The 72089-nt window shown below is 40.5% G+C and overlaps 1 protein-coding gene and 2 non-coding genes across 3 annotated transcripts; 2 read left to right on the top strand and 1 right to left on the bottom strand.

The window, feature by feature from the left end:
- The first annotated feature begins 13963 nt into the window (after positions 1-13963).
- On the top strand, positions 13964-62362 carry LOC148824702 (antigen WC1.1-like). The gene is made up of 13 exons (XM_088926165.1): positions 13964-14309; positions 15514-15828; positions 17155-17387; positions 17531-17621; positions 18370-18684; positions 19682-19984; positions 20746-20799; positions 20974-21025; positions 21095-21279; positions 21950-22096; positions 22641-22730; positions 23476-23547; positions 62100-62362. The coding sequence occupies exons 1-13, from the start codon at positions 13964-13966 to the stop codon at positions 62360-62362; spliced, it is 2466 nt and encodes an 821-aa protein (XP_088782291.1).
- On the bottom strand, positions 41122-41215 carry trnai-uau (transfer RNA isoleucine (anticodon UAU)). The gene is made up of 2 exons: positions 41178-41215; positions 41122-41157 (listed from the first exon to the last, which is right to left on the bottom strand). It is a non-coding gene; the product is annotated as a tRNA-Ile (tRNA).
- Positions 41998-42070, top strand: trnak-uuu (transfer RNA lysine (anticodon UUU)). Its single transcript has one exon. It is a non-coding gene; the product is annotated as a tRNA-Lys (tRNA).
- Positions 62363-72089: the final 9727 nt, after the last annotated feature.

Genomic DNA, 72089 nt, shown 5'->3' with positions numbered 1-72089 from the left:
TCTTGAGGACAGGCTCTCCTCACACTGTCCTTGACCAGGACCAGAAGACTCACTGCAGGACACCATTCATTGGACACTGCCTAACACAGACAGCAAGAGACACAGGACTATATTCAGGACACCAGTCACTGGACATTGCCAGACACAGACAGCAAGAGACACAGGACTATATTCAGGACACCAGTCACTGGACACTGCCAGACACAGACAGCAAGAATCACAGGACCATATATACATAATTGATTATCTTGATTCTGATTTACAATTATAATACTTGTCTACAACTGCAAAGATTTTTCAGTGTTAATATCTGAGCTCTTCCTGCCCCTGTAGCACCTGCAGCCCTGCTGTCTGTATCTGTATCTGTGTTTCCTCCAGTGAGACACAGAGCTGCTCCTGCCTCTCCTCTCTTCCGCACTGCTGGGAGTGTCTTCAGGGAGAGGAAACAGTGATGTGGCTGTGATATATATGGAGAAGATTGAAAGGGCCCTGTCTGATTGGCGTCCCGCCTGTGTGAGAGGTTCCTGCTGTCAATCTGAAAAGGAACTGCTGTGTGTGATTGGCGGGGTGGGGGGCTGCGTTGTTATGGGGGTCTGGGGTACGGAGCAGCAGCTCAGTTGCCCTGTGGGCTCAGGGTGAAGACAGGGGTCTCAGCTGCGCTCTGTCCTGACGACAATGGAGAGCTGCCTGTCCATCTTCTGTCTTTCCAGTAAGTGTTCCACTACTACAGTATTTGTCCTCTGAGCTTGGTCAGAAGGAGGCACTGATTCTGTTACAGGCAGTCAGGATGAGGATCTCCAGAGGCTGTGTCATAGGCGGTTGGTGTTCCATTTTTTTAGGATACATTTGATGTATTACTGTCTGTGTGCTTTTGGGTAAAGCCTCTTAAATTATTGAAGTAAAATTAAATAGAGAATCAGGGTGAAAGTCCACATTATATGAAACAGTGACAGCAGATAAGACAGATGTTGCTTTTATGTATGTTTCAAGACATACTTTGTTTATTTCCATTTTGATTTTCTGAGTGTGACTCATATTGCTAGAATATTGCTAGTTTTAGGAAATTCTGATGTTCTACTCGCTATGCTTTCAATTACGGATACTAATACAGTTAATGCAGAATTTGATCTTTGTGTAGTGCTCTGAATTTAAATTAACGCAGACAATGATTTAATATATTTGAATGTGTACAGTTTCAGTAAATTGTCTGTGAAATGATTTGTGTGTTGCAGCTCTAGAAGAACTCAGGTGTTAAATTCCAACTGCAAAACTTAAAGATAATACAAATTTAACTTAATAGCAGGATATCAAAATATTACACAACATGCAACTATACATTTTATATTCACAAATGTATTTCATTTAACTGTATGTGTTACATATAAAATAATAATTAATCATCATACTTTTTACAGTATTTTGTAGCTATTGCTGATAATACTAATTATATATATATAATTAGCAACTATATATGAACTAAATGTATATCAGTAATTATAACATTGTTTTAATTACTATTAGCAGCTTTCTAGACAGAATATTTCTTCTTTAAAACAGAAGAGAACAGGTTACAGAGCATTTACTGTAATGCCTGGAATGGGAAATAACATACAATTTATTATATTTATTTAGTAACTATTTTCACTCATAAAATATCTCAACATTATTTCTTATTACAGCACAAGTGCAAAGACAATTGAATCACTCCTTATTTTAAAATTCAAGAAATGCATTAAGTTTTATACCATTCAATTTATGGTGCTTTTACATTTAATTTTTGTTTCAGTTTAGCTACTCTTTTGATTATAAAATTAGCTATGGTGTGAAAAGGAAGACAGATACCATTGTTTGCTTTTAAAAGGAAAATCTCAATGTTAAGGTCACTGTTTTAGAAAACCAGATCTTTTAGTAAAGATTTAAAGGTCAAAATCCACTGATAGATTTGTATGTGATGTCTGTAGAAATGCACTACATGTAAAATATGGTAAACCCCACAGTAAATTAATCAGCATTAATGATAAATTAACATAGGATGCAAAGCAGTAATAGGATAACAGATCATGTCAAATTTTGACATTTCGTTCTTACTGTATTCATGTCATGGTGCCAACTATTGCCGTTAAAAAAACCTACCTCCTCTTAGTTTTAAATGTGTTGCAGGCAGCCTCAGGTTTGTGTGTCGTTGTTTGTTGTGAAGAAATTGACGAAGTTGACTGTCTCAATGCTTTTGAAGTTCTTGTATAAAATGTACTTATAGTATTTTCTGTTCAAGTCTAAAGAGATTAAGCGTATTTAGGCTGTCAGTGAACAATATTCCTTAAGACAGGGATTCAGTTCCTTCAGCCTGTCAGTGTATGAAAAAGTCACAGTTAAGATATATTACCAGTGAAAGAGAAAACAATGAGAAACAGACACTGACAAGACCTGATAGATCCAGCTATCCAGAGAGGACAGGCTCAGTGACCACAGCCTGGAAATAGAAAATGGACACAGGCAGATCTGAGTGCACCAAAAGAACAGGCTCAGTGAACACAGCCTGGACATAGAAACTGGACACAGGCAGACCTCACTGTCCAGAGAGTACAAACTCAGAGACCACAAACTGGATGTAGAAATTGGACGCATACAGTCCTAGCTGTTCAGATAGAACAGGCTCAGTGACCACAGCCTTTCCTTAGACACTGGACACAAACAGACATGGCTGTGCAGAGAGGACAGGCTCAGTGACAACAGCCTGGCCATAGAGACTGGACAGAGACAGACCTGGCTGTGCAGAGAAGACAGGCTCATTGACCACAGTCTGGCCTCAGAAACTAGACACAGAGAGACATGACTGTCCAGAGAGTACAGGCTCAGTGACCACAGCCTGGACATAGAAACTGGACACAGAGAGACATGACTGTCCAGAGAGGACAGGCTCAGTGACCACAGTCTGGCCATTGAACCTGGACACAGGCAGACCTGACTGTCCAGACAGGACAAACTCAGAGAACACAAACTGGACGTAGAAACTGGACACAAACAGAAATGGCTGTGCAGAGAGGATAGGCTCAGTGACAGCAGACTGGCCATAGAGACTGCACACAGACAAACCAGAATGTCCAGAGAGGACAAACTCAGTGACCTGGACATAAAAACTGGACACAGAGAGACATGACTGTCCAGACAGGACAAACTCAGAGAACACAAACTGGACATAAAAATAGATGCATACAGACATGGCTGTGCAGAGAGGACAGGCTCAGTGACAGCAGCCTGGCTATACAAACTGGACACAGAACTGACTGCCCAGAAAGGATAGGCTCAGTGATCACAGGCTGGCCATAGAGACTGGACACAGACAGACTTGGCTGTGCAGAGAACACAGGCTCATTGACCACATTGTGGCCTAAGAAACTGGACACAGACAGACCTGAATGTCCAGAGAAGACTAACTCAATGACCACAGCATGGACATAGAAACTGGACACAGAGAGATGTGACTGCCTGGATAGGACAGGCTCAGTGACCACAGCATGGCCATTGAAATTGGAATCAAAGAGTCATGGCTGTCCAAAGAAGACAGGAACACTACAGATGCAGGCATTCAAAATGCACAACCTTGTACCGCCCATAATTACCCACATTTACCCACAGTATGTGATTTGGGTGGCCAAAATGACCAACAGGGGCACTTGTGGTGCCTTGGTTGTTAGCGAAACGATTTCATAATTTAATCTCTTTACTGTGCATGTTTTAATCCACATAGTATTGAATATGTATATGCAATTTTACAACTAAAGGGACATTTTAGTAGCTGAGCATAAAAAGAAGAGGAGCATAATGCATCTAAAGGTCATAAACAATTTTAATTTATGAACATAAACATATTATGTAAACTGTATATGGTTGGTATTGGAAGTTTAAATAAAAAATACACACCAGTATTCCACTTTCTACCTAAACATTTTAATCATCAAAGTCTTTCATTCAGTTACATACTGTGGTTATTTTGGAAACGTTTTTACGTGTTCCTTCTGACTTTATTATGTTTATATACTTTGTAAAAAGTTATAATGTTTTAACCTTTTCTGCGAATGCTTATGCTCGTTTCACAGTAAAAGAATGCATAAGAGTTTGATTAATAGGGAATATAATATAGAATCGTATATCTAAAGAAACTGATAACGATATAATTATATCCATATATTCCAATTTATCATTTATACAGTATGCCTATTCCTTAGACATTTTCATTGTCGATAACGATGCGGGGAGAGCATATCGATTCCAAAACACTCTACGGCAGCAGAAATGTGCAATTACCTGATCGAAAACGAATGTGCTCCCCAAAACATATGGTGCACAATTATCTCAACATTTGCAAACATTCTCGATACATAGCCACGTTATGTACTCTGCATTGTACTATTTTATGCCATGACAGGAGAATATACACTGTATTAATTATTGTTGCTTCTGGGCTTCGAGCGTTGAGTCGCCTACTTACTTCTTCAACTAGCTTGCAGAGAAAGTCATTGCCCTGCTTTTTGTCTTTTGCTTAATAAAAAGGTCAAGGTAGAACATGTTATTTATTACTGTATATTTATTTTTGGGCTTTAAACCCAAAATTTACGTTTATAATAGAGAGTCCCCATTACCCCCATTTTGATTAAAATTGCAAACACGTGTTAATTAAATACTTTTATTGATTCTCAATCTGCCAATGCAAGACAGTACAAAAGCATCTGTGAAATCACATTTATGAATGTCCCCCACTGTGCTCAACAATCTTAGGAAGAACACGAAACAGTCTGTCAATAAAATTGTTGCAACTTTGTTCAGTCAGTTCCTTCTCCCAGAACTTGTAAATCTCAATGATCAGTTCTCAGTTTTTGCTAGGTTTTGCCTTTTTCCAAATATAGTCTTTCAGGGAATGCCATACCATCTCTATTGGATTTAAATCTGGGGATTCAGCTGGAGTGTTCACTCGTTTTACTCCCTTTGCTTTAATCCTCACCTTTGCTGCTGTGTTTTGGATCATTGTCCTGAAAGAAACGGTGCCTTGATCCAAAGTGCTCCCTTTGCCTTCTTTCCCCTTTTAATGTCGTCTCACTGCGCTTTCACAAACAAAGATGTCCATGGAAGCAAAATGCTTTAAAATGTCTCTTGTTGACTTCCTATTTCTTTTCATTTGGTGTGAGAGAGTCTTCTTGATTTTGGCCATAGTCCATTTCTTTACCAAAGCTATAGTGCAGTAAGTTGTCTGTCCCGACAATCATACAGATAAACGTCTACTATACTGATGAGCTAATATCTAGGAAATGTTTCTTCACTTGAATCGAACACAACATAAAATACTGAAAATTAACACAATTAATGCAATTCCATTGAAAGGCCAGGTGTGATTTTCTCTCCCAGCCTCAGCAGCAGACAGCAGATAATTGTGAATTGGGGATCTTTGTGTACATTGAAAGTTGTTTTACTATTAGTAATCAATAATATTAAATTTAGCACTGTAATAAATTGTTGCACTTTTCCCTGCATCTTGTAAAAATATATTTTCATTGTTCAAATATACATTAAATCAGACTATCAGAAAATAATTTAAATACAAAATTAAAGAAAAAATAGGGTAAAATATAATTCAAAATATTTTGCTAACAATGTTAACTGTTTATAAAAAATAAAATGTATTAACTAAGGAATAGGATGGCACAGTTGTTAGTATGCTTTTTGTATGTTTTTTTCAATAAATACAACAATAGTACCAGATGTCTCAGTGGCTTTCAAAATTAAATTATGCATGCAAACCTGTGAATTAGAAAGATAACTAAGCTATGCCATTTCTAATGGTGGTAATGTGGTTAGTGTTGCTATCTTGCAGCACTGGGGCCCTAAGTTCAATTCCTGCCATCCTGTGTGTGTGGAGTTTGCATGCTCTCTCTGATTTCTGTGGGTTTTCTCCATATGTGTGAAATGATTTCCTCTTGCAGTCCAAAACATACTGGTAGGTTAGTTGGCTTATGGGAAAACTGGCCCTGGTGTATGTGCGTGTTTGTGTCTGTTTGTCTTTCCTGTAATGGACAGGCGCTACGTCCAGGGTGTATTCTGCCTTGCATCCGTTGCTTGCTGGGATAGGATCCAAAGAGATTAGAAAATGGATGAAAGTAAAGGCACTGTGTGGATGGAACTATACACAGTGTTAGAAACCCACTATGAGGTGGCAGCATCTCACTGAGGATAAATAATTTTATATTGCTGGCTTAAGGAAACAGCCTTTCCACCTCTCTTGCACATCAGTTTCTATACCTAGTTAGTTATTTTAACAAATTGCCTCTAATATATAAACATCTTAAGATGCTGGCTCTGTGGATCAGCAGCAGCTGTTTGCCCATTCCTTCAATTCATGTGCATCCAACACACAGTTCAATGCTAGCAACTACACACAATCTAAAATACAATCCTCGTTTCAGTATCTATGCAAACATACAGTCTGTTAACTTCATCATCTTCCTCTGCAGTCTATAACTTCTACTGTAATTTTGTCAAAAGTATGTCTAACCCTATTAGGAAGTGATCTTGTTATCGGTGTATTCCTCAACCTTCCCCCAAATTATATTTTCCCTACCTACATCTCTAGTCTTACATCCTGCAATAACTCAGCCAACACTTAAATCCTCAAAAAATGCTTGTGTTAATTTGTTTAAATCACAAAATATCATATGTAAATACCAGCCATGTAGTACTCTGCATTGTGGAATAATAGTTTCTTTTAAAGGGAATTGGAGAAACTAGGAATTAGAGAAATCAAGAAAGGCTTTTTTTCTAGAATTATCCTGTTCACTGTGGTATTAAAGCCACACTGAGCAATATCCAATATGTTCAGAATTTGACAGCCAGAATCTGTATTGCTTTCAGATGCCACTTTTAAAGATGCTATATAAAATAAAGTAATATATTTGTCATATATTTACAATCATTTAAAGTATATATTTAAAGTAATAAATTAACAGTATATGTAAATGTTTTATGATATGTCTTTGTTGTAAATGTCTGTAATATGTCTGTAGATTGTATCTTATTTTTATTTTTTGTTTTGTTTCATGTTCATTTTATGAGTTTTCACCCAGTTCACTCCAGTTAATAACAGTTCACCCAGTTAATAGCCACTTTTTATGCGCGAAAAACGGGTGATCTTTCTATCTCGTGATCTGCTTAGTATCTTTCTGTAAGTTTTTTTCTTCTTAATTAAACGTTTAAAATACATGAATTTCATAAAGACAACACACGTTTCGAACAGAAAAAAAATCATATTCTGTTCTCTTCCTGGTATGTATAACAGATCAGCAGGTCTTATTTTCCCAATTGCTTTTTTCCACTGTATTTATCATATTGGCTAGCCAATGTCCTCTCTTAGCTAGGTAATGTTACTTGTGGATGTGTTTCTGCGTTGCGTAGAAGCACATGTATCCATAGAAAGTGTATTATACTACTATTTGAGCTACAGTACATAAATATAATTATATCGTTATTAATTTCTTTAGGTACGTGATTCCATATTATATTCCCTATTAATCAAATTCTAAAAGTATGCTTTTGTTTACTCCAATAACGAGCGCATTCACAGAAAATGTTAATATGACTTTTCACAAAGTATATAAACTTAATATGGTCAGAAGGAGCATGTAAAAACGTTTCCGAAACGTGGTAAAATCTTACCACATGTTAGACTTTGATGCTTAAAATGTTTAGGAAGAAAGTGGAATACTGGTGTGTATTTTTTTTAAACTACCAATACCAGCCATATACAGTTTACACTATATGTTTATGTTCCTAAATTAATATCCTTTATGGTGGTGTATCGTGGTGTTACTTTTTGTCAATGTAAAATAAGGTCTTTTCATTTACAAAGACAGTTACAAAGAAAGTGGACCACTGTAATACTTTGAGTTTACAGCTTGTCCAAGGTCATTCATTATTAATACTATTAGTAATATCTTCTGTAAAGACTTTGATGCATAAAATCTTTCTGCATAATTAAAATATTTATGATAAAGGTGGTATGTTGTGTACTTTTGTCCAACTGAGCAACCTTGCTTTTATAAAATATACCAACTTTTTAATGTTTAATGATTAACATGCTGTAATACACAGTTTAAAATTATTAAAAGTCTAAAGAGTATACAACATAAATTCTTAATTGGAAAAAGATTGTCCTTCAGCAGGGATCGGGATTTAAAACTATGCGTTTTCTGGTGACAGCTCAAATTCTGTACAGGATAGGTTAAGCTTTATTAGCTCCACCTGGCGATGATTCCGGATACGATTATCATAATTGTGGTATTATACGGTATGACGTGATATGATGTGGTGTGATGCGACATGCCCACCGCGTTTTAATGCAGCGTACCCTACTCATTTTGAATAGCTGAATCTGTATATCAACTTAATATAGTTAGAACTAGCACGTATAAAATGTTTTTCAAAATAAATACAGTAAGTGATTGAGTTAAAGACTTTGATGCTTAAAATGTTTAGGAAGAAAGTGGAATACTGGTGTGTATTTTTTTTAAACTACCAATACCAGCCATATACAGTTTACACTATATGTTTATGTTCCTAAATTAATATCCTTTATGGTGGTGTATCGTGGTGTTACTTTTTGTCAATGTAAAATAAGGTCTTTTCATTTACAAAGACAGTTACAAAGAAAGTGGACCACTGTAATACTTTGAGTTTACAGCTTGTCCAAGGTCATTCATTATTAATACTATTAGTAATATCTTCTGTGAAGACTTTGATGCATAAAATGTTAATGAAGAAGGTGGAATACAGTTGTGTATTTTTTTTATTTTAGGTACGACTACCAGCCATAAAGAGTATTAATATAATTTCTGATGTTCAGAGACATTATGCTCGTGCTGTTTTTATGCTCAGCTACCAAAAGTTCCCTTTAGTTGTAAAATTCCGTATTAATATTCTATATTAAGCACATTTAAACAGGCACAGTAGAGAGATTTAATGAAGCAATTTTTTCAATAACAACTAATGCACCACATGTGCCACCTGTCGATCACCTTTGACCAGTGAATCACGTACCGCGACAACCAGAAGCCCCATTCCCGCATCACAGGGTTTTACCGCTCATTCTGAATGTGTTAGGAGGCTCGGTATTCTGTTAGGAATCCCTGGTGGGAAGATACAAGGATCCTGTGCAGACGCAGGCACGGGTAATAGATGAGGCAGGCGAACAAACCAAAACGAGAGGCAAGGACGTAGTCAAAAGGCGAAAGGCAAATCGTAATCCAGGAAGATCTCCGGTAGCAAACAGTCCGAGGCGAGAGGCGAGGTGCAAAGTCGAAAAGGCAGAAGGGAAATCCAAAATCCAGAATAAACGAGGTACGGGGGGAAAACCGCCAGGTAGAGCTCTCAAGGAGTAGACTCAATACCGAGTAGCAGGGAGCAGGTGAAGATGGTATAAATAGCAGTGCGCACCGCACGGTGAGTGTGCGCAGGTGGTTTAACTCGTGCGGCGGCGTTTGTTAATAATCACCCGCTGCTGGGGCTGATTAGCTCGCTTACGAGTTGGTCTTGACTGCCTGGTGGTCGTGACAGAATGGCTACATCTGCGTATTCATTGTTCCAATTTAATTGTGTAACTTTTATCCAACCAGTCCATTGTTACAGTATCTTTACAAAACACAGTTACTTTTCTTGCTAAATGAATTTACTAAGCCTCCTTTTACTTTATAACACTATAAAGGTCCATTCTCACATTGCCTTCAAGTGTTCATGACAGCAAGTGGCTTGCAGCTCTGGAGTGATACCAGTGCCTATTGGTATCAGCAGCATCTCCTGTATTGTTGGGACACAAATGCAGTTAACCTGGGTAATCCTTTAGGGAATTAGGTTTAGATTCTGATGTCACAATGTTATTATTTTTTCCCTCTTTCTATATTCCTGATATCTTTGCTGCTCTATACATTTCCAGACTGGAAATCCAGAAAAATGGAGAAGAGTGTGTTTCTCATCCTGCTGTTCTTAGGTCAGTGTTTTCTGCTGCATATCTTGTTCTTTGTTATCTGTGTATTTACTTTAAATAATAGTTTAAAAATAATGATTATTTATTTAAATAAATAATAACTATAGTATTAAATTATATAAATACAGAATACATTATTTAAAATTAATTATTAATTACTTTAAAAATATCTTTCCCTTCATACAATATAGATAATATTGTAAGATAATAAAGAGATACAAACAACAGCCAACATGAAGGTTAAAAGCAGGAAGATTATAATTACTTGGTAATGAAAAAGCACTAATGCCATTAATGGACAACCATCTGCAGCTGGAAAAGATGATGACAATACACCAAACAATGTATCTGTGAAGAACATATTAAACAAACTTTCCAAAAGATCTGATATCAAATTTCTTTCTGTGGAAGGCACATATAAAGCCCATTGACATGACTCAGTATTAAACAAGTGGAAAAGCGGATTTCTGCCCTGAACCAACCTCATCCACTGATGTCATCCTGACTTTTTTGTGGTTGCGGTACTTGTCTGAAACTCCTTGTGTGTTGTGTTGTGTGTTTCCAGGGTTCTCTTTGTGTCGCACACGTCAGTATCACTTTGTGAGCACGCCGCTGAATTGGACCGATGCTCAGCGTTACTGCAGAGACAAGTATATTGACCTGGCCTCCATCCACAGCAGGGAACAGCTAGACAGGCTTCTCAGCAATGCAGACACAGTACTCCAGGCCTGGATAGGACTGTATGTAGAATGGCAGTGGTCCCTGACAGGCAGTGATTTCTATAGTGAAGGTGAGGCTAGTTTAAGCAACTGGCATAGTGGGGAACCAAACAATCAGCAGTTAATGAATGAAGATTGTGCAGCGATGGATAGTCAAGGTACATGGAATGATAGACCCTGCAGTAACACCAAATACTTCATCTGCTATCAAGGTAACCACCCCTGTCTCTTTTTATTTACTAAGACCCTTAAAATGATTAATGTTTCACACAGCTGTAGTCATGGTTGACTCGTTCTCTGTCACAACATTTTTCCTTATTTAATGACATGTTCATATTCAATCCAGGTAACCTGTCTCTCAGTTTCTGCCACAGAGAGCTGAGAGCTTCCTGGCTGATACATATTCCCATTAGCAATGTTAGTCCATGTGAGAAACAGGAGCTGTTGGGATAAAGACTGTGTGGAAATACCCACTCCTCCATGCTAACTAAGAGGTTTATAAGACCAGGTAGGAGGGAGTCTGTGTCTAGACTCCAGGCTGGTAGGTGAGGAAGAATGAGTTTTTATTATGAGCGGATTGGGCTAGCTTATAGACCTGGGGGACTGAGCAAGGGAAGCCTGAGAAAAAATGGTCCTGGAACTGGACCTCAAGGAGTGTGCATTGCATGTCGGTGTGACAGTGCAATTTCCTCTCACAGAAAAGGGTGAGGAGTCTAGATGACATCGGTTGAGTTCTAAAGACTCTCTCTGTCTTGACATAAGCATCCAGCTGAGAGATCACAGAGTGTGTGAGAGAGAAAACAACAAATCACCTGATTATAGAGCTGTCTGCCAAACAGGATGAGCAGGGAGAGATAAAGATGGGCAAAGTTACTAATTACTTAGTGAAAACTAAACTGGTGCAAGAGCTGAGTTGAAGTGAAGATTGTGACTGGGTGGCCTGGACTAGTCTAATTGGATAGTCTATTGAAAGCCTGGCTGTGAGTAGTGATTAGTGAAGTGTAGATCAAGGATTGATGCACAGGACACAAAGACAGCAACTTGTACTTGGGAACTATCTACCAGCCTGCTTGACAATACTAATATATCCAACTCATGCACCACACACTTTTTGTCACCTGGTTACACTTGAAACTTTTGACTTCATTACAGTGTGACAATAACATGACAGATGAAGGGTTAACCATGACAGCATCTGCATAAATCTCTACTTTTGCAGGGATTTATGAAATAAAGTTTAAGGCTACTTAAAAAAATGGTCCAATGATTTTTGCAATACTTTTTTAAAACAAAAATAGTATATCTAATTAAAAAACATGTATATTTACACATAGCCTTTGTCTATTCAGATGAAACAGTCGATGCACTGACATACATTCTAATCCGGAAACAAAGAAGCTGGCCACAGGCTCAGAGATTCTGTAGAGAGAAGCACACAGACCTGGTCAGTGTGAGGAGCCAGAGGGAGAATGAGAAGATCAAAGACACGGCAAAGGGCAATGAAGTGTGGATCGGCCTCTTCAGAAGTGACTGGAAATGGTCAGACCAGGAGAGCTTTTCATTCCAGAACTGGGACACCGGGGAACCGAACAATGGGGGTGGAATTCAGAGCTGTGGTGCTGTGTACTTACAGGACAGTAAAAGGGGAAAATGGGATGATAATGTTTGCACTCACCGTGCTCCTTTCATCTGCTATGATGGTGAGTTGAACACAGTTCTTTTGAAAGAATTACGGCGATTCAATTCACTTACTAACACAATCACAATTCTCATCTAACAACAAATTACTTAATTTAATCTCCCCCCACACCAACCCACCGCAACTCATAAATCACTAACTCATGACTCGTTTGCTTATTAACATACTTCACCTCCTCACACCAACACACCTCACCTCATCACTCACCAACACATCTCACCTCCTCTGACACCAACACACCTCTCATGCTCACACACCAACACACCCTCTCATCCTCATACACCAACACACTTCACCGCCTCACATACCAACACACCTTGCCTCCTCTGACACCAACACACCTCTCATCCTCGCACACCAACACACCTCACCTCCTTACACAACAACATACCACACCTCCTCTAACAAAAACACACCTCTCATCCTCACACACTAACACACCCCTCATCGTCACACAACAACACACTTCATCTCCTCGCACACCAACACACCTCTCACCCTCACACACTAACACACACCCTCATCATCACACACCAACACACTTCACCTCCTCGCACACCAACACACCTCTCATACTCACACACCAACACACTTCACCTCCTCGCACACCAACACACTTCTCATCCTCACACACCAACACACCTCTCATCCTCACACACAAACACAACCCTCATCCTCACACACCAACACACCTTACCTCCTTACATACCAACACACCTCACCTCCTTACGCACCAACACATCTCACCTCTTCTGACACCAACACACCTCTCATCCTCACACACCAACACACCTCTCATCCTCACACACTAACACACCCCTCATCATCACACACCAACACACCTCGCCTCCTCTGATGCCTTCACACCCCTTATCCTCACACATCAACACACTTCACCTCCTCACACACCAACACACTTCCCCTCCTTACACACCAACATATCTCACCTCCTCTGACACCAACACAATCCTCATCGTCACACACCAACACACTTCACCTCCTTACACACCAACACACCTCTCATCCTCACACACAAACACAACCCTCATCCTCACACACCAACACACTTCACCTCCTTAGACGCCAACACGCCCCTCATCCTCACACATCAACACACTTCACCTCCTCACATACCAACACACTTTACCTCCTTACACACCAACATATCTCACCTCCTCTGACACCAACACACCTTTCATCCTCACACACCAACACACTTCACCTCCTCACACAACAACACACTTCACCTCCTTACACACCAACACACCTCACCTCATCACTTACTAACACATCTGACCTCCTCTGACACCAACACACCTCACCTCCTCACACAACAACACACCCCACCACCTTACTCACCAACACACCTCACCTCATCACTAATAAACAAGCCTCACCTCCTCACACATCAACACACCTCGGTCACACAGCAATTTTAACTTAACTTATTTTACAACTCATATATCTTAATGCTCGCCTTATCTGTGGCAGCTGTGGCTATCTTTCAGTGGTAAAGAGTTAATGGCATTTATGTTTCTGCTTGTAAAAACAGATCTTTACAGAGTGAGGCTGGTGGATGGTAGTAATCCCTGCTCAGGGTGTGTTGAGGTCATGTCTGATCTGACCTGGGGCACAGTGTGTGAGAATGACTTTGACTGGAAGGATGCAGAGGTCATCTGTAGACAAGAGAATTGTGGGATTCCCAAAGCTGTCTTGGGCGGAGCTTACTTTGGAGAGGGGCGGGGTCCAGTCTGTTCGGAAGAGATCCAGTGCCAGGGCAATGAAACCCACCAAACCTTTTGTCCATCCTCCACCAGACAGCACCAGAACTGCACCCACAAAAATGATGTGAGCGTTGTTTGTTCAGGTGAGAGCATCATTTCACACTTATTCGCTCATTACAAGGTTTTGTGCTTTAATTTTTCCTATTATAAACTATGATTTGGTCCAAATGCATCTGATGGTTTTTGCCTGGAGATCGGTGGAGAAACACTCAAATCAGAGCACAGGAGTACTGGTAAGGCTCAAGACATGATGAGTACAGCTTGGAGCTGTTCTTGCAAAAGCTGGGATCTGGGGGGGGATGTTTTCTGTGTGGATTCTGTAAGAGTGAGGTCAGCGGAGGAGAGGGCAGGCAGTTTACCAGCTGCTGTCCTGGGTAGAGCTAAGCAGTCTGAGTCTTCTCAGTAAGATTCATATGATTCAGTACAGCTCAGGGAATCAATTCAAATCAGTACTCACCCTGTACCTTGCAAAACCTCCAGACAGCCCTGGTCCAGCTGGACAGTTACTTGGCAGCTCAATTTAACCCCACTGACCTTGGCAAACAAACTACCATAAAGCTCACCTGTCCAGCACCTGTGATGCAGTTGAAGCTGTATCTTCTCAAGCCACACTGAGTTCACTGACTAGTAAAACAGTCCAGTTAGTTGTCACGGTCGTCATCCCTTCTTTAGAGGGCACTCCACAACTTTTTCGTTGTGTTTCCAGTTATACTCTTCCGTGCTGTGTCTTATTCCCCTTTCTCTTTTTAAGCCCGCCTATCCACCAGGCACAGGAGGAGTCCAAGTGCACGGCCTTTATCCTGGACGTCCTGATCTACTGAGTCTGGGGCTCGGAGCACCTTGTCCCATTATGCTTTTAACTATTCGTATTCCTCCCTATTCTCTGTGTTCATCTTGGATGGATCTCCTGGCACCTGGACCTTGGGCTGTGCCCTGATTTCCCCCATTGGACTTCCTTTTTGGCTCACTGTCGTCATCACGCCCCTGTGTTCCTACTTGACCCGATCCTGCTGTGTCTTCCGTAATGGCTAACTTCAGTCACTTCCGGATTACACCTTGTCACATAGGGTCTTTAACAATGCATTTCACATGTTCCTGAGACAGCAATCACTAATCAGAATTACTCATGCAGTTCTCACTCTCCCTCCTTCCCACACACAAACCAAGACCCGTTTCCTCCTGGCTCTTTATACAGACCTGTAACTGAGCCCAGAGGAGTGGCCAGTTCCACACACAGTTCCTTTCCTTCACAAGGAGTCTCACTCTGCCTGTTGTTTCTCCTGTCAGGATACACAGCGTTTAGGCTGGCAAACGGCTCGGACCCCTGCTCTGGCCGAGTGGAGCTGGAGTACAACGGCAAGTGGGGGACAGTGTGTGACCAGTACTGGGACCTGAGAGACGCCAGTGTTCTCTGCCGGCAGCTGGGCTGTGGGGTGGCTGTAGCCGCTCCAGGACAGGCCTGGTTTGGAGAGAGAGAGGGCTCAGTGTGGAAAGATCATTTCCTCTGTGATGGCAGCGAGGCTCACTTATCTCTGTGTGCAACATCTGCCTTGGGGGGGGTGCTGTGCTCTCACAGGGACGATGCAGGACTTGTTTGCTCTGGTGAGTTCAGGAGGGTGCCAATTGTGTATTTGTATTTTTAGAGTTTATAAATGTTGATTGTGATTCTGCAGTGGCACAGTGATCACAGGACATGAAAAATAGGCAGATCAAACTCAGGGATACATCCAGTGAAAGACTGTTATTTTAAACATTGTTTGATTTATTTATAAAATAATCAAAAATAAAATAAAGCTAAAATAATCCTAGCTCATGTTCAAGGTCCTAACTGACTTACTCCTAAGTGATCTCCCTAACTAAACACCAGGCATCTATCCTGGTAACTTGTGTGTTTAATTGTCTTTTATGAGCAAAATAAGGTTTTTCCACACTCTCAGTCCATGGGCCATGTTCATTCCACAATTCAGTTTCCCCCTCAGGTCCTTACTCTTCTGTTTTCCTACAGTCCAGTTTTCTATTACGTCTGCACAGTTTCCAAAGTAATTCCTTAGCTTTCTCAGTTTAGCAGCCTTCTGTCACCCTGCACTTCTCCCAAAGCAGCAGCCCTTCTCCACCTCTGCCTCAGAAGTTAATTTATATGGGCAAGCAGACACCACTTTGAATGCTTGAGTTCACTTGCGGCCAACCTAGAACAGGCAAATGCCTGTCTAAAATGGACGATACTTTGGGCAAAGTACTGTTCTTCAAGGATTATGCCCCTTGTGGCATCACAAGATATTAACATATTTACATATTTTATTCCCAAAAGAAGAATAAAATCGCAAAATAAATCATGATGGCAAAACATGCTTTTATTATTTTAAAGAGGTCTTTGATTTATTCTGATCTATTCTTACTCTATGTAAATATGGTTCTCACATAAAGATATTGTCATGCCCTCTGTAGCAAGAGGGTGCTCCTACTCAGTCCTGTCCCTAGTTTTCTGTTTTTCGCTTTCCTTCCGGTGTCTCTCTGTCTGGGGCTATATATTTCCGGGTCACTCATTTACCTTCACTTAGCATTAACGTTCAGATTTCCAGAGACCCGCCTAGCACAAGGTCGCCACTCCGTCCGCTGCCTGAGGGCATTGGTTTCTATACAACTCCTGAACTGCTCAGCCCGGGCTAACCCCCCGTTCCACCACTTCGCATAGGGTCTTTTTCCCCTCTCCTGCCATTCCACAGTTCGTTCCTTCCGACGTCCGTGACAGATATACAACTGAATTTATTTTTAGAAAAATAGAAGTGAAATCTATAATATAATTTGGCAGAATACTTCATCTTTAATATTTTTTCCAGGACACGGAAATACTATGTTTTAACTAAATATCTGCAGCATCACAAGAATTAAGAGAATAAATATTTTTTCACCTGATATCTTTTATCTCAGGACCAGTGCTTTCAGCCCAGGACGTCCGCCTAACTGGAGGAAGGAGTCACTGTGAAGGCAGGGTGGAGGTTCAATACAACAGGACTTGTTGTATTCTCATGGGCTCTTGGGACAACAAAGAGGCTTCTGTAGTCTGCAGACAGCTGGGCTGTGGCTCTGTAGTGCAAATCTATAACTCTTCTCTGTATGGGACAGGCGACAGTGCTCTGTGTCTGACAGGTATTCAGTGCTCTGTAGTATAAGTCTATAACTCTTCTCTGTATGGGACAGGCGACAGTGCTCTGTGTCTGACAGGTATTCAGTGCTCTGTACTACAAGTCTATAACTCCTCTCTGTTTGGGACAGTGACAGTGTTGTGTGTCTGACGGGTATTCAGTGCTTGGGTGATGAGTCTGACCTGGTGAACTGCAGTTCTCCACAGACAGTCAGCTGCAGCCCTGGACAGGAAGTGGCCCTGCTCTGCTCTAGTGAGTGCTAAGCTTCATTACACTTTGAAACGGCTTGAGACTGTGAATGTTGGTTTAAATCATCCAAATATCAGAGATCCCATTTAATTAATATTACTTACGAACTTGCAGTACTGAAAGGAAGAGGCAAATCTTTTCCTAGAAGCTGTGTTCCTAGAAGCAAATTGGATTGTAGCACTGGATTGGATCTCAGTTGTTTGGCATTTATAGTATACTATATCAATGCACATGAGGCTTTGTGTGTAAAATCCTTCCTTTACAAATAATCAGTTTCCACAAGGTGATGGAAATAAAAAGTTGATAAATTATTAAACCAATTAATAATGAATGAGATTTAATTTTTACTGTCCCTTTTTTGTGTTTATTGAATAAATTCAGTCTGTTTTCTTTCCGCTCATTGATGCAACTGTTTCATAACTTCTAGCCTTCGTTACTTTTTAAAATATCTTTTTTTGTTAAGGGTCTATTTTTCACAGATGTTAATATTTCACCCAAATACACACCTGGCAGTATAAAAAATCATCATTCCTTTCCAATTAGTTAGAAAATTATATTTGTATTTTACAGTTTTATTGCAATTCTAATTTATTATAATTAATTCTAATACTGGAAAGAAAGGTATTATTGCTAATACTGTCTGTTCCTCTTAGACCATAACTCTCTTAGCAAATTGTGTCCCTCTAGAGGTCACATTCACGTCTTAGTAGTAGACACCTCTGACCCCTAACCTCTGACTCTCTGCTCTTAGCCCAGCGCTCCCTCAGGCTGGTTGGGGGAGGCGATGATTGTGCTGGGAGGCTGGAGGTTTATCACAGTGGCTCCTGGGGGACAATCTGCGATGACTCCTGGGACCTGGCAGACTCTCAGGTGGTGTGCAGGCAGCTCCAGTGTGGGACGGCCCTCAGTGCCCCAGTGCCGGCCTCCTTCAGCCAGGGAACTGGACCCATCTGGCTGGACGAGGTGGGCTGTATGGGGAACGAGTCGTCTCTGTGGGAGTGTCCCTCAGCAGGGTGGGGACAGCATGACTGTAGACACAAGGAGGATGTGAGAATCCTGTGTTCAGGTTAGAGGGCTATATTTTTATGTTTGAAATCTGTGCAAAGGTGTAAAAAAATAAATTGTTATTATATGTTTTTAGTCTTTAAAAAATATACATATCCCTTTTAGGGATCAAAGTTGAAAGAACTGGAGTTTAATAGGCTGAGATGGGAGGAAATGTCTGTGAGTCAGAAAATATCCCCGTTCCTCAACATAGGGAGTTTGTACAGAATTCAAAAACCCATCTCAAATCCCATAAGAGATAACACTAAATGTGGACATTTGGTCTAAATACAAAATAGAGATCTAACATACCCCAGTAAACACTACCAACCAGTCAAGCATGGCAGTGTTGCTTCTCTTCAGCAAGGACTATGAGGAAATCATTAAGACCATAGGAAAAATGGACAGAGCCAAGTACAAACAAATACCAGAGGAAAACATGTTTCCATCTGCTGAAGATTTAAAACTGGGGCAAAAATTCAAATTTCATTTGGGCCTCAGAAAAACAGACTGAAGCTTCTGGGGCTGAGGAGGTGGAGAGTAATGTGTGAAAGTGGACTCTTGGTCAATATGGAGCCTACAGTGCTGACAGGAGTGAGTGGGGAGAGAAAGAATATCAGATGATGGAGGCAATCGTGGCACAGACTCACTCTGGAGATCATTTATATTAAGTGTCAGTACTAAGTGACAAATATATATATATACATTTTGGATTGGATATCAACAATTGATTGTGCCACTTCATGAAATAAATCACCGACATGTAGACTATGAGAACTTAAAATATTATTAAAATATTATATTATTATATTTGCCATTATTTTCATAGGTGTGAAAATGTTGATCTATAAAAGTCTTGTGACTCTGAGTGCTCTTGAAAAAATGCTTCAGATCAGACCCAAATATGAAATATATTGTAGAGCAATATTGTTTTTGAGAATTTTAACTGTTGTATTGAAATAAGGTTAAGCTGTTTATGTAAGAGTGATTTCTTTCTTGGTTTCTCACTTTCTTCCCAGAGCACAAGCAGCTGAGGCTGTCTGCAGGCTGCTCAGGACAGGCAGAGGTTTACTACAATGGCACCTGGGGCAGTGTGTGTCAGAACGGCATGACCAACATTACAGCTGGGGTGATCTGTAAACAGCTGGGCTGTGGAGACAAGGGCACCGTCAGAGAGACAAACTCCAGGCTGAGCCCTGATCCCAAATGGCTGGACTTTGTCTCCTGTCGCAAACACGATTCCACCCTGTGGCAGTGTCCCTCCTCCCCCTGGGGTCAGAATGAGTGTGAAGACCGGGAAGTGGCTGAGATCACCTGCTCAGGTAAAAAGATCTCATGCTTTTCCCTGTCATAAAAGAAGTCCATATTGATTCTTCCATGCTAGAACTTATATGAACTATGTGGAATGAGAGGCTAATGAGGGAGTGGAATAAAGGCTTTGGAATTCAAAGGACATGTTAAGAATTTAATAAACAGTTTTGCCTTCTGCTTTAACAATTCATCAAAGGCCAACTTCAATAAATCGTCTCTCCATCCATCCGTTTTCTTATCACTTCTTCCAATTTATACTCACATGGGAGCTGTAGCCTATCCAGGGTCAAGCAACCATGATGAAAAAATTAACCACAAAGAAGAATTAACCACATAGAAGTCATATGTCATATTGAATAGTAATATGACTCCCTGTGGTCTTCATGTGATCTTATATGGTGTGTTTTTGTACTGCTCATTGACAATCATTAACCCGTGACTTAATTACCTAGGTAAACCACGTTAAAATTGCAATTATTATTGATCAGGGGATCCTCCACATCTCAGCTAGAAGTGTTTACTCTGCCAGATATCACAAAGTGCATCTAAAAATGAGACACTTCCTAGTCACCTATAGCTGTAGCAAAACTTTCAGTCTAAATATGTGAGTCAGCAGCAGTTTAACCCTCATTTATTATTGTACATGCTGCTATTGTAATGTATTGTAATGTAATGTTATATAGCAGTAATAACTGAAGTGTTATAAAAGGTCTTGTCAGGTACAGTTTCCAGGTCTCCATTCTGCAGCCTCAACAAAATCCTGTTTTTCCAGCCTCCAGCAACCACAGGCCCTGTTCTGAGGACCCCACTCAGCAGCACTGCACAGGTTAGTTTACAGCCGCTGTGACCCCAGAAGCGGAATCATCTTAGCATGGGATGATTCAATCAAGTGTTGCAAAGCAAACACTCCCAATGATTAACCAACAGACACCGCTCCTTTAAAGTCTGCATCCAATCAGATCTCTGGGGTTTTTACATTGTTCTGGTTTTTCATTATCAGAGGCTCTGCGCCTGGCTGGAGGCACTAACTGCTCTGGGCGGGTGGAGCTGCGGTACGAGGGCTCCTGGGGGACAGTCTGTGACGACTCCTGGGACCTGCAGGATGCCCAGGTGGTCTGCAGACAGCTGGGCTGTGGGGACGCAGTGAGTGCAGCAATAGAGGCCTCATTCGGACCAGGGAGTGGTGCCATCTGGCTGGACGAAGTGAACTGCAGGGGCAGTGAGCTTCTCCTGTGGGACTGCTGTCACTCTGGACTGAATCAGAGTGACTGTCAGCACAAGGAGGATGCAGGGGTTACTTGTACGGGTAAGATTGGAGGGATGGAGGATTTTCAATACATTACAAACAGGGATTCTTATCTCTGCAGGAGTTTCGTGTTCTGCCATGTCATTTCCTTTATTTCATGATCATTCTAAGCAGGGGCAACATTCAGCTCTTGTTAAGCCAATTAATTTAGTTGCAGGAAGTGATTCAAGCCCAGGCCTATCTAGGTTCTCCTGCTCTGATCTCCATTTGTGAATTCTCTTGATTTCTCTGACAAATGTAAAGGGATTTAAATCTGGACAGACAGCTAGACCACATGCTTGATTTCTCTAAAACAAGCTTTTCTTTTCTCTTCCCCAGGTTTGACAACTACAACAGTTACAACAGCTACTCCAGCAGCAGCAACAAGTAAATTACAAGGCTTTCCTGTTCCAAATAATCCTTATTCTCCATACTTATGCGTCTTCACATATGCAGTGCAGAAACCTTTTCTCTCTCTTCTTGGCATGACACTAACAGTTTTACTGGTCTGGTGGAGGTGGTGGGTTGACCTTCTGTTGGGTTTTATTGACATCACTTACACTTACAAAACCGAGACAGTTGAAACTCCTTAACAGATAGTAAGAGACGTCTGATCTAAGCTTCGAGTGTTTGTATTTAACCAACACTACATCTCCTCTTCTGAGCGCCTCTCCTTTTCTGGCTTTACCAGGGGTCACTAAATTACCCAGACAGCCAAAGCAGGAGCCAGGAGGCTGGACTGTCCCAGCTGTGGTCTTCTTCCTGCTGGGAGCTCTGGTCTTTGTGCTGCTGGTCCTGCTAGTTGGGCAGCTGATATGGAACAGGAGACTGCGTAAAGGTAAGGAGTGAGTCCAATTGGGAAAACCCTGAGAAGAGCTTTGTGTTTATTACAGTGATAAGCTCATGCAAGAGCTTGTGTATGTCCAATCTGGAGTTATAACATCCATTTATTTGCCACTGTATATCCTGATAATTAAAGGATGCTCAATCTTAATGAGAAATAATATATTCACGTTGCATTTCAAACTATACATCAACCTTACAAGGTGAGAGATTCTTCCCAGGTGAGGTCAGGAAATCAGAGCTTCCAGACTGGGTGTCCAGACCTGTGCTATTCAGAATTCAGCTCTCATCATTTCACAATCAAGCAGTGAGATGTGTGCTGGCCTTCACAGAGCTCTTACCTGACAATAAACAATAAACAATGGTCCAGGGATTGCAGTCTAGTGAGGTGACAGGCCAAGGTTCCGCGGTTTTGAGTTTGTCTCCCTTCTGATAAAAAAATACCCATAAAAATATAGTAATAATAATAATAATAATAATAAATTAACTTTTTCTTAAGATATGCAGCAATGTGTCTACTTCTCTGTTCTTTTCCAAAGCTTTAGCTGAAGCAGAGGTCAAGCCCATGAATGAAGCTCTGTACCAGGAAATTGACTTCACACTGACTGCAGAGGGAGCCCTCAGGAGAGGTGAGTGGACACACACATTGGCCATCAACCATGACAGCACCCTCTCTTGTATAGGAGGCAAGAGAACATGCTCAACACTCAGTACTACAGTCTCAACACATGAAGAAACACACTGCCGCAGAATGTGTGTGCCCAGGTTGTCATTACTGACTCTGTGGACCAATTATTTTAAGATAAGATAAGATCATTTTATTGGCCATATACAATTACTTGTATTAGGAATTTGTCTTTTCGCATACCCCACACAGACACATAGACAGGGAGAGAAGCTTGGTGTCAGAGCGCAGGGTCAGCCATTTATATGGCGCCCCTGGAGCAGTTGGGGTTAAGGGCCTTGCCCAGGGGCCCAACGGAGTAGGATTCCTCTGCCAGCCATGGGATTCGACCAACAACCTTCCAGCCACAGGTGCAGATCCTTAGCCACAGAGCCACCACAAAGCCTTCGCAGCAGCTGGAGAAAAATCTTCCCTATTTTAATAACTGGATGTGAATTTCTTGATTAGCAATGGATGCACAGCACTGTTATGTAACACATTTGAATATCACACCTCATAGCAACAGTGAATTTACTCTTATCATTGTTTAACTGAATAGAAATAATTCAGTGCAGCATTTGTCACTTTTTAAAAGCACAAACTCAGAGTTAGTGTTCACACCCTAGCTTTTCCCCAGTGGGAAAAGACATTAGATGCAGTGAGGCTGCTGTCTGACTGCAGGTATCTCTGCTCTGTCCTCCTTTTCACAGGGAGATTCCTCTCTGATGAGTTGCCCTCTGAATATGACGATTTGGAGGACAGTAAGGGTGACCCAGTCCCAGGTAAACATAGCCCCCTTGCACATGTGTTTCTATCAACACCCTTAGAAGAAAGCACGTTTGTTGTTCGAAATCTCGGTAAATCAATTTGGCAATGCAAAAGGCTCAGTGATGTCTTTATAACATGCTTGTTATGTCAGAGCAGTGGTAGTATGATGTTGTTGGTAAATTAATGCCATCTTCAATAGTTAATTTTTGCTGTCATTTTCACTTGATCACATATTAAAAATTGCTTTTCACTCTGTGCTATAAAAAAACCCTATGTCAAAGTCAAAATCCCACATTCAACCCCAATGTCACAATTCTTTAAAATTGCAGTACATGATATGGGTCACTCATGGCTTTGTGAGTCTTATATCACTGAATCATATATTTGTCATACAGGGATGACATGTCCCCATCAGCTCTGTGGCCAATATGCACTGTCTTCCAAATTTTCCCCCACCATGAGAATGTTTCAAGCATTACAGTACAGTGGCACTAAACATCAATCATTTACAGATGCAGCCATTCAAAATGCGCGGGCGATACCGCATTATTTTCCGGTACGCTGTACGCAGTCTACCGCAAGCTACCGGTAAATACCGCGAGTTACCGGTAAATACCGCGAGTTACCGTAAATTCTCCTATAATACGACAAGCAAAATAATAGAATCCGGAATTTCCGCAAGGTGGAGCTAATAAACTCAACCTCTCATGTTTGAGCTGTGGCCATCAAAGTCTTTAACGAAGATATTACTAATAGTATTAATAATGAATGACCTTGGACAAGCTGTAAGTGTAAACTCAAAGTATTGCCCAGGTCAACATTCTTTTTTTCATTGACCGTCTTTGTAAAAGTAACACCACAGCATTTCGCAATCACGGATTTGTTTCTAATCATCCAAAATACAGTAATTTTTGAGAATCGATTCACCATGTCTTTCACATGCTCATAAAAGAGATTGATTTAGGAACATAAACATATTACCGTATGAAAACTGTACTGTATACAGTATGTATATTTAATGTCTTAACTGTGCCCGTTTAAGTATTGAATATTCATATCTAATTTTACCAGTGAAGGGAAATCTTAGTAGCTGAGCATAAAAAGAATATGGAAACATGGTTTCATTATGACCAGAATCGGTCTTGAGATATTTTTAACTTGATTTACAGTATTTGAGAGGTATGTCTTAACACCGATACTACAGTGCATAAATACTGCTCACGTATATGTTTCTAGGTTTATATTATGCATTTCATACGGTCAAATTACTTTTGAGCAACTAATAAGAAGCGTGAAACGGTATGCATTTTAGTTTCGTTTTGTGCTGGGACTCTGCTTTTAACAATGTCGCCGTGGATTGATTGAAGATATCAAGTACAAACAAGTCATTTTTTAAATGTTGTAGTTCGTCTTGTAAAAATGTTACGAGTACATCATCTATCAACAATTACACAGGTTCTGTTTCCATATTGCGGATTTTGGTTATGTAATATTATTTTCTAGATTTCACGTTGTGAATATATGATTTGGGCAAACAGAGCCGCAAAGAAGTACATTATGGGTTGTTGTTTTTTTTTTTTTGCAGTTTTATCTAGAACAAGCGATGCTTAAACCTTTGTCTGATTCTTGTGAAACTATCCACACGACAGTTACAGTACCTAGGAGTTGACTTCAGTGATGTCACTGATGGGATGTTTCTAAAAATCCATCCTCTGTAAAACGTCTTCTCTAGTTGTCCTGCATATGTATTCGCTAATGAAGCTGTGTGTTCTGAGCCTGGATCTCTACATTTCTGTATGAACCAGCTTAGAGGGCTAAAGACAGCTTGTGTTTAAATTGAGTGTAAGGTAATTTATGCTTCTAAAGTCATGGTCAGCATTTATTATTGTACTGTGCTGTAAACGTGTTCTGTGCCTAGTCACATTATTTTATAGCGTTTTTATAGCGTTGTCAAATCTGGTGGCGCTGTGTGTTAGTTTCCTGACTCCCATGTCACATGGTCTGTGATTGAATCCCATGGAACTATGACTTTATTTTTTAACAAACATTTCTTTGAAAAAATGAAACGTTTCCCTTGGTCAGAGATTAAATAAAACCTCACTCGCACCAAACAAATTTATATTTCTAAATATCACAACATGATTGAATTTAAGTCTTTTTAATAACAATGAATAGTCACCTATGCGTTACAAAATAAACATTTATATTGATTTGAATCGCGTTTTGATTTAAATCGTAAACGCGTGTTTAAATATATGTGTTTAAAGGCGATATACTGTATAAAAGCGCTGATTCTTATGGAGTGTGTTCCGCCGGGGATTCAAAAAATTTATTTTTTTTAATCGCGTATCTAAGGAAAATTGCAGTATAACTTTGTTCATGCACAAACAGTGGCATGTTACATTATAATTTGGGTGTCTCCTCTTGCCAGAAAGCTCTAAATTGCATTTTGAGTGCGGTTTTTTTGAGTTTGCGGTAACTTTTTCTAAATTGCAACCCATAAATAAAGCTGATAGAGCTTAGACTAACTGTATTCTAAACTATTAATTCATTAAGGGCTAAAATACGTTCATTGTCTTCCAATCGAGTCGAGTTGACATTGGAAGCTTGCCACTCCCGGACTGTTAAACCAACGCATTAGCATGTTAAAGCGATTCCATTGAGGAGCCCAGCTACCAGTTAACACTGTACTTCCTACTTTGAAAATACCTGTGAAACTGGTTTAATTCGTCACAGCCAGCACTCCGGCAGAGAGGGGGTTGTACTCGTAAAGTAGAAGCAGGCGAGATTTCCAGCGAACACCCCCCCCCCTCAAAAACCCAGTAAGCAGTAATGCTTTATGTTGATCCCATTCTTTTCTCTTCCTGTTGTGTGAAACTCATCAGCAGGTCTTTTTTTCCCAATCAGAGGCTCTGAAAAGAGCGCTCCGTCAGAGAGGGGCGCGGCACTGAGAGAGGGAGGAGGCGCGGAGCTCAGCAGTACAGAACGAACGTTCTGCTGCCTGGAGCGCTTATGGCAGAGATCGCGTCTGCATTTATAACTTAGTTTTTAAAATTAATCAAGCAATATGAAGCATCTCTTTTTACTTTTAAGTCACTTAATTATCATTAAGCACAGCTTTCTCACCACTTAGACTACTTTTTGATACCATCCTTAGTCAAACCAGAAACGTGTTGTTCTGTCTAATGACATTACAAGTGGAAAGATTACAGATTTTAATCGTCTTTAATTTTGTTACGTTTTACATTTTAGAAACGTTTCATCCATACAAACACCACAAAACTATTTTCGATTGTATTTCTGAATAGTATGTTACACTTAGTTCACTGTTTTAAATACATCTAATTAAGAAAGTTAGGTGTTAGCATAAACTATTAGCAATCAATAATATTAAATTTAACACTGTAATAAGTTGTTGCACTTTCCCCCGCATCTTGTAAAAATATATTTTCATTGTTCAAATATACATTAAGTTTGACTATCATATAATAAGTTAAATACAAAACTAAAGAAAAAATAGGGTTAAATATAATTCAAAATATTTTGCTAACAATGTTAACTGTTTATGAATAATAAAATGTATTAACTAAGGAGTAGGATGGCACAGTTGTTAGTATGTTTTTTTTGTTTTGTTTCTTTTTCATAAATACAACAGTAGTATCTGATGTCTCAGTGGCTTTCAAAATTAAATTATGCATGCAAACCTGTGAACTAGAAAGATAACTAAGATATCCATCCATTTATAATGGTGGCGAAGTGGTTAGCATTGCTATCTTGCAGCACTGGGGTCCTAGGTTCAATTCCTGCCATCCTGTGTGTGTGGGGTTTACATGTTCTCTCTGGGTTACATGGTTTTTCTCCATATGTGTGATATGACTCCCTCTCGCACTCCAGAACATACTGGTAAGTTAATTGGTTTATGGGAAAACTGGCCCTGGTGTGTGTGTGTTTGTGTCTGTCTGTCCTGTGATGGACTGGCGCTATGTCCAGGGTGTATTCTGCCTTGTGTCCGTTGCTTACTGGGATAGGCTCCAAATCCTCTGTACTGGATAAAGAGATTAGAAATGGATGGAAGTAAAGGCACTGTGTGGATGGAACTACACAGAGTGTTAGAAACCCACTATGAAATGGCAGCATCTCACTGAGAATAAAATATTTTATAGTGCTGGCTTAAGGAAACAGCCTTTCCACCTCTCTTGCACATCAGTATCCATACCTAGTTATTTAAACAAATTGCCTCTAACTATAAACATCTTAATATGCTGGCTCTGTGGATCCGCATCAGCTATGTTTGCCCATTCCTTCAATTCATGTGCATCCAACACACAGTTCAATGCCAGCAACTACACATAATCTAAAATACAATCCTTATTTCAGTATCTATGTAAACATACAGTCTGTTAACTTCATCATCTTCATCAAAAGTATGCCTAACCCCATTAGGAAGTGTTCTTGTTATAAGTGTATTCCTCAGCTTTCCCCAAATTATCTTCTTCTTACCAACATCTCTAGTCTTTTATCCTGCAATAACTCAGCCAACACTTAAATCTCCAAAAGCTGCTTGTGTTAATTTCTTTAAATCACAAATATCATGTGTAAATACTGTCCATGTAATACTCTGCATTGTGGAATAATAGTTTATTTTAAAGGGAACTAGAGAAACTAAGAACTAGAGAAATCAAGAAAGGCTTTTTTTCCTAGAATTAATAAATGCACATCCTGTTCACTGGGGAAATAAAATCCACACTGAGCAATTTTCAATATGTTCAGAATATGACAGCAAGAATCCTATCAGGGATGCATTACACCTGTTTTCAAGTCCTTGCACTGGTTACCTATCAGATTTCGAGTCAACTTCAAAATCCTTATCCTCATTCAGTACCTACAGTATATGGCTTATTATCTGTCTACTCCCCACCTTTGTCCATCTGACTCTGGTCTTCTAGCTGTCCTCAAGAACATCTACATTCTGTGGGTGACAGGGTCTTCTCTAGATGCACCCCAGAGCTCTCAATTTTTATTCCCAGTGATATCAGTCACGTACCCTGAGTGCATTTAAATCTAACCTCAGAACCTTTCTTTTCAGAAGACTTAGTGTCTGTATCTGCTTCATTTTCTAATTTTGGTAGCACCTCTAACTGCTTGTCTTTCTTATATGCATTTACTTTGTAATCTGTGGTCCTTTATTTGTTTTTACATCTACTGTATTGCTTTGAGGTGATATATAAAATAATGTTTTTTATTATTGTTATAGAGAAACATGATCAGATTTTCCCTGGTTCAGAAAAAAATATCTAAAGTATACTAGTCTGTCACTCTTCTCATTCCCTTTGCTAAATTACTTTTCATGCTAATCTGATCAATCTAACTGCCTGTTTTCTGTGCTTTCTCTATCCTGCTAGATTTGCAATTATTCTGAAAATTTTCTTCTTGAAATAACTCATTTCTAAATACCTTTTTTCACTGTTAACATCTTGCAGCAACTCTGCGACAAAATATACACTTAGCTCAACCTGACAGTTCATCCTGCTACCAACATTGAATAAAAAAAATCTTAAGATTTCTATATTTATGTCTTTATTTAGTGGTTTCATTAGTGACAAAGGCTAAACTTTCTTGGAAAAATGTATTTTATGTGTTGCAGAAAAAACTGACTTGCTTTAACAAAATATGTTTACAAATCCTTTCACCTGCCAATCTACCTGAATGCCCAACTATCTGAGAAGCCCTCCATGAAACTATGGTTGCTATTAATTCATTTAGGGCTCACTGACAGAATTGCTGTTTTTTATGCATGATAATTTTCTGATTCCTCACTCTGTTTCATGTTTATAGATAAGACTTTATTGATCGCAAAGGGAAATTGATGTACATGTTCATGTACATGATGAACATGTTTGCATGTTCTTTTGTAACATACACCTTTTTGTGATTTTTTTGTATATCTAAGCAAGTGTTCCTGCATCCCTCTTCTGCACTATAGTCATGGCTTTTTTTCTGTTTGTTTATTTCAAAGCAACACCTGCTCCATTTCTAAAATTTTTTGCCCATGTGCATTTTTGTGCACTTTAACGTCCTGAATTTTCATTTGCATTAATTTGTAGAATGAATTTTGAGTTTTAGCCTTAAGTTTTCACTATCTTTTGTTTCTTGTCCTACAACTGTTATTATTGATCACCGAATTATTGTACTTGACATGACTTCATTCAGCCTTTCCTGAACGTCTATGACAGGCAGAGAGAGTACTGTTTCTGGTGCGATCTTTTGCAGCTGACATTTCACTGTTTTAAACGAACAAGAAATTAGATTGCTCATAAATCAGTTATTCTATATAAACACAGCGTAATTGCCCTCCGAAAATCCTCTTTTTCTTGTTCGTTTTAGAGACCTTGATCGAAAATAATTTTAGATGTCAGAAAGGATTTATTTTCTCTGTATTTCCTACATTGCTTTGTCGAGATTTTAACTTTATATCTAACTTTATATCTAGGCTCAGATTTCAACTATAGATCGTACAGTAATTAATAGCAGTAAATACTGATGTTTTGCGCCCTCTTACCACAAAAATATGTTTTGTAGCTGGGATTAACTTTATTTCGTACGCATATCTACTCCGGTTCGGACACCGAACAGTTAAAGATGGCGGCAAATCAGACACCCAGAGGGGGGGGGGGCGTCTTCTCGCCTCCATAACTAAAATGCCAAATAGGAGTGGCTTAAGCGACATACACAGTCGTGTAACTGACAGTTTGAGGTAGCCTATCGTGTAAATTTCGCTTTGTTGCTGATAGGTTAAGCTTTCGAAACTCTGCCCCAAAGTCATGTGACTGATTTTTCGCCCTGTTTCGTTGGTTAAACGCAATGATCACAAGCACCACCATGGTAACTGGGATGTGTAGTTTTTAATTCCGTTTGAATTATAACTGTACGTACTGTCTTCATATTTGGCCAGGGCTTTAAAGAGAAGGCGCGCCAAAAAATTTCGGTGCCGTCGTCTCCGCTTTAAAGGTACCCCCGTGCTGGAAGAATTTGACCTCAGAACGTTTGCCCAGTGTAGTTATAGTGGACATGAAAACAAGAGTTCGCTGGCATTATATCCTAGAAGACACAGACCGGCGCCAGACCGGTAAAATGCCTGATGAACTAGGGATAGGACAGTTTCCAAGTGCTTGTACAATCGATGGAAAAGTTCAAATAAATGTGCAAAAGAAATAAACAAAATAATCATTTATTTCTTTATCATATTGGCTAGCTAATGTCCTCTCTTTGCTAGTTAGTGACTGTGTTTCTGCGTTGGGTAGCAACGGGTGACTGTTCTCAGGCGGAAGATGTAAACAGCTTAATTTTCGTGTTAAATAATTTTTAAAAATTAAAATTCATTCTATACAGCAATCACATATTTGGGTACCGTTTCATAAAACTTTCATGCTTAAAATGTTTAGGGAGAAATGGAAGACTGGTGTGTATTTTTTCTTTAAACTATCAAGACCAGCCATACGCAGTACAGTTTATGTACATACATTAATGTTTATGTTCCTAAATTAATATCGTTTATGACCTTCAGATGCGTTATTCTCCTCTTCTTTTTATGCTTAGCTACTAAAATTTCCCTTTAGTGGTAACATTCCATATAAATATTCAAAACTAAGCGGATTAAAATGTGCACAGTAAAGAAATTAAATGATTAAATCTTTTCACTACCAACCAATGCACCACGAGTGCGCCTGTCGGTCATTTTGGCCAGCCAATCACTTACCGCGGTGCCCTGCGGGTAGGTTACTGTACCGCGGGTTTTTACCGCTCATTTTGAATGGCTGCATCTGTATAAGGCATTCTCCCTACAGCCAGCTGAAGATAAAATTCCACACGTGAAAATGGTTTAAAACACGCACATTTCCTGCAAAGTTCAAGAGGGCTTCTAGCGGAGATCGTTTACATCGCAACAATCCGAAGCGCGTCCCTGAATTGGCTTGAACCACCAGCCCTTTGTTTAACAGCTGTACAGAGACACACTCCCGTTGCTTTTCACCATTCACACGTTTGTAGTTAAAGAAAATAAAATGCTGGCATTTTTCTGCCAGCCGGCAGTATTTCTTCGGCACTGACCAAGAATAACCAAGAACTTTATTTCTTCTTTCGCAGGCTGTAATTTTCAAAAAAGGAAGTGAATACTTCCGACGGAGATACACTGCCGTTGTTTTTCTGCACTTTTCGTTAAAAGGAGAAAAAAACAGTTTTTTGCAGTATTTCTTCTGTCCTGGTAAGCGAGAGTTGTATTTTATCTCTCAGAGGTTGTATGAATTTCTTGAAGTTCAGAAACAACTTGCTCCCGAAAGGAAATTAACACTTGCTTCAAAGTAAGTCAAGACGTATGTCTCCCTCGCTGCGTGTGCTCTTATCTGTCCATCTCTCTCTCCTCTTCGCTCACTCCATTTGTCTCTCCTCTTGTCTCACTCTGGCAGTCTGTGCAGGGTATCTGAAGGCAATGTAACAACACTTGGCAAAGGAAATATTCTCAGAGGCAGAATACAAAATCATTATTCTCTTCTCAGTCAAATTCACAGCTCAGACTCATACTCGGACAGAAGCTCACCTCCATATTTCTCTTTATCCGACAATCCAGAACCAGAGGATATTCAGACAGTCAGTGCTGCTACATGAATAATATCAGGCAGAACAGCCTGGACTCAGGTCACATCTCCCCCTTTTCTCCTTCCTCACAGCCACTTAGAGACAGAGCAGAGCTCCTGGTTCTCCTCTCTGTGAACTGGTTTCAGGGGTCACTGATCTGGCAGCTGTGGGCTCTGTTCCAGGTCAGAAGCAAGAAGCTTCTATTAACCCTTTCCAGGACTTCCAGCCCTTCAGTATTACTTTCTTAACTGTATGTCAGCCTCCAAAGATGTTTTTTATAAATGTTTTGTAACACAAGTGAGTGTGGAATTATCTTAGTATTTATGTAATTAACACCAGTAGTGACACTGTGATCAGTATATTGATTATCAGTAGCCAGTGGTCTGAAGGTCATGTCTACAATAGTGACCAGTTGACCAGTCTGTAGCTCTGAGCAGTGGGACTCGGATCACACAGAAGACCTGTCTGTGTGTGATTCCACACCAGACCTGGGATTCAGCATCTCCCACACGTCTCTTAGAGTCTTATAAATATACAGTTAAACAGAGTCTGATAACAGTTATACAGTTAATTAAATCATCAAACCCGCAGAGGAACTGAGAGATCAGGAGTCTGAAGATTACACTGAAGATTCATGTAAAACCCTTAAAAGCGCTTATTTCAGGGACTCGTGCTCGTTCTCTACTGCTCCACATGGGTACGCTTTGTAACGCATTAATCTGCGAAGTCAACTATTTTTTTCTGTTTAATGAATATCTTTCCTAGGTCCGTCGCTCTCCTTTTCCAACTGTGATGATTCGCTTCTCTTCACAGCCCGGTGTTTTTTTTATTTTTTATTTGGAGATCTTATATCTGTAAGAAAAGCCCCCCGGGCTCCGGACAGGAGTCTCCTCCAGCGGAGACACGCTCTGCTCTGTCAGAAAGAGCGCTGTGAAGTCACATACACTAACAGGATCGCTTGGATCAGAGAGCAAGACTGCGGGAGGTGCGCGGAGAGTACGCAGGAGAGTTATTGATCACTTATCTATCGACAACCAATTAATTCAACTGAAGAAACGTAGAAAAATCGATTAACTTCACTGATTGGTGAGTATTGATTATTTTCTTGACCCTGTTTGAATATCTAGAAAACAGTCAATAAAGACTGTATCGATCAATTACCATAATGCGTTAAGTGTTAATAATGTTCAATCCAAAATTAAACAATGATTATTCATATTATTATTTAGGCAACTGTATCCTAGAGCTAGAAAATTATATTCCAAGTTGATAAATGTATGTAACAGTTTAAATGCATTTTTCCAATGTTTATAAATCATAAGAATGGTAACCACGGCGACAGGCGCCCCGTCGCTGCGCGCCTCTAAGTGTCTCGCATTCGTCACAGAGAGCGGTGTGACGTCACGGGCAGCAACCAATATTAATACCAGTGTCTTCATGTTAATATTATGAGAGTACAACTGGTAGTTTTAATGCTAGTGTTCATGTGAGTATTAATGACAATAACGCTACTGATAGTTTTAGTTTTAATGTTCATTTTCATGTTAATATTAATTATAACTAAAGTGTTACTGTTAGAGTATTAACACCAGTAGTAATGTTAGTTTTAAAAATATCATTACTGTTATTATTAGTAGTTTGTGTCAGTGTTAGTGATAGTGTTACTGTTGTAATATTAGTAGAATCAATTTGTGCTAGTTATTATGTATCTGTAGATAAGTGTGTTTGTGGTATCTGTGTGTGTGTGTTGTCTGTTCATGTTTTGGCTGTGTGTCTGTGAGTGCCACACTCACAGACACATGTGAGCTTGTTATGTCTGTTAGTGTGTGAGCGTGTGGGGTCTCTGAGTGTGTCGTGTCTATAAGTGTGTGTCTGTGAGTATGTGTAATGTCTATTTGTTTCTGTGAATGCATGCCTGTGAATATGTGTGTGTGGTGTCTGTCAGTATGTAGTTTTATATTTGTAAGTGTATGTGTGGGTATGTCTGTCAGTGTATGTAGTGTCTATGTGAGTATTAATGATGATAGCATTACTGATAGTTTTAGTATGAATGCTAGTATTCATGTTAATATTAGTGAGAGTATATCTGGTAGTTTTACTAATAATATAAGTTTACATGTGAGAGTTTGTGATGATAGATACTTTTAATTTTAGTTTTAATGCTAGTATTCATGTTAATATTAGTGATAATTATACTGTTAGTGTCAGAGTATCATCATCATGTTAGTTTTCATGACAGTATTACTGTAATTATAAGTATTATTAGTCTAGTAGTAGTTTTGTCAGTGTAAGTAACAATGATAGTGTATGCTTTGGTGATGGTGTTATTGTTGTAATATTAGCAGTAACTGCATTAGTGTTAGTTATAGTGCATCTGTACCTAAGAGTGTATGCGGTGTCTATTTGTGTATTTAGTGTTTATTTGTGTGTCTGTGAATGTGTGAGTAAGTGTGTGGGTGTGTATCTGTGAGTGTGTGAGTGTCTGATTGTGTGTATAATGTGTGTTGTGTCTGTGAGAGTGTGTTGTGTCTGTGGGTGTAAATGTGTGTGAGTGTGTAGGTGTATATTTGTCAGTGTGTGTAACATCAACATCAACAGGTGTTGAGGTCCAAATTAGCTTGTGAATTTAAACACTTTCTAGAGTCCAGACCAACATCCAATGTGCACAGCTGTGTATGTACCATACACTGATCGATTGCACCACTGGACCCCTGTAAGGCAGGCTCCTACACAGATTGTAAAACTGGCACAAATGTAGGGTGAAACACAGGGTTTTGGCTGTGGATACATCTCAACATGGGGGAAAGGGACTGTAAAATAGTAAGGAAAACACAAAAGAAGAAACTGAAATATATGCGCTCACTGTAAAGTAGGAAGAGGTGGTCAGACAAGCAAAACAGCTTTGCGGATAATGCGAAGCGACATTGTTTTGTTTTAATCAGCTCACGGATTTCACTTCATGTGCCTTAAGCTGTGCAATTTGTATGGTTGTTGAATGAGATTCTTCACAAGCCCGGTCAATTGCCAGTGGAGACTCTCACGACACACTACTTCATGAAGACTCTCTTTAAGATGATTACACCTTTCATTGTCATGTCGCCTTCTTTGAATACAATAGTAGCATCAACAGCAAGAGAAAGGATGAGAATTGGCTTTTATTAAGTGATTGCAGTGTTTGTTTGACTGAGGATACTTGTGTGCTGAACTGTGTAGTGCAGTAAAAGAGAAGGTTTGTGTCATTCAAGACTGTAACAGAACAGAACAATACAATTACAATGCTTTTATGAGCATAAATATTAGTGGTACATCACAGTTCTTATAATGGTGAAAACAGGAGAAGCTTCTCTAAATTTTTGACAGATGTATTTAAAAGGCAAGAAATACTATCATTATGCAATTGAGCTCCTCTTTATGTTGTAGACTGATATGTATAGAATTAGGTGACAATATTGGAATTCATTCAAATGCACAAGATTTATTTTCAGCAACAAAAATGCGCTCGAAAATATTTTACAAGAAAAACCTTACATTCACCCTCTACATTAGCAGAGATATGTAGGACAGATAGTTCGTGTCACTGGACACTGCGTCACAGAGGTTGATCTCTTCTCCCTCATTATGCAGGCTTACCCACTCATGAAGAACTGTCCTCCAGCGATAGTCAGCTGCCATCACTGACTCAGACATGATGTTCGTGTACATATTATACCTTAATTGTACCTGGCACTGCATTACAATAATTTGATCAAAATGTTTAATGAACAAACAATAATCAAATATTTCTTCTTTTAGTAGATAAAGTCTTTGTCCAAAAATGAAGCATTTGTTCCTTTCCTCTCCTACCACCCTTTATAAGTCACCCAGTTTTCTCTGAGCCAACAGTGTGAAGTATGAGGCAGTCAAGGCTAACACAGCCGAGCGCTCTAAAGAGCTGGATTAAAGCTCCAGTCTCTTTGGGGGCGTTGAGTTGGATTCCCACTGCTGCCAAATATCTCCAACTATCTCTGTGTCAAGAAGAACTTGTTTTTTTCTTGTTACATCCCTGTGGTTTAAACCAATTTCAGACCAATTTATTTAAACAACCATGCTGTTCTTATGGCATGGCAAAAAGAAATAACATGACACCTCCTTTAAAACACACATTTGCTGCAGAGGGAACAGGAGAACTCAGCCTTATAGTGTAATGTTATTTTCTCATGCTTGTTTTTAGATGATTGTGATCGAATCTATGATCAGATCTATGACCCTTCATAAAGGTAGCACACATATAATGTGCCACCTTTTCAGAGAATTGCGTTAAATACAGGTCAGAAGAAAGTGACAAAATGTCCGCTAGGCAGTTCAGCAATTTCATCGGTGTTCTCTGTTGTTTAGGTGTAGAGTGCCAGCCGTTACAACCAGGAACCACACAGTTTCAGGCGTCAAAAAGACTTCCCCAAAACCCTGATCCTCTTCTTACTCCGATGATGGCATCCAGACAATTCCTGCAACAAAGCCAAAAAAATGAGTGAAAAGAATACTCCCTACTCCTGCAATCTTTTGCAATGAAGGACCGTGTGTGGTCTGTGTTACATACACTGTTCATCATTTATAATAATCATAAACCTTATTTTATATAGCTCCTTTAAAGGTGGCTTCTCAAAGTACTTTACAGAATGATAACAACAATAAAATAAAAAAATACACAAGATAAGCAGGATGAGGATATACAGTTAGAGGAGACAGTAGATGGTGGTACTAAGTACAGTAGAAGCAGAGGGGTACGGAACAGTTAAATAAAGGTTCTTCTAAAGAAGAAGGTTTTGAGTCTGGATTTGAAGGAGCTTAGAGAAGGTGACTCTCTGATATCCTTGGGGAGAGAGTTCCAGAGCTATGGGGCATAACGGGAGAAGACCCTGTCACCCAGGGAGTGTTGACGGGCTTGGGGGACATTTAGGAGACCAAACTTAAAAGAGCAAAGATTGCAAGGTGGGGAGTAGGGCAACAACAGCTCAGAAAGGTACTGAGGTGCCAAGCCATGCGGAATCTTATAGGTGAGCATGAGGATTTTGATGTCGACACAAAACTTGACAGGCAGCCAGTGCAAGGACTACAGGATAGGAATAATGTGATCACTGATCAGGCATAGTGCAAATTTCTCCATTGTGGCCGCTGGTTCATTTTCGACTGTCAGCTATTAATAAGTCCTCTATTTGACTTGATCAACACCAATCCCTAGAGATTAAATCAGTGAAAGATTTATTTGACAGTGTGTCCTGAGGTAAGTCTTTCAAGATAGTCTTTGTCAGCTGCACATCAAGGCAGAAAAAAGCTTTAATTTTTCTTCTCAACAGAAATGCTCATTGGTCCCTTCAGCTTTATGCTGGCAACAACAGCTGCCGAGAATCAATGCAAACCGTAGTGTGCCATCAGCTCCACTTAATATTGCTTTTGGCTACACCACAGAGAGAATATAATATCATGCCAGCAGCAAGGACTCGCTCGTGTGTACAGAACTCTTCCATTGTGCTCAGCCTCGTGATGTGGAATTGGGAGTCCAACGGTTCTGTACACCTTCTCACACGCCTCAATTCATCTCTGATCTCTATAGGAGACTCAATACCCACTTCTGAAACTCTGAAATCATTCACATTTTGTATCAGCATTTGAAAGGAATTGGGTGAGGATTTTCTTACAATATTGTTATATTAGCATTACTGTAGTGTTGCTAATGTGCTACATGCAATTTATAATCCTAAAATTTTAAAATTCCCACATTTGTAGTTGATTTTGTGTGATCTTCACCTTCACACTATTTTATGTGCCATTTATTGCTTATTAACGTACTATTTTTAACCAAAATAATATTAAGTAAGACCTGTATGTATTCAAATAGTATTACTATTATTTATACTTACTTGTCAAAAGAGGACTGCTGAGATTTTTACAGATTTCTTCTTCGTTGAAAAACATGAAAGTATTTAACCAAAATGGCGACTAACGAATATCAGCAATGCATTGTGGTATATAACCGGAAAAGTTACTGTGTTTCCAATGTCAATTATTTATGCGTTTATTAATGTTGTCAATATTACGGTTGCAATTTAACATTGATAATACATCGCAGCAAGGTGCTCCCTGCTGTGTGCTGATGTGCAACTTTAACGCATGCAGTTAGTAAGGAAACGGTCACTGTTGTAAGGTATTATATATAATGACATTATGGAATAGGATGGGGACAGGCCTGGCGTCACGGGGGGAGGGAGGAGTGTCGCCCCCTCAGTTCTGGACAAAAGTATTTTTGAACACTTTCTCTTACTTAACCTGCACCCTAAAAAAAAGTTGTACTTTGTCAACGGTCAGATAACACTAAGTGACACTAACAGTCACTCGGACTGTTTGATGTGAAGGAGGGCTATCCGTCCAGGAACGGCACATATCAGTGTCATTATTGGGTGTCAACATTACGATCCTGTTTGTTCAGGTGGACCGATTCCTTGCAGTAGTTTATCCTTATACTTAAAATCGTTATATAACTAGACTAGTTATAGCAGTCTGTGCTTTCTGTTGGTTTTACAACTATTTTTTCTTGTTACCGTCGGATGTAGCTGCAAAAACGAATGCGTTAGGTATTATGTCGCTCCAGGCAATACTAACCATGAGAGTGCTGAAAAATGTGAAACTGAACTTCATCGCAAATACCAGATTGCTAGTCTTTATTACAGAGATGAAGACAAATTTCAGCGGCCAAGTTCGTTGCAATCGACCCGTTGTAGATACCGATCAGCCTCAAGAAAAAAACATCACTTGTGCCTTTAAAAAAAAAAGAAGAAAAACAGAGTTGTAGGTATTGAGGTAATTTCAGGTAGAATGTAAGAACTAAAGTTAACTAGTCCCACAGTAATGCGTGGGGTCCTATCAATAGAAAAAAAATAGTTGTAACTCGAAAACACTACAACCACAACACGAGAAGTCTTCCGGAAACCTAGGTAAATCCCTGTAGTAGTCTAACAGCTCTAAAAACAATCAAATGAAACAACTTAAAAAGAAAAAAAAAACATTAAAAACATATCTAGGGAGCAACAAAAACACAGAATCTAACTGCGAGAGCTTTATCAAGTTTCCGGTACTCCATCGTGCTCCTCTCATTTAAGAAGATATCTCTCAACATCTGTGTACAGGTCAGCTGGAGGTCCACAGCTGATTGTAATTTAAGTAAGTAGCTGTGCTAGCATGATTGGGCTGCAAAGGAACAAGTAAAGGTTTATTCCATGCTGAAACTAGAAGAAAGCAGTGGAGCCTTCTTAGGGTGTGATACCAAGGCATCGAAATTTTATTTTTAATTATTGTTTCAAAAAATGTTTGTTTTCTTTCTTAAATGTTGTTGATTAAAAGATCTTATTTAATGTGAAATATCTGATTATGAAAAGGTCAAAATGTTAGTGAAAACATGAGTAATGTGAGGAAAGATGAATTGTGGGAGCCCCTTGACTCCTCACGTCGTACTGTATTTCTCTCTCATTCTACTTGGAGTGCGCCGTCACTTCTGGATAAAGTCCGTCGGTGGTCATTCCAGACGGGTCAGGTACGACTGCGCTTCGGCACAAGAAGAGACATGTGACTTGCGAGGATCCCGACAGTGTTGACTCTTTTCTGGAGCCTGGATAGCTCAGTCGGTAGAGCATCAGACTTTTAATTGGAAGGCCCAGGGTTCAAGTCCCTGTTCAGGCGGTTGTGCTTTCCTTAAATCTATTGTGAATGTCATTATAAATCGGTAAGGTGTCGGTCTCGTAAACCGAAGATCACGGGCTCCAACCCCGTCCGTGCCTATTTCGTTTGCCAAGACTTGACTTTATCTATATCGTCAATTGACTTGCAATGCAGAAACCTCTGTAATAAGAAGAAAAGAACTATCAGCAGTAGTTAATAATCCTTTGACAAAGAAACGGGCGCATTCAAAACACCAGCCTCCACTGCTTGGTAGAATGGCTGAGTGGTCTTAGGTGCCAGACTCAAGGATTCAATCATGTGTATTGACAGTTTTATGTTATTCACAACACAGATTTCCATTCATGTTTATTAAGATGTGTAATTTGTATGTTGGTTGTATGAGAACAGTTTCTTCAAAAGTCCTGTCAATTAACAGTGGAGAGCTAGCCGACGTATGTCTTCATGAAAACGCTCTCTAAGGCGATTAGAAATGTCTTGAACAAATCTGCGTCATATTTTTAAAATAGTTTAGCTCAAGATGCAACGGGAGTATAAATGAATTCTCCCGCCCTCCATTCCAAGATAAAACTCCATGTGTGAATCTTATTTTACTTGAAGTTGATGATGTTGGTCACTACTGGAAATTGCCCAGTGATATCGACTCAGGTACAGTACTCAGTTGTTATGTGCTGTAATTCGATACATGCAAAGCATTTGCATTCCCTCCAATTATCAATAAAGTCAATAATGTATTAAACATTACATGCCACTTCTTCCCTAGATGATGTTCATGTTGGATCAGTGAGAAAGGCATGCCAGGTTGTGCTTGAACCAGCACCTTACTATCATTTTAGTCCCAACCTGACCGCACTAAGCAATTGTACCACAGAGACTCAAATGGGTCAGTTTTCTCCATTTACGGTTTTTGGGAAAAAAATCATCTGCATTTTTAAGCAAGATTGTATTTTAAATTTCACAAATTGTAAGTATTTCTGGAAAAACGCTGTTTCAGAAAGAAACTGAGTAGACGGGAATAACCCAGTCAGTAGAATATCGAACTTTTCATCTCAGGGTCCCTATTCAGGTGGCTGATTTTCTTGCAACTACTTATTCCATGCTGAAACGAGCAGGAAATGTTTCAGCAGTGGAGCCTTCTTTGGGTGTGATATAGAAAAAACCTTTACTTGTTTCTTTCAAATCAATTTAAACCTCATCTCCAGCACCTAAACTCACCAGTTGCTTTCAGTAGCTAGAGACACAGGCCATATTGCTCCAGGTGAGGATCGAACTCACAACCTCGGCATAGCTCCGCTGTGTACTGCCATATAAGTACCACGCGCTGACCCATTGCGCCACTGGAGCTGTGAAACACCCACTCCTCATACAGACTGATGCGGCAGAAACACAGGGTGAAAACAGGGTGTTGGTTGTGAATCCATCTCCACATGGGGGAAAGGGACAGTACAATAGAAAAGAATATACAAGAGAAGAAACGGAAAGAATTGTGCTCACTGCAAAGTAGGAAGGAAAGAGGTGGCCGGATACATAAAACAGCTCGGTGGATAATTTGTAACGACATTCTTTGCTGACAACCAGCAGTCGGATTTCTTTTCATGTTCCACTGTGCAGTTTGAACATTTGTTCTCCTAGATCGGTTGGTTATATGAGATCAAGTGATATAAATTAGGACTAATCAGAATCAATACAATTGACGTCTGGCAAAGGCAAATAACCTTTGTACATGATCTGGAATGTGACTGGTTAAATTTCAGCACAGTTGCAACCCCCTTTATAAAGGGTGTGCACACGTATACAACCAAGGCATTAAAAGTTTTTTGTTGTTTATTGTTCCAAAAAATGTTCCATTTCTTTTCTTTCTTAAATGTTGTTGATTAAAAGATCTTATTAAATGTGAAAAAATCTGATTGTGAAAAGGTCAATATGTTAGTGAAAAAATGTGTATTGTGAGGAAAGATGAATTGTGGGAGCCCCTTGACTCCTCACGTCGTACTGTATTTCTCTCTCATTCTACTGGGAGTGCGCCGTCACTTCTGGATAAAGTCCGTCAGTGGTCATTCCAGGTCATTCCACAAGAAGAGACATGTGACTTGCGAGGATCCCGACAGTGTTGACTCTTTTCTGGAGCCTGGATAGCTCAGTCGGTAGAGCATCAGATTTTTAATCTGAGGGCCCAGGGTTCAAGTCCCTGTTCAGGCAGTTGTGTTTTCCTTAAATCTATTGTGAATGTCATTATAAATCGGTAAGGTGTCGGTCTCGTAAACCGAAGATCGCGAAGTCCAACCCTGTCCGTGCCTATTTCGTTTGCCAAGACTTTACTTTATCTATATCGTCAATTGTCTTGCAATGCAGAAATCTCTGTAATAAGTAGAAAAGAACTATCAGTAGTAGTTAATAATCCTTCGACAAAGAAACCGGCGCATTCAAAACACCAGCCTCCACTGCTTGTCAGGATGGCTGAGTGGTCTTAGGTGCCAGACTCAAGGACCCAATCATGTGTAGTGACAGTTTTATGTTATTCACAACTGTTATTCATGTTATAATAGACCTCTAACCATATACGTATAATAGACCTCTAAAGTTATCCGTATAATAAGCCTTTAACCATATACGTATAATAGTCCTCTAAAGTTATCCGTATAATAGACCTCTAACCATATACGTATAATAGTCCTCTAAAGTTATCCGTATAATAGACCTCTAAATTTATCCATATAATAGAACTCCAACCATTTATGTATAATGAACATCTAATCATAGACGTATAACAATAGACGTATATTAGAATTTCATTCTAGACGAATTGCAGACCACATTTATACGTCTAAGGTGTGCGTTTAATAGACGTATATTATACGTCTTTTGCCCACTGGGGTGTATCAGGCTCCGCTGCACAGCAGCGGAAGTATAAGTGTATAGATGAAACCTTTAATGTATTGTTCGGTTTCAATCAAAATGCTTTACTACTACAAGAGAGAAGTATAGTAAGAAGGATGGAACAAAATGTATGATTTATTAGAAGAAAACATTTTTTATTTATTTATAAGCTCGTGTCATCCAGCTCTAATACAAAAGCGACTCGCATCTTCAGCCCTTTTTTTTGTTTGTGATCATTAATTTCTTTAGTTATAATCAACATTGATCTTTTTTTAAAATAATCAAACACGCAGACAGATTTTTTAAAAGTATTAAGAGTTGACATGGTGCCCCTTCGGAATAGTCGTCAGAAAATGTGAGAAAAGGAAAGTTCCGTACAGTAAGCTCTCATACACAGTATTTGACATTGGAATCTGATTACAAAAAAACTACCTGTCTCCCCAGCATTTGTCGGTGCTGTTGTTTTTAATTTACATATTGTTCGCATTTTAATGAATTTTTAAAAGATTGATACAAAAATCACTAAATACGAAACGTAAAAACCCCAACTGGAAGCAGTTGACCATTCATATTCTTGAATTTTAAATCCCTGTGTTTATCTGTGTCCGAGTACCTGGTGCAGCTATTTTGAAAGCAGAGTCTATGATTTATTGCGGAAGCGCATTGCCACCAAGGAAAAAAAAAATCCTGAGTTCTCTTAAGAAATACCAAATTATCTCCTAATTGCGACTCACTCACTGAATGATCTCTCAAGAAATCCCGAGTGAGATTCAACAGGTGTTTCCTGCAACAGCCACGACAAGTGTGAAGACGTTCTCTGGATTTCCCGAATATGACGTTAAATTAGTTCAAATCATTTACCAGGTTCCCACGTACAAAAAGGCCCAAGGACTCCAGCAGTCTTACAACCACTGTCCTGTTTGCCTCACCAGACACGATCTCTATTCTGTTGTAATCCACGATGACCCCGTTCTTCAGGTGAATTATCATGTCCTTAGTCGTCTTTAATCCCTATTGCTCAATGCATGGTGAAAGCATTGCATACATGTGTCTGACAATGAGGAATGGGCCCCTGAGAGACTCATTTGCCTGTTTCACAAATGATCGTATTTTACCAGAGATTCCGTTTGGGATTCAGATGTGCATTCGGACAGCAATCCCTTTAAAAAAATGATACGTTCTGGATGAGGTCAAAGGTGCAGGAACACTGTATTTAGGATGTGTTTGCAGTGATTCTCTGTCTCCTGCTTCAATGCAGTGATATATAGATGTGCTCCTGTAATTTATTGGTACATGCCCAGGGCAATAAGCAGTCTGAGGATTTATTTCCAGACGGCATAGAGCAGTGAAGCAGTGAAGTAGTGTAACACACTGGATCATTATGTTATTATAATCTATTCTACTTATATTATTACATACAGGTCTCTAGCTTCAACACAGTGATATATATATATATGCTCAGTGATTTATTGGTACATGCCCAGGGCAATAAGCAGTCTGAGGATTTATTTCCAGACGGGCTACAGGTAGTGTTGTGAAATACTTCAACACACTGGATCGCAGATTTAGACCCCCTGCACTCTTACTCCTTAAAAACCAAAGAAATTAAGATATCTAGCAATCACATTGTAACAGGGGTAACAGTGACTTAATGCTTATACTAGTGGACTTCTGGTACCTTTAGGGTACGGTGTTCCCTGAAGGGCTCTCGAACCCCGCATTTCAGATGCCTGGCTGTATCGCTGATGTGTTGCACCTCAGAATCACTTTTAAACCTTACCTCTGGTATCTTTAATCCCTATTGCTCAACGCATGGTGAAAGTATTGCATAAATGTGTCTGAAAATGAGCAATGGGCCCCTGAGAGACTCATTTGCCTGTTTCACAAATGATCATATTTGACTAGAGATTCTGTTTGGGATTCAGTTGTGCATTCTGACAGCAATCCCTTTAAAAAAATAATACATTCTGGATGAGGTCAAAGGTGCAGGAACACTGTATTTAGGATGTGTTTGCAGTTATTCTGTGTCTCTAGCTTCAACACAGTGATATATATATATATATGCTCAGTGATTTTTTGGTACATGCCCAGGGCAATAATCATTATGAGGATTTATTTCCAGATGTGCTAGAGGTAGTGTTGTGAAATACTTCAACACACTGGATCGCAGGTTTAAACCCCCTGCACTCTTACTCAAAACTTACAAACCCAACTCTCTTACTTAAAAACCAACAAATGCAGATATGTAGCAATCATATTGTAGCAGACACTCATTTGCCTGTTTCATAAATGATCATATTTTACTAGAGATTCTGTTTGGGATACGGATGTGCATTCTGACAGCAATCTCTTTAAAAAAATGATTTTACCTTATCGCGGCTTTGCCCTTCTTGCCTCTTTGGACAATATCTCCATCTTGTCGTCGTTGTTGGTAATGTCTTCTTATGCCATTTTTTTATTTCAATTCTCTATTAGTTGATTCTAGAATCTCTACAATAGAGTTGAAAACATTAGTTTTATAGCAGACAATATGACATTATTTATAGTCCAATTAGGAATGTATTACCCTGTTTTTAACATAACAACAAATTAAAATTGATTAAAACTAAGTTTGGAACACCAGGGAACATAAAAAAAGATTTTTAGGAAAACCATGAGGTTCTGTGTCCGATGCCTGCAAGGGGAGAAAGCTAGAATCCTTTGATTTTTTAAAATTTGAAAATAAACATCATATAACAACAGCTTTCATTCCTAGGAGTGAAAAATAACCATTTTTGAAGATATATTCGATTCTAAAACACTACAATAAAGTTAAAAACATCAGTTTTATATTACATTATTTTTAGTGAAATTGGTCATTAGTGCACTATTTTTAATATAATCTCCAATTAAAAGTGATTAAAATTACGTTTGGAACAACAAGGAATACAAAAAAAAAAAGATTTTAAGGAAAAAAATGATGTCTTCTGTGCCAGGTGCCTGCAAGGGGAGAAAGCTAGAATCCTACCCAGGCTCCTGGAGCTCTGTCCTGGCTAAAGGAGGGTGAATCCATCCCCTTCAAAGCTCCATGAAAAAATGATATTTTTAAATTTGAAAAAAAAACATTATAGAACAACATCTCTTGGTCCACAGAGTGCAAAAATCCAACTTTGAAGAAAATCCATTGACTGATCCCCGAATCCTGAAGTTTCTTCGCATGATATCGGGCTTGCAACCATTTTCTGGAAAATGATGAAAAATGCAAAAATGAAAAAAAAAAGTTATCAAATCTAGAGCCTAAGAGGAAAACAAGACAAATGTATATCTCCAAATAATTTTATGTGCTTCAGAAGAGCCTAGGAAAGTTTTTTGCATACAAGAATCCACGCCCGTTTGCACGTAAGCACACATGCAAGCACATATGACTGCATGCAAGCACATGTGCATGCGAAGTCATCCTCTCCAACTTCTCCAGACCTTGCTGGGTGAGAATTTGCTCTGGTAAATTAGGTCACATATCATGTTTAATCATTTCTTCTCAACACACATACTGGTGCACGTTTTCTCTATGAAAAAAAAAACATTTTTCCCTTGCACGATTTCTAGTTTTGTTTTCAAAGAGAGAACAGAAAGAAAAAAAAAGAAATAGTGTCGCAAAAGAACTCTGTCGCCCTTGGTAGATGTCAAACGTATTGGACATGAAAAATGCCAGATAGAAGGCATTACTCTCCGTTTCTCAGTGTCGGGGCTGCTATGTAAAAGAGGCAATTTGCTCTGAGAGCAGGCTCAGCGCTTACTGAACGCAGATGTCTGAGAGCGGTCTGTCCAAGTGGCTGTAAAAGGACAGCAGCAAGAATACGTAAAACAGGTGTAAAATAAAAAAATAAAACAATTTAAAAATAAATACTAAATGGGTTTAAAATTCAGGAATGTGATTGGTCAGTAGCTTACGATGAGTGTTGTTGGTGTTTCTTGTGACTTAGCGAATTGAAAAAAATATTCAATTTAAAAAAGGCAAGAGCTCCTTTGGAAAAAAAAATAGTTTGTATCTGTGTTGTAACAGCTGCGCCAGAACTATTCAGATAAATCAGAAAAGTACCTGAACTTGACTGGTTTATATTCAGTAATGTGCATTGGGAACGAAAGGGAGACTTACATGGATTTTATTAGGTTTTAGGAATCAGAAAATTTATTTTTACGAGCAGAAATAATTTCCTGCTTTCAACGCTTTTATTGTTTCTGCTTGTAACCTCGAACAGAAAAACCCAGTACTGACTCGGAGTTTCTGTGTTTCTGGGATTTAAGAGGGATGTATGAAGACAGTAAAGGGGAGTTTTTTTTCCCCGCTGTAGAGTATGAAGGCGGTGTGACGAGTCAGGAGGGAGGAGACGCGCATTCCACACGGGGAGCGCAGAGCAATGAGCCGCACCTGCTGCGCGCCGAGTCCTGTCCTATATAACCGCTGAGCATGGACAGAGTCTCCAGCCAGTGTTGGAGAATTATAATTTAACTTTAATTTATTTTTGAGCTGAAGCTGGGTTCTTTCTCTAGTTAAACTTATTGGAGTTAGTGGTTACTGTGCTAGACTGTCGGTAATAGCGCTATTATTTCTTTCTTCTGCTCAAACAGTGCCGGGCAAAACTAAAATGATAACCCTGTTTCAGAAAGATTGAGTCTGAGGGGTAATAGGTGAAGGTTAAAACCCAAAATAAAGGGTTGTTGTTGGTGAAAGCCGTAGGTTGGGTCTGATTTTGCTCGTTATTGACCTCACTCACGCAAACTCCGTGCGCATTAATGTAGGTGGGGCTACGTAAGATAAAGATGAGTATCCCCTTGTGGGGAGTCCCTTCCCCTGCCCACTCTCCCACTAGGGTCTGTTGTAACCCAGTGTGAAATTCAGCATATTGCAGTTCAGCTTTTGATCACTCAGGTGAGAAGCCCTGGGAATATGGGGCAAATACAAGAGACACCCACCAGTATCAAAGGAGAGTTTTTATCCCCAAGGGATGACTTGTTTTACAACAGCAGACATTATCAAGGGTAATATAGCTCATTAGATCTGACTAACCAGTTAAAATGAAATGGTCCGCTTTCTACACAGAAGCCAGTTGTCTCTTCTCAATGTGGGGGTGAGTCCGTCAGTCACATAACAGCTAGGCAGGACTGATAGTCTTGTGTGATCTGTTTCATCTCCTCTTACCCCATCTTCCAAAGACAATGGTCCAGTCCAGCCTAGAGTGTCCCAGACTGCTCTGTCAGTGACAGTGGGAGGCTTATCTTTTGTCTCTTGGTCAGCTAGGATGTATGACAAATAGTGACCCCTCAATGAAGGAAACTTTAGGTTTTGTCTGTGATTACACCCCCTGGCAATGTTACAGGCGTTGGGGGAATCCCCGGTGATCCCACAGTCGCCCATAGACACTGGCCAGTCTACACAAACCTCCATTCAGCACAGCCTTGACCCCTGTTGTGTCACGCAGGTCTTCTCTGTGAGACAATGATTATTCAGGGAAATTTAAGGAATGTATTCCAAAGCAGTCAATGGAAGTATGGAATTAAAATTTGTCAAATCTTTATAGATGGAGTATGTCACCTGTTTAATATACTTTTACATTGTGACAAAATTGAACAAATTTTAAGTCCACCATATATACATGCAGCATTTTAAAGACGTGTCTCTGCACTGCACAGGAATCTCGGTTCACTTACAAAAACTTCAGCTTATAACCCATCTGAAGTGTGTGTTTAGTTTTTATTTTTTTACTGCTTGTTCTTTAAGGTTAAGGTACTAACTCATTGACATAAAGTATTCATCACAAAGGTATTATGCCAAATAAGCTCTAGTAATCAACAGCAATTAAGAAAAGAAAACAAAGACATCTTCTGAGGATGCCAGATGGAAATCAAACACACACACTCACACTTAGGGCCAATTTTACCAGAAACCAATTAACCCACCAATGATCTTGGACTGATGTCTGAAAACCAGAGCCCGTGAAGGAAACCAAAGCAAACAGTGCAATATAAAAGTTCTTCAGGTATTAGTAGAACAGACCTAGCTTATCAATATAATACTTATGTCTGAACTTCATAGAATGGTGACACTTCAATCTTTCATATTCAATGTTTTGCACAAAATCAACAGCTACGAACAGACTGTCATATACCTTTATCCACTGGTTTTCAGAGCAGAGACATCCATGTGGGCAAGAGTTCTTTCCCTGTGGTCCGCCGCACTTCAGCTAGCCACGTTCTGGCAGGGTTGTGTGTACTCCTCTGAACGTGGCCTGTATTGAATATCAGGCATTTTGTACAAATTAATAATGTGAGCATATTAATATGATTTGTGTTGAAGCCAAACATAGAAAATCGCTGTAAGAACTTGAATTTAATCTCCAGTGTCACTCCTGAAATGCTGACCATCACCCATCTTCTGATTTGTAGATGCACGTGTTAATGGATATTTCTTGTCTTCTTTTTTTCACCCATATGCTCTTCTCTGCATCATTAAGTACTTCTGGGTCATCTCTTGTACCTTGTGGCATCTTGGCTGGTGGTGAATGGCAGGTTGCTGCTATAAAAATAACATGCCTACCAATATGATTATGTTGAAGACAAAACCAAAACAATACAACTGTTTTGCACTGTACAATTTACACTATCACAAGCTTGTCATATTTACAGTCATCAAATGATTTGGGCTGCTGTTCCTGTGAACAATGTCGTTTAAGAAACAGATTAAATTTCAAATCTTTAGATTTTAAATATAAACCACTGACAATATGGTAGAGCCATGTTGTCTTTAACCTATTCAGAAACTACCACTTAAATTGTAAGAAATTGTTCTCTAGACACATCTTGTGGGCTCTGTTCTCGATGAATTGGAAAGGTGTCATTCATGACTTCCAGTACTCTGTCGATCTCTCTCTATTACCAAGAGACTACCCATCTAACGCTGCAGGAAACTCCAGTGCCTGGTCTGGGAATGCTGTGCTATTCAGATTCTGTCAATAAATTTCAAGAATGGTTCACTTCTCAAAACCGTTTTTGTTTACACGATGTGGCATTTCTCTGCAGTAACAATTGAGTGGGGTAGTTATCTGCCTTCTATGCTCTTCTGAAAATTATGTATCTTTTTGGCAGTCCCATATCCCTTCCTTATATCCTTGCTGGTGAGAATGAGAAATGCAATTTTTAAGACAATAACAGAAACATAATTCTAACATTAATTTTAAGCTACAAGAAAATATATATCTTCAAAATATGCACTTTAGTACACATACTGAGTTTCTGTTTTGGAAATGGTCAGTGATCCAACCACCCCAGAGCTTGTCCTTTGCCTTGAAATGATTTTCTGGAAATGCTGTAATCAAAGAGGAGCTCTTCTTCCTCAACAATGTCATTTTTTGTCACAGACAGGATTATGACAGGCTGTTTGTTTATATAAATGACCCTCTTACAGCCTTGATGTATTTTTTTTCTTTGATTGATTTATCCACCTTCTGATCGTCTCCATATCCGTGAGGTAGGCACAGTGTTCTTCACGTGCATCAATGCACGGTTTTTGTGCAGGTCCATCAAAAAAAGAAAAGATGTATCTTCTCTCCCTGTGCCATCTGTGCTGTTAGGGCTTCAGCGGCTGTCTCTGTGATGATCTCGCCATGATAATCACACACTACCTCTCCTTTCTGAAAACCTGGAAGTCACAACCTTCGTCCCCTTCACAGGATTGTCACTGATGCTCAGGCCTTCCCAGATTTGATGCTTTTCTATCTTTTTAATTTGCTTGTCATTTGGTGGCAGTCCTGTCTTGGGCTTCCAGTTCTCAAACACTTCAGATACTGTTGATGCATTGGCTGAGTGGTCCATCTTTTGAATATAGTAGGTTACCTGACAGCCATCTAGTGTAAAGGTCTAGAAGGAAAACCACAACATAAATCCTCAGAATATATTCCAAACTTAGTGTTTGTTGGTGAAGATAATTGATTTGTAAACTTGCCGTTAATGGTCTGCAGTCTCACTTCCTCTGTTCTGATTTCCACCTGTCATGACTTCTAGTCAGTTTCAGATGCTCCTTTTTTTGGTAAGCTGCCCATATAATAACACGGGAAACACCTTTATCAGCTGCTGAAAGGCTGTAGCATCATCCATCTTCGGACATGTAAATCCTGCAGCTGCTGTTGTGGATCTTGGCCTTGATCCACTGTTGTAAAAAATTTAAATAAAATATCACAGGTCTCTGTAACACAGTCAAAAAATAACTGAAGAGGTGTACTGTGTTCAAACCTACTCCACAGCAGGTGTGCATTCTTGTCCAGAGTCTGATGATTGATTACTTGACCTGAAGTTAAAAAAAAGAAATGAATGATTGTTTTGTGAGAGACTTATTTTAAGATTGTGATGATGCTTACTAAACTCCTTGTCCTGCAAAGCCTTCAATTACTTTGATTGCTGAGCAGATGCTGGCTGAGTCAGTATTCTATAATGTTTCTTTGCGGTCACATTGGAATGGGCTAAGTAATCCGCCATAATGCTCTTCTGTGCATCGGTTACATTTTTTGCTGTCATCTCAATTGCCCTCCTGGCTGGTAATGAATGGCTGGAGGAATCTACAAAACAAACAAGCAAGCATATGTGAATGTTTCCAACCCACAGAAATATAAAGTAATATATTATTCTGCTTACTTCTCATGCAGTCTTCTCAAGTTGTTGGAAGGACTGTGAATTGGCTCTCCTGCAGATGAACTGAAAAACTTTTTGTCTCCCTTCACAGCTGCTGACCTGGGCATTACAGCTTAGTTTAGTGAAGTAAAGATGAAACAGCTGATAAAACACAAATAAAATGCAATTAAGGTACATTAGAGATTTTCTTAAATACTATACATGATGGGAGCTATGCAAGTGGAGGTCTTTTGTTCTGTATTAACATGGATTTTAATGGGCTTCTATGAAAATTGGCCGTGGTGTGAGTGTGCGAGTCCTGTGATGAACTGGTGTCACATTATCGGCGATACTGTGCTTTGCACCCACTGCTTGCCAGGATTATTCCAGTTCCACAACAACCCTGAATCAAGTGGAGGGGTTTATCAATGTAGCCATCCACTTGCATGTTCCTCTTCACTCAATGCAAAGGAAGCCAGCTGCTGTGATGAGGTTTTGTGCTGGTTAACAGCAAACTAGACCATCTTTTTGCCCACTTGTTGAAATAACACTTTCTTTGCATCTATTCCTCGACATGTAATAGCAAGAAAATAAAAAATTCATACACTAAACTGTATACATCCCATATACATATATGTTTGTGTGTGTAACTTATTTGTTGTATGAAAGTATTCTTACTGTCATGTTCTTTACCACCCCTGGGTGGTGCAGGTCCTTCAGCTGGAGAAAGGTCTGCAGGTAATACAGCACAAGATGATGGTCAGGCAGGGTGTTCTCTTCAGAGCTGTATGTCTTGCCCCGTATGTGCAACACATCTCTCTTTGCAACCCTCAACACCTTCCAGCAATCTCTGGTACTTGGTTATGGACTCTGCATCTGTCTATATCTGTGGGAGAAAGTGATGCTATCAACATCTTTTTTTTTGTATTCAAATTAAAAGAAGTACAGTTGAATAAAGTTAAAAAATGAAAAGTACCTCTTTCTGGTAATCTCTTGGCAACATTCTTACAGTTTTTCTTCTGAATATCCTTTAAGATACTATGGAAGTTGATGATGGGGTTAGCCAAGCTGGGATCATCTACTTTCACATTGATAGCCTTCAGGATGTAGCACGGAAAACGGTTTATGTTCTTGATATAATTAGCAATGGTTTGGTGAGACAGTCCAGTGGTCTTCATTTGGTTACAATAATTGTGTTTTGGTTATGTCCTTTACAAAGTATAAGGAAGATTCAGATTGATCCATAAAGAAACAGGAATCTGGAAACATTTTCTACCTGAAAAATGTAAAGTCACAATGTTTATGGCTGATATTTCACATGGGTGAATTTTAAGCTAAGGAGTAAAAACATGTGCTATGGAAATACCACTACTCAATTTTAAATGCCTGTTTAAGCCCAGGCAGGAGAGGAGCATCCAGGGAGTGCTTTCTGTCCAGTCCAGACTGGGCTACCGTCTTCCTGAGAGCCTGATGATGGCTTTTAACTACTGGGGGCCAGTAGGACTACAAGATTCACATTTAAAAATTTTATACCTATAAGATAAACTAGAATACAAGTATAAAATAGTAGATACATTTGTAAAAATAGAAAGTTCTCCAGAACTCATGTCTTCCCCTTCCTCCTCTGCTTCAGTCTCTGGCATCTCTTCCTCCTGCACAGCAGCCTCTTGCTCAGGGCATCTGGAACACAGGTATATAATTTTAACATACCTTTACATAATGGTAAATTTGAAAAGAAACAGAAGAACCCTTTAAATTATAAATATCTCACCTTGATGATGTGTCTGCAGGATTCCACATAAAACAGCCCATGGACTCCGCCAGTCTCACATCTTCACCAGATATGAGCTCTATGCTCTTGCAATCCCCAACCTGCCCATTCCTCAGGTGATTCAACAAGTCCTTCTTGGCCTGGAGTGAGACCTCGCTGATCTCCTCTGCTGAGGATCATTTCATACACACCATCTTTAGGAGAATTTCTCTCCAATAGCTTCACTGTATTGTTTATTGTATTTTTTTTATCAGAATTATACCTTGCTCTAAAATAATGACTTTATAAAACAACTTAACTCTTACTTGGTCTTGGTTGCAGTCTTTCCAGAAGCCATTGTAGACTTTAAGAACTACTGTGATAATTGGTCTGCCTGAGTGTCCTTCCCTAACCCAGTATTGATGGCTTGTGTAGGGTCCAAAGGTGTCCTTCTGTAATTTCCTCCCATGATGTTTCTTTGATCAGTTGGAAGCAAGCGTGAAAGCTTTCTCCCAGCGGGGAAGCTCAAGATCCTCTAGTTGTCATTACAGATTTTCCTCGTAGTGCTCTTCGAGGATCTGCAGTGTGGTGTGAAGCCAATTTTTGGCATTGCTTACCAGCTTCAAATATGTGAGTTTGGCTGGCTTGGCAGGTTTTATGAGGTGCTTGAGTTCCTCCGTCTTCCATCATAGACTGACAGGTGCTCTGTTCTCCTGTCCAAAAAAACGCTGTTTTGTAAATGGTAGACTGTTTGGATGATTTTGTAGATGATCCTGGTTCCTTGTTGAAAGGTATCCTGTCTGTTTGACATGTTTGGTGTGTGGCCAACAGAATGGAGGGTGACCATACAGTAGCATGCATTATCAACTCTAGCATAGAAGAACAAAAGCTGGGAGAGGGGAGGAGGCAGGAGCGGTAGAGAGACAGAGAGGCCAGTTGGAGTCCAAGAGCTCTGTTTAGGATTGATACTGTTAATGGCATCAGTGACTGGGTTATTGTCCTCTACCAGAGAGGAGTAGCCGTCAGCAAAATGAGCTTTGAGCTGAATCCCGTGGTAAAAACGGTTGAGGTCAACTTGGGTTTGTGGGGTGTCCAGCTTCTTGGGGACTGGAACAAAACTGAGGCCCTTGCTAAGAAAAGATCGCTCATCCTGTGAAAGGAAAAGGTCAGGGGGTATAGTAATGACAAGGTTGGGATTAGTTAAGATGGTAGGGGTGTTATTGGGCTTTTTCTGTAGAAGATGATTGAGTTTTTTTATCCTTCTCTGAAGTAAGGAACTGGTCAAGTTTACTATCTATGTGTCGAGCTTAATGTCTCTGTGTACACCTAAGTACTTATATGTATCAACCTGAGTGATAAATTTGTTGTGGATAACTACCTGTGAGTGATCACCAACTGCTCTGGGATAAAAAAAAACAACAATTTCTTGTGGTGTTTTTGTTGCATTTAGAATGAGAATGTCTGAATCTTGGTATTTTTTTTTAGGAATCTGTACAATGAGTCTCATTTACACAACGAGTGTTTAAAATAGCTCATATCGATCTATAAAGTAAAACTTCATATCCAAAATCCCAAGACTTTTTTTAAACAAGTTGACAATTTTTTTTTTCCATTCAACATTGGATACCATCCCGGATTAGTCAGTGAAAAGTCTTTTTTTCGGCACTTTCCTGTTGTGCTGCTCTACTTGTATTGTGAGTTCCGCATCAATAACCTGGAAACAAAAATATCTGAACAAGCTCTGACCAAATGGAATTGACCTCCCTTTCCAGTTCAGATCTGGGTGCAAGATGCCATGTGTCCATATTGGAGATCTCGTGCTTGCTAACTTTGGGGAAAGCAGTACATGACCTGTGTTTTCTGACTAAATCACGGAAACAATTGACCAAGTTTTGAAATGATCTAAACTGTTTAACTCTAGTGTTGTATATGATTTGTATTTTTAGAAAAGATCTGCGACTCCATCCGTTCTGTAAGTCAACGCTTATCAAAAGAACAGTTCCCTCCTTGTTGGGCATATTGAAACCAGCAGTTACCTGCATTTCAGAGGAGAGTAATCCTGTAGAAAGAGATAAGGAATATTGCACATATACAATGCTCTGCAGTGTAGGGTGGCTGTTCACTTATTAGTGGTGCCTAGAATGCAAAAACATAAGAGGTTCCAAAAAAGTAAATGGGCAAAAGGTCTCCTATGTCACTTGGTAGTTGATTTACTAATCCAAGGATCTCATCCTGCTGTTTCTTGAAAGAAACCAGGGTATCGGCTTCAACAACATGGCTGGTTAGCTTGTTTCTTTGGATAAAGAGCTGCTCCTTGGTATGATTTGAACCTGGTTCAGTCAGTAGTTGAAACCAAGTGTACAGTATTGTGAAGAGGAATGCAGGAAAATGCTGTATTAATTTTTTTGAGGTGGTTAGGTTTTAAATGAAGCACATTCCTATGCAAATCCTCCAGCTGAGAAGCCTACATAAAGGACCCGAATTGTTTAACCATTTAATGTTCAACTGAAAACCATCTGTAGAATTTTTCAAATCTCACATAAAAATGGTATTGGAATTAGGTTTTTAAACCCATATCTGTAACATGCAATACTCTGGTGCTCGCTCTCGGTGCTTTTTGGAGTTTTCGCAGCTATTTGTTTTGAAAATCCAGACATTTCTGGTTGTGAAATCACTCTTTAATATTATCCCTAACATCTTATCCTACATTTGTTTCAGTAGTATTGGACATAAAATATACGTACATGATGCGTCATATTCTAGCTTAACGATGGTTGTGCAAGCATGTAATAAGGAATAAAAACTGATTATCAATAACTTTTAGGGGTTTCATTTTTAATTTATTACAGTAGTAGAATATACCAAAAACAAAACAGAGCCTGAAGATGAACTTCCAAACGTGTTATATTGAAACACTTCCATATAAATATCAGTTTTTGTAATTTTCAAATCTACAGTAGCACTACATTTCCTGCTTACAAAACATACCATGGTGATAGTATACATGCCTAAACTACTCAGCACTTCAGATGTTCTAGGAAGATTCAAGTACTTGTAGCGTATGTTTCTTTAACGGGAGAGTCAATTAGTTGTAATAAGCAGAACAAAAACTGTGTGAAGTCATACACATAGAATGATGGGATACACGTCTATATTTGTCCAGTCCACTGACGTACCACTCCACACATTAAGCACATCTGTAAAGTAACTTGAATAACCATGAGAATGATTTAATGTCATCACTGTTCCTGTAGCGTGTGAAGATTTTCTGGCTTGAAAAGTGGACAGAGCCCGTTACATGTGTGAATATTAGATTTGGCACTCTAGTGCTTTTTGGACCACATGCTCTCATGTGAGAACATAACCTATTCATTTCTTTATTTTAACTTATTTAAACTTTTTGAGGGTAATCATCACTGACATTTTCCCCTGCCTTTGTTTCAATATTAAGGAACAGTAAACTGAAATTGAACGGATCATAATTGTAGCTTAACAATGGTTGTGCAAGTATGGGGGAAAAATAAACTGCATATCAAACGTTTAGGGGTTTCCTTTTCATTTTTTGCAACTAAAAGACTAGTCATCTTCATTTTTCTTCTGATGAGATGTACAAATCATTTTAGAACTGTCAGACTGAATCTAGAAAATAAGAAGTAAAGCTATTTCATTTCAATGAGATGTTTTGTAGGAAGATTCAAGTACTTATAGCATGTTTCTTTAACTGGAGAGTAAAATACTTTAAAAAAAAAAACAAAAACAATATGTGAAGTCCTACCATAGAGAGATGGGATACACTTCTACAGCTTGTCTGATAACTTGACATTTATCCACACATCAAGTACATCTGAAGCAGAAATTAAATCATTTTGTCTTTTTTATTAAATGTCATTTGCATTTTTGTAGCATAAGTGAAGACATTCTGACTTTGAATGTCCCATTAAGTACGTGCATACTAGATTTGGCACTTCAGTGCTTTTTGGAGCACACATTATCATATGAGAACATAACTTATCCATTACTTTAACCCCTTTATGTCCTTTTATGCTCTATCATAACTTTATTAAAATGCATACAGTACAGCAATGCAAAACCAAAATGTTTTCCAATGGACAGTGAGTTTCTCATTGAAGGGTGGGTCTTGGTTAACTCACACACATTGGAAGAAAGTGTGTACTCTAACCCTAGTGGACTGGGATGTAGTACTTGAATACATCACTTTATTAAATGATACAAGCCAACTGAGTTATGTGCGAAAGAGAACTGTTCCTTTACATTCCAACTTTTAATACAATATATACAGTAAATACTACTGGACTACAACAATACAAAACACACATTTTAAACAAACAAGTAATAGGTTTATTCCACGCTGAAAAGAGAAGAAAGAAAATGCAATGTGTTGGCTGTGGAGCCTTCTTCAGGTGTGAGAAAGATAGGGCAGTAAGCAAAGGTAATGTAGCAGGAAAACTAAGGCTGGGAGGGAGGAGGAGTGAGAGACGGGAGCAGGGGACAGAAAGAGATGCCAATCAAGAGGTGTGAAGTCAGAATAGGTGTAGAGAGGTGTGAAGTGAAACTTCCAATGAATGGAGAAAATTTAGAAGAAGAGTAGTCTGTCGTAAAGAGAAGGGGGAAGGTGTGATCCTAGCTGCAGGATAATTCTGGTTTCGGTAGTCTTTCTGATGTATGAGTTTGGAAAACCATCTTTGAGAACACAGACGGAGAGATTACAGTGGTTGTGGCCGTCAGAGGTGAAATGAGAAACAATGGGCTTGGAGAGATCTTTAATCTTCACAGCCCTGACACATTCTCTGAAGCGGTCTCCGAGTCTCCTTCCTCTTTCTCCAATGTAGATGGGTGGGCATTTACTGCAAGAGATACAGTAAATAAGGTTGCTGGATGTACAAGATGCCATCTGGGTGATTTGGAATTGTCCTGAGGGGCCTTGAATGAGTGTGGTTTTAGATATGTACTTGCAGGTAATACAGCAAGCTCTGTTGCAAGGGAAAGTGCCTGGTGTGGATAGGTGCTGAGGGCGGTCAAGGTAGCAGTGAACAAGAAGGTTACGCAGATTAGGTGGTCGGCAATATGAGATGATGGGGCAGTCAGAAAAGAGGGCCCCAACGGAGGGATTAAGATCTCTTAAAGGGACTCGCTCATGTGTTTTAACAGAGATTGGCAATTTGATACAAAAAGTATTTAACCATCCATAAAAAAACGTATACGTTTTAACAGTCATGCAACTCTGACAAATTTATATCCACTTAAACAAAACAAATAATCTTAAATCTGTTATTTCTAGATGGCTCACCAGTAACCTTTCCCTTTAAGACCATTTGTGGGAGCATTGTGGGATACTTCAAATGGAAAAGGTGACTGGTGGTCATCTTGACGAGCATAAAACAACACTGCACTGATGAAACACTGCAGTGATTTTAGGGAAATAAAAAAGGTTAGTATCATTCATACACACTCAAACATACCAGAAGGGTAAAGGCAAATATTGGGGTATTTCATATTCATCAAAAGAAAAAAAGAGCCACTCTGTCACACTCTGCATTACCCAATGACCCTTTTTACAACTTTGTACACTTCTTAGGAAACCTGTCTGTACTGTGCGAGCCAAAAAATTAAATTGCTTTCCTGGTATTCATGGTAGAGGTTCATTCTATGCTGAAAAGAAATACCACAATTCAGTTGTGGAGTCTTCAGGTGTGAGGGAGAGAGAGGAAGGCATCGGAAAACAAAAGGCAGAGCAGGTAAGAACAGACAGGAAGCAGGGAGCAAATGGGCATAGAGCAGGTGAGAATGAATAATCAAGTCCTGGAGCACATTCGGCAAAAGGATTAGAAAGAGAGAAAGGAGGTGGTGTGATCCAAGTTTAAGGATAAGTATGGTTTTGGATGTCTTTCTGCAATAGCAGATGGGGAGATAAGGAAGATCGCAGCCTTTAGAGGTGAATAAGGGAACTATCAGTGTGGAGAAATTGCAGCTCTGACGTGTTCCCTGAAATGGTCTGTGAGTCGTCGTTTTCACCAGTGTCAATAGCTGGGCATTTTCTGCAAGAGATCCAGCAACTAAGATCGCTGGAAATGCATGATGTCATCTGGGTGACAGAATTGTCCAGAGGGGGCGTTTGAATGAGTGTGGTATTGGATATGTATTCACAGGTGATGCTGTGAAGTCCGTTGCAGGGGAAAGTGCGTGGTGTGGATGATTGTGAGGTCAAGAGAGCTGTGAACGAGGTTGCGCGGATTAGTTGGTCGGCGATAGGAGATGATGGAACGGTCTGGAGAGAGGATAGCTGTAGCAGGGTCATCTGTTAAGATGGGGGGAAGTTGTCATTAATGATCCTGGAGCTTCATTATTGTCCACTGCTGTGGAACTTTCTTTGGCTTCTGCCACAGAAGTACAAAACACACAAGCAAAACGGAGTAGATCTGTTCCTTTACAAATCTCTAAACAGCTTCCCACAATCTTGTTCTGACAAAGAAACACAGGGTTTAGTACAGAGCTTGAAGAGCATCATTATCTCCAACATTTAATCTAGAATCTACAGCCGGTGTCTCAAACTCAAATGAATTGGGGGGCCGCATTCATACACATACAAAATACATCAAATATTTGAAGAAATTAATTGAAATTTTTATTTCATATGTTGGTTAACTTTAACTCAATGTACTCGACGTGGGAGGTTATTTCTGAAGTTTGTCCTTCTGGCTCCTTTGTTGCTTCTGCATTTTGCAGAGACCAGAACGTCAACATGAGGCCTGATATCACAATTTTGCTCATGCACGTTCATCAGTGAGTCTTCAGCATAAAACTGATTTTGTTGATCTTCATTGATGAGAGAAACTGTTCACTGACGTACATCCTGCCAAACATTGTTATGATTCTACCAGATGTGGAGACTAACCTGGCAAATCTTTGTGTCTATGTTCTTAATTAACAGCACTCCATCAGGCAGCAGTTGGGGAAGAGAGACTTAACACACTCATAGGGGATGTGAATAGGACACGTACGCGGGTTTAGGGTGGTAACAAGACAAGGGACAAAACAGGAGTAAACAATTAATTTAACAATACTGTTTACCTTAGGTTTTATAATCACTATTTACATAGGCAGCGTGACCTAGTGGTCACTCTACGGACCCTCAGACCATCTCCCAGCTATAGTTCCCAGCCTGCACTGTGGCACATACATTAGCTGGGTGCACCTCTGCTTCGCTATAATAAACTCCATGGCGATTATTTAACAGAAAATGAATCTCTAGAACAATGCATCAAATGACTGAATTTCATGGGTAACTTTTTGTGAGTCCAAGTGAGTCATTGCAGGCCACAGATAATTGCTTCGGGCTGCTTGTTTGAGACCCCCCTGCTCTAGAGGCACTGGCTAAGAGGACTGGAAATTACAGTACATTAACATAGCACTGAGAGAGAGAAAGGGGTTAATACAAACACACTGACTACATAATCAACATTATTAATTCAGTTCAATTTATTTTTATAGAGCGCCTTCCACAACAAGGTTGCTCCAAGGTGCTTAAAGAAAGATAGATACGTTATTGATCCCATGAGGGAAATTGCAGTGCAACAGCAGCTTAACACAGACAACACAGCCACAGTGTAACGAATGATACAATAATAATAATACAATACATACAATACAATCAGTACAGTGAGAAGTGCACTAAGAAGAGTTACTCACAGTCAGGAACACACAGAGAACGAACCAGAAAAGAACAGTACACAAAAAAGTCGTATTGCTCAATTTGAATATAAATATAAATATACTGCACAGGTCCCTGGCATATATTGCACAAAAATGGTTGTAAACGGGAAAAGAAAAAGAACAGATGTTTCAGTTTACTGTTCAGTCCAGAAACAGGTCACTGTCAATGTTGCCTCTGCCCAGACGCAAGGTGGATGTGTTGTACAGTCTTATGGCAGAAGGCAAGAATGACCTCCTGTAGCGCTCCCTGTCGCACTGTGGATAAATCATTCCATTGCTGAACATGCTCTTCATTTCTACAAGCCTGTCATAGTTGGGATAGGAGACGTTGTCCATGATGGCCTCTAGTTTGGACACTATTCTCCTCTCAGCCACTACCTCCACTGGGTCCAGGACAGACCCAATGACAGAGCTTGCTCTCCTGATGAGCTTATTCAGCCCGTTAGAATACACGGCTCTAATCCCAGGGCCCCAGCATACCACTGTGTAGAAAATGGCGCTCGCCACCACCGACTGATAGAACAAATGTAGCATCTTACTTCATACATTGAAGGACCTGAGCCTCCTCAAGAAGTAAAGTCGGCTCTGACCCTTCTTGTAAATGGCCTCAATGTTCTTAGACCATTCCAGAAGCAAGTGACCATACATGTGAATACAGATCAGAAAAGACCAGAAGAAAATGGAGGAGAGGAACCAAAAACTCCTTAGTAAGGAGGACAAAAAATATTTCTCGAGGTTCGAGATCAACTGGCTGCCCAACCCCTCTGGGCATGCTAACATTATACACTTCTAAAAAGTACTACATGTGGAGTATTAAGCCTTCCATTATGTCCTTCTGTGTGCCAGTACTGAAACCTAAGGAAGTGCTCTTAGTAATCAGGCGGCCAACTTGGTTAGAATAATTGATCCTCTCCAGTTTGGGTGGAGACTGTTTAAAAAAAGCCAGGCTGTTCCCTTATTGATGAAGGTTATTCTATTTGATGCATACCAAGTCTCTAACCAGTGGTTTAGTAAGAATATAGCCTACTATAGGTTACTGTAAAGGATTTGTAAGGGACCAGACACAATAAAATGCAATAAAATGAAGTTAATCTTTAACATCTCGGATTGTTGATACTTTATTCCTTAGTTCTAGCATGAACAACCAAGGTGGAGACTTAATTGCTGGAAAATGTCTAGTTTCGCCTCAATGTCAGCATTTTACGGAAACCTCAGATTTGTGACGGTTAGGAATTCTAACGTTCCTGATTATCGAGCTGCCAATTCAGAGCACCTTATCCGCATCGCTGTACACGCTGCCTAAAGCAGAGAACCTGTTGCTGAGTTGGATGGGCAACTGGTGTGCAGGAGGTCTAGTCTTTGAGCTCTTAGACCCCCATCTGACCTTGACCCAGGGCTCGCGTGTGGTCGCTGCTGGTGCCAGTGTCAAGCTGGAGACAGCTGGGCCGGGAGGGACTGCAGCCAATTCTGAATTGACTGAGTGCTCCGACTGAGCTGAATCTATCCTTCCCTCAATATGTTTAATATCTCATAGTGTGCTAATGCGCCCCTCCAAAATGCAGAATCTGTCCTCCAACTCCACTATAACTGAACAGTTCTGGCATTTAAAATTTGTCTACATTGTAGGTGGAACTTTCTACGCTGTACATGCAGCAGGACTGGTGAAACACAAGGGGTGCTCCCAGTGGAAGACATAATCGCGACTTGCCTTTGTTAGATGTGCTGTTGGAGATAGTCCTTGCCCAGGGGCCGGATGGTCAGTCTGTTTTTGGAGTTTTTCTTGCGGGGAGAAGCCAAGTGCCTAAGCTGCCAGTTGCTGAAAACCATGCCTTCTCTCTACAGTGGATATAGTTGTTTGACGACGCAGAGTAAAACTTTACATAATGAGTTGCATAATGGGTCCTTCTGTTTAAATGGAATATTTAATTGTCTATGTAGTTCGATAATGAATTATAGATGTATTAAATGTTTGCATTCAGCAGCAGCAATAGTGGCATCCAGATATACCAACACAAACCTTTGAATTATATCCCTGAATATATTATTCACAAGGAATGACAACACCTGAGATTAAAGCATCGTAAAAGAATTATGGAGCAAAATTTTGGCTTAACCCGCTTGGCTGAGGGCTCCCCTCCCGGCCAGAGGACAAGGAGACCAGGACCCCCCACGCAGGGTGACCAAGGGGTAGCTACATAGGTTGAGATGCAAAAGAGAGGGATATTGTAGGCATTTATACTGTTTTGGGAGAAGAATGGATGTCAGCGGCGATGACTACTGATGGCCGAGTCTGATTGAACTTGGCTGTTGTCATCTTTCGCGATCAACTCCATTTCATAAAAGCCTGGAAGACTGCTGGAGCGTTAACTAGGCCAAAAGGCATAACCAGATATTCCTAATGTCCGTGTGTTATCATTAATAGCTATTTTCCCACTCATTGTCTTCTCGTATACGAATAAGATTATACTGTACGCCCTCCAGAGATCTAGTTTATTGAAAACAGTCGCATCCTGCACTGACTCGAGAGCTGCTGCTATTTGAGGCAAGGCCTATCGATGTTATTTTTTTTAATAGTTATTTCATTGAGCTCTGGATAGTCAGAGCTGGGTCAAAGTCTCCCATCCTTCTTCTCCACGAAGAAGAGACCCACACACACTGGGGCTGTAGAAGGTCGAGTGATTCCTGCCTTCAGCACGTCCCAGCTGTCCTGCAGTTCTCTAATGCTTCCTCTTCCATCCTAGAAAGTGGGTCCACTCGCCCCTTTGGTTAAATAGAGAGTCACATAAGAAATATTGATTGGTAATTAACGAGGTGCGGCTGTGCCCGTAACAGCCCAGGGCCAGAGAAAGAAAAACAGCCCCATACAAGGACACTCTAAACACTATGCTTGACAGTAGGGATAAGGTTTTGTCGGTGGTAGGCTGTGTTGGCTCTTCGCCAAACATGGGCCCTCTTGTTATGCTCAAATAGTTCAATTTTGGACTCATCTGTACAGAGAACAGACTTCTGGAACTCTTCAGGCTTGTCCAGATGGTCTCTGACAAATGTCAGACAGGCAGCTTTTTTCTTTTTTTGACAGAAGTAGCTTCTTCCTGGCGACCCTTCCATAGATGTCCTTTCTGTTCAAGGTTCTTGTTATTGTTGATCTATGCACCATTACTCCAGAGGCAGCTAGGGAGGCTTGTAGATCTCTGGATGTTATTTTATGGTTACCTTTTACCTCTATTATTGTCCTTGTGACCCTGTGTAAAATTTTAGGAGGATGTCCAGTTCTTGGCTTTAAATGCCCTCCACTTGTATAATATTTGCCTAACAGTGGATTTGTGGAGTCCTGATCTTTTTAAAAATGGCTTTATAATATCATCCAGATTGATGAGCATCCACTACTTTTTTCCTCAGTTCTGCTGATGTTTCGATTATTTTGAGGCATGATGCTAGACTCGTAGGAAGAGTAACTTGCTTTCTTACAATTATTCATTTTTGCTCATTCCTAACACATTTCAGATCTTCAATTTCATTTGTTGTCTTGGTTCATTGGTAATCATTCTGTCATTGACCCACCTGATCCTGCTTTACCTTCATAGATGTCATAGAATGAAGGCTTCACTTATTGTTCACCTGCACAATTTCTGTATAATGTGTATTATTTTGCTGCATGGACATTTTCTTTTTAAAACTCTCAAATTGGTGAATAATTATACTTTGTTTCAATTAGGAAGTTACAATTCTGATTATGCATTTTGTGGTTAAAAAAATCTCAAATTATGCAATAGGTTCACAAGATTTCAAGCATGACTGTGTTGTTAACATAATGCATATTGTGTTCCAGATGTAGTTCACCTTTTCCCCATTACGTTGTTGAATAGGGCACTTCCATTGCTGGATAAGCTAACTTTTCCTCGTGGCAATCTTGCTCAGGTCCATTTTAAGTATTTTAAGATTGCCATTTAGAAAATATCTACTGTTGATGACCATCCCATGGGTCATCTTACAAGATAATCTCTTTAAATATGTTGAAGTTGCAAAAACACATTATACATTTTTCCTGCTTATTAAAAAAGAGCCAAAAGCACAGGCCACCCCCCCATGTCCAGGAATTTGTGGGAGGAAGGCTGAGGAAGCTGTCTTGAAACTCATCTTCATCTTTCATCTTCCTTGTGGCCTTGCTGTAAGAGTGGCTGGTGGAAACATTTCATCACATTCACTATTGTCAGTTAGCACCAGGATCCTCCTCTCCCACACTACCAGGGTGAGGAAGAGGTTCACAAACAGTGCATTGACTCAACCCCCCTAGTCCTGAGATATGCACAAAGGAACAGTTTTCACCAGGTGATGCCAGGTGGTATAGCCCCACTGACTTCCCTAAACAGAACTCCCCTCAAGTCCAACTTCAGGCTACCCACCCCCACACAGCTTACGCAGCCCCTCCTCCCTACTGTGCTGGTGCTTAACTTTCTCCCAAAACACACACCAGATCCAAAAGTTTGGCTGCTCACATTTCTGAGGTAGGAAAGGCATCTGAAGGCATGCCCACAGCCATGTTGGCTTGAAGTGAGGGAACATCTTCCCCCAAAACACTTCCAAGACCAGAGCCCTAAACACTGCCCTGAGGAGGAGCATGTGGAATGTGCTGGTGGAGCACTCCAGGATGTCCACCCTGCATTAAGATCCACACAGGCAGCAGCACGAGCACTCCCAACTGGCTCACCTACACCTCTTCCAGCAGCAACCTTAGTTTTCCCGGGAGGTATTCCCTCCAGGTACTGACCAGGTACACACCTGCTGATCTTTGGTGGGTTGTGACTCTCCCATATCACCCACAGCTCAAGCTAAGCCAGCTCACTGTTCCTCCCTACATCCCTAAGTTCCCAGCCAGCTATGTGGGATGCTCTGCTTGATCTGCTCATAGTCTAGGGACCAAATCTTTGATCTATCTCACGACATCTATCAGTGCCTGAGTGGGCAGAAATCCCCCCCTCACTTCATAGAGCAGATCAAGGTGTCCTCTTGTGAGGAACCCATTTACCTTCACACAGCTCATGATCCCCTTGTATATGAGTCACACTCACCTCAACAAAGCCAAAGCTCTGCAGGACCGTGAACAGAAAGACATGCTCCACCCTGTCAACAGCCTTCTCCTAATTTAACTTAAAAATATAACCCCCTTTGCCATTCTGCCTCGTGAGGTCCACCACATCCCTTCTAGAATATACTGTGTTTGCAATGCATCTCCTCTCAATACAGTAGGTCTCCACAGGTGACAGGATCCTTGATATGATGTTCCAGATCCTGAGGGCAAGCAGGTGGGTTGAGATTTTGTAATCGCAGTTCAATAGGCTCACCCTGCTTCTTTTACACTAGTGAAATCGCCAGCCTCCACATGGACAGGCTCAAGGACACAGTCTTTGCAATCTACTCAAACACCTCCAGTAGGAGGGGCCCCAGGAACTCGAGGTGCATGTAGAACTCAAAGGTGACCCCATCCCACCCCGGGCTCTTGTTGAAACTCGCACCACCCAGAGTCTCTCTCTGAGCTTTGTAAGCTCACCCCGACCAGAAAAGCTTCCCATCCAGCATCACCTCAGATTACTTCACGCTCACCTTTGTCCCTAAAACAGCACAATCCACCCCCTCGAACTGAAACAGGGTGCTGTAGGAAGAAAACGTCTTGGTGGTCATGGAGGACTCGGAACTACCGACCCCCTTCCACCATTTCAAAGCGAGTGCTGTATGGGAGTGACTTTCTGTAGGAAGCACACTTGCATGTACCTGCTGCCATCCATCACAGTGTTCCTGGGATAAAGGTGCCTTCTGAATTCACTTATAATAACCCAGTATGCCCATAGTGGGAGCAGAGGTTGAAGTAGCTGTCCAGAACCAACTGCATCAGCAGCGAGATGTGAAAAACATCCCCCTGGGATGCTGTTAGGCGGGACACCTGTTAGAAGCTGAACTTGTAGCGGATCAGTTGGTCCTCCCCAGCCTTTGTGAGGCTGGGAGACACAGGGAGTGTCAGGGCAGAAGGTCAGTTCACAGGGTGCACAGGACCCAGATTCATGGAGACCAGAGAGGTAAAGGCCAATGGGAAATTTGGCCAGGACACACTGGGGTATCACCCTTCTCAAGATTTTTAATGATCACAGAGAGTCAGTACCTTGGTTATATGTCTCATCTGAGGGACAGCACCTTTTTACAGTCTAGTGTCTCCGTCACTATTCTTATGACTCCACGGGCAACAGCATGAGTGTCCTCTACTGGCCCCACTAACACCTCTTCCAGTAGAAACCTTAGTTTTCCCAGGTACTGACCAGGATCATATCTGCTTAGCTTCCAGTTGTGAGTTGCAGGGTTATATGACCACACCTTAAGATAACAGTCCAGTCCAGCCTGGAGAGTCTCAGACTGTTCTGTCAATGCCAGTGTGGCTGATTATAATCTCAGTTAATAACTAATCAATTTGCTGGAGCAGTTATCTGCTGATCAGTAAATACGAGAAGCATGTTTAGCCTGTCAGTACTCACCTTTCAGGTGGTGTAGTTTGTCAGGGAGGAGAAAATGTTTCAATGTTCTGGCCAAACTTCTGTTAAGTATATCACAGCTAGTTTCAGAGTCAAGCAGGCAGTCTAACACAGCCCGGAGAAAGCGAGAGGGGTTAATACAGACACTCTGACTGACTGGACACTACAGTATATTAACACTGCACTGAGAGAGATAGGGGTTAAAACAGACACACTGACTGACTGGACACTACAGCATATTAACATTGTAGTGGGAGAGAGAGAGAGAGAGAAGGGTTAATACAGACACACTGACTGACTGGACACTACAGTATATTAACACTGCACTGAGAAAGAGAGAGTTTAATTTTATCGACAGAAAAATAAGATGTAAATTTTAACTCTTTGAATCCCCCCTCCAACCCCCCAAAAATTATAATTGGAATACTAAACTTTAGTCACAATTTACACAGAATGGTTTTGTAACACCAACATTTTTTAAAATTGCTGAGATTGTTATATTTTTATAGAAAAAATTGTAATTTTATCCTGCTCTTCACCAGCCCTTCAAACATCCTCACCATGTCTACAGACCCAGAACCAGAGATATTATTTTTTCAAGTTGTGTAGATGGCAAGTTTGGCCTGGCACAACAGAAAGTTAGCAAGGAGGGTCTGAGTTTTTAGTTTTTTTGCATCACCCACCCCAAACATAATGTAGTTGAAGGCCAGGCCAAGGTTGATAAAGAGCCAGATCAGCACAGCAAACATGGGTGACAGGTGGGGGCAGGTGCTGTAGTAGTGGAACACTGTCTACCTCCGTGTGTAGAAGGGACAGTTGTCAAACACAGTTGGATCCAGAACCGACAAACAAATTGACTACCAGGGTGGTGTGCAGGACCCTCCACTGCAAATCACCAACTCTTTTATTGAGGGGAAATCTGTACAGGCTACCTTGTCACGAATGCAGTCCCAGAGCAGCGCACGCCCACTCGACGCTGCGCCAGCAGTCCTGATCCACGTCCAGCAGGTGGTGGAGTTGTGTGACGTTGGCACGGACCAGTCTGCTGGTAAAGTCCAAGGAGCGGCCCGGTTCTGTGTCCATTCGCGGATTGTGTATTAGCGGCTCTCAGAGTGTCCAGTATAGACTGGGCCGCTCCTCTTCTCCCCGCATGTGCACATGCCATCAGGCTTTCAGGAGACTACGCTGGAAAGGTGGCAGTGGAGACGGGTCAACCTTGCTGGTGTCCATCAGGAAGAGAACAGAGTCGAGCCCGAGGTGTCCTGCTCGACGTAGCAGGGTGAAGGTCAGCTCCCTCCAGGACAGCTAGGCCGGGCCGTACAGCAGCTTCTGCACTGCCTGCAAATGAAAGGCATCCACCCGGCTCTAGATGTCAACGAGTCCTTGTCCTCCGTCCTCTCTGGGCAAATAGAGGACGCCCCTCTGCAGCCAGTGCAGTCCATCCCAGAAGAACTTGAGAAGCGTGGCCTGCAGCTCCTCGACCAGTCCAGCTGGTGGCTCCAGCTGAAGCTCCCTGAAGAAGGTGACTCTCTCCCCGCCGTCAGTGGATCTGTAAATGTTAATAAAAACAAAGGTTTTCTTCCCGTAAACCAGTGGTTCTCAAACTGTGGTACGCGTACCGGCAGTGGTACGTGAAGTGCCGCCAAGTGGTACGCCAAATGACCCTGGAACTGTGTCGTGTGCGCTGAAAAATCGGGACGGGTTTTCATATTTTGTATTTTAATACGTGTCGAATACGCAGCCTACGTACTACGATACAGTGCGCACTAACACTTCAGTGGACACAAGAGATATTCTGTAATTCTATACCACTCTATAGGAATGCGTGCTACGGATGCAAGTGACTAATTGTATTTAAAAAAAGCTACTGTATCTCCAGCAAATAGGGAGAAAGGAGAATGTGCATGATTTTGGAACAATGCCAACGTTGTAAACACAGGAATGCATAGAAAGACGTGCTACGAACGCAGGTAATCTTGTGAGCACACGAAAGCGTGATAACAGAAAAATATTTAAGAACTGTTCTAATTTGAGAAAAATACACCGAGCGTCTCTGTGTTTCGCTCCCATGCGCATGAAATAAAAACTTTAAGTAAATACGGAAATAAAAACGGAAACGCGTAAAAATGCAAGCTTGCGTATTGCTAAAGCAGGTAAGCTACACTATTTTTGAAGAACCTTATTTACCGTTTGCAAAAGAGCTGACACGTATTATGTGTAGAGAAAAAGCTGCTAAACAGGTCGAACTGCTGCCCCCCTCCCCCTGAAAGACACAGTCATTCATAGAATTATTGAAATGAAGGATTATATCAAAAGTAGAGCACGTTATGATGAGCATATGTTTTTCACTGCAATTAGATGAGTCTGTAGTCGATTTGGCCAATTTGCTCGTTTACGTTAGATACGAGTTTGAGGGCATGTCCCATGAAGACTTTCTGTTCTGTAAACCGCTACCAAGAGGAACTACAGGAGAGCACATATTTCAGCTTCTGAATGAATTTATCGAAGAGAATGGCCTCGACTGGATAAAGTGCGTCTGAGTTTGTACAGACGGTGCTAGAGCAATGACAAGCCGACATAACGGTGTAGTTGCACGAATTAGATAGGTTGCTCCAGAAATAAATGTACGCATTACAACATCCACCGCGAGACCTTTGCCATCAAGAAAATGCCTCTGTTGTGAATTGTATCAAGGCTCGAAAAATTAATTCACATCTGCTTTGCTCAACTAAACAGGCTCACCCCTCTCGCTGAAATGGTGCTTTTTTATTAGTTGTTGTTAATGTTTTTTTTCTGTAAAACACTTTGAGAAGCCACCTGTAGTGGTTTGATGGGTTACTGAGACAATAATTAATTGTAGCAGTAATCACGAGGTTGTTCGTTGGGGCTTTTAGAAAATCAATCGTCAAAACAACTAACAACGCACACACACGGGTTCAATACACGAGATACATTTATTAATATAAACTGTGCACCAAACATATACTAGTCTGCCTGGATACGAGCGGCAGACCTTACTGTGAGGGTTATCAATATACAAGGTATATAATCTCGAAGAGATGCAAACACAAAGACATACACAACAGAGAATATATGTCAATATATATCGTTCGGTTACCAAATCCCTAATCAGTGTTATTACCCACTGTTACTCTAAACTCGGAAGTAAATACATTACTCATGAATTAAATTGATAACAACTTGTGTTGAGGTACAATTGAATTCCCGAGACGCAATGTAGAACATGGGGTTTACTTATCCACTGTGTTTGGATTTGGAATTTCCCGGCACAAACACCAAACCAGCTGACAGGCTCTGTTGCAGCCTCTGTTCCAGCGGTTGTCCAATGAGCGTTGTGTCGGCGTCCTCTGGCTACCGGCCAACCAGTCGAGGTGCAGCTCGGAGTAGGACGGGCGGAGGAATCTAACTGCGGCGCGCAGGGCAGTCGATGCTCCGAGGGGATCTACCAGCAGTCCGTCTGGCTAGTAGGAAGTCTCTATGCACAGAGTGTGACCGCGAGTCCTCACAAGTCACTCTTTTGCCTGGGAAGAAACTGGTTCGTTCCCGGTCCAGCGCTGCTTCTGAATAAGCTATTCAGGTTGTCGACGAGGGTCCAACTGTAGGCTGCCGTTGATCAAGCGGAGCATTCACGTTGGTAGAATTCTGAGTACGTACGGGATACTCGGCCTCGCGCTTAGAACAAAGTCCAAGTCCTTTTGCAGACAACAGCAGTTGTCACGTGATTGTCTCTGAGGATGCACGAAAATGGCCAAGGAGAGCTCAGAACTGAGCTTGCGCTCCCTTTTTGATCAAGACCCAGATGTGTGCTGATTGGTTGAGAGTTTGGCAGGCATTGGAGACCCACGTGGTATTACCACGCCCTGCCAGTCCCTGATTGGTTGGTCAAGGTGAGATATAACTCACTTACTCTTGACACTTAGGAATGCAGTCCAGATGTCCATTCGGCACTCCCTAGACTGATAGGCGCCAATGGATGACCATTGATCATGATAGCCAGGCTTAGCTAATTGCATCCCCGTCTGAGAGCTTGTTTCTTATCAAAAGAAAACATCTTAAATCAGCCAGCATGAATTCTTTCTCTGTGGCTGCACCACAGAGATGGAGGGTGAGATGGGGCCTCCTTTAGGAGCATACCAACGCTTAATTCTGTCTTATTAACAAGCATTGCCGCTACATATCCCCCCTTTTTGAAGGTCACGAGGTCCTGAGGCGTTGTTGCCTTCAAAACAAAAACAGAGTTAAGTGATGTCTGTTGTACCACGGTGGATTCTACCACCCAATATTCACATTACCTCTCTAGAATTTGTACAGGAAATAGTGTTGGAAAGAACATTGCGTATACCTGCTCTCAGTTATAAGGTACACAGAAATGAGGCATCGGGCATCATCATTAGCCCTAGACCTTAAATTTCCGGCAGTTCACTATCAGTATCGGATAGCTCTGCAGCAGGCAGACGTTTGGGAGTGGTTACCTGATTTCGGTGATAAACCATTGCTCCCTTTGTCTCATTCAAACTACCCCGCAAGGCTTTGATACAAGAGAACAGCATCCAACACATTACCCCAGCCATGATCCAGCTACCCAGCAGCAGTGTCAAGATGACCACGTTTACTGTTCCTAGCGCCCCAGAGGATCCACAACGACTGTGCTTGGGACCTACCAGTGTAGTTTTTAAGTTTG

This window comes from Atractosteus spatula, chromosome 10, assembly GCF_055471065.1.
Source record: "Atractosteus spatula isolate fAtrSpa1 chromosome 10, fAtrSpa1.hap1, whole genome shotgun sequence".
Taxonomy (NCBI): domain Eukaryota; kingdom Metazoa; phylum Chordata; class Actinopteri; order Semionotiformes; family Lepisosteidae; genus Atractosteus; species Atractosteus spatula.
This window is presented reverse-complemented; position numbering and strand designations above follow the sequence as displayed.

What these genes read in the sequence shown, in the direction of transcription:
- LOC148824702 (XM_088926165.1), top strand. Translation starts at nt 13,964, where the DNA reads ATGGCATTTATGTTTCTGCTTGTAAAAACAGATCTTTACAGAGTGAGG. An exon ending in GGCTGAGATCACCTGCTCAG is followed by an intron (nt 19,985 to 20,745) that starts GTAAAAAGATCT and finishes CTGTTTTTCCAG; the next exon opens with CCTCCAGCAACCACAGGCCC. An exon ending in TAAGGGTGACCCAGTCCCAG is followed by an intron (nt 23,548 to 62,099) that starts GTAAACATAGCC and finishes TGTGACGGTTAG; the next exon opens with GAATTCTAACGTTCCTGATT.